The sequence below is a fragment of the Centroberyx affinis genome, unplaced genomic scaffold (assembly GCF_046629955.1).
Source record: "Centroberyx affinis isolate AG114_WGS23_722 - 3 ecotype Tasmania unplaced genomic scaffold, CSIRO-AGI_Caff_v1 ptg001814l_1, whole genome shotgun sequence".
Classification (NCBI taxonomy): domain Eukaryota; kingdom Metazoa; phylum Chordata; class Actinopteri; order Beryciformes; family Berycidae; genus Centroberyx; species Centroberyx affinis.
Genome location: NW_027280200.1, coordinates 393962 through 465079, shown reverse-complemented (window position 1 = coordinate 465079; position 71118 = coordinate 393962). Strand labels below are relative to the sequence as shown.

The 71118-nt window shown below is 41.4% G+C and overlaps 4 protein-coding genes across 5 annotated transcripts in view; 2 read left to right on the top strand and 2 right to left on the bottom strand.

Annotated features, from left to right (window-relative positions):
• arhgef33 (Rho guanine nucleotide exchange factor (GEF) 33) overlaps positions 1-24586 on the bottom strand; it is a 26067-nt gene extending 1481 nt beyond the window's left edge. Inside the window, exons 1-15 of the mRNA XM_071529616.1 lie at positions 24529-24586; positions 21142-21185; positions 17430-17594; positions 16250-16370; positions 15331-15489; positions 15010-15135; positions 12708-12834; positions 10552-10684; positions 7447-7554; positions 6399-6491; positions 5460-5608; positions 4791-4880; positions 3706-3875; positions 1555-2003; positions 285-497 (exon numbers count right to left, since the gene is read on the bottom strand). Of these exons, the coding sequence (XP_071385717.1) occupies positions 285-497; positions 1555-2003; positions 3706-3875; positions 4791-4880; positions 5460-5608; positions 6399-6491; positions 7447-7554; positions 10552-10684; positions 12708-12834; positions 15010-15135; positions 15331-15489; positions 16250-16370; positions 17430-17594; positions 21142-21185; positions 24529-24586 (2205 nt within the window). The remainder of the gene's footprint in view (positions 1-284; positions 498-1554; positions 2004-3705; positions 3876-4790; positions 4881-5459; positions 5609-6398; positions 6492-7446; positions 7555-10551; positions 10685-12707; positions 12835-15009; positions 15136-15330; positions 15490-16249; positions 16371-17429; positions 17595-21141; positions 21186-24528) is intronic.
• A 5919-nt stretch (positions 24587-30505) lies between these two features.
• On the bottom strand, positions 30506-49162 carry slc17a5 (solute carrier family 17 member 5). 2 transcript variants are annotated; one of them, XM_071529611.1, is made up of 11 exons: positions 48909-49162; positions 45375-45568; positions 43308-43541; positions 42546-42633; positions 41778-41864; positions 40113-40231; positions 38412-38573; positions 38005-38137; positions 35941-36088; positions 34972-35062; positions 30506-32876 (listed from the first exon to the last, which is right to left on the bottom strand). In XM_071529611.1, the coding sequence occupies exons 1-11, from the start codon at positions 48991-48993 to the stop codon at positions 32739-32741; spliced, it is 1479 nt and encodes a 492-aa protein (XP_071385712.1). In that variant the 5' UTR covers positions 48994-49162; the 3' UTR covers positions 30506-32738. The 2 variants fall into 2 exon arrangements, with proteins under 2 accessions (XP_071385712.1, XP_071385715.1); XM_071529614.1 differs by having other exon boundaries at positions 41778-41861.
• An 8039-nt stretch (positions 49163-57201) lies between these two features.
• Positions 57202-62477, top strand: eef1a1a (eukaryotic translation elongation factor 1 alpha 1a). The gene is made up of 7 exons (XM_071529620.1): positions 57202-57345; positions 58145-58324; positions 58865-59161; positions 59591-59741; positions 60716-60972; positions 61312-61546; positions 61725-62477. The coding sequence occupies exons 1-7, from the start codon at positions 57202-57204 to the stop codon at positions 61847-61849; spliced, it is 1389 nt and encodes a 462-aa protein (XP_071385721.1). The 3' UTR covers positions 61850-62477.
• Positions 62478-63037: 560 nt separating this feature from the next.
• On the top strand, positions 63038-68029 carry cgasa (cyclic GMP-AMP synthase a). Its single transcript, XM_071529622.1, has 5 exons — positions 63038-63595; positions 64079-64295; positions 65570-65836; positions 66491-66590; positions 66876-68029. Exons 1-5 carry the CDS (start codon positions 63038-63040, stop codon positions 67210-67212), a joined length of 1479 nt encoding a protein of 492 aa, XP_071385723.1. The 3' UTR covers positions 67213-68029.
• The last annotated feature ends 3089 nt before the right edge of the window (positions 68030-71118 follow it).

Here is a 71118-nt window from a genome sequence, read left to right as displayed (position 1 = left end):
CTTGTTCAGAAATGCATGTTGGACGTCTCTCTCTCACTTAAGTAATTAATGGCAGCCTCTGCAATTTGGTTTAAAATTGTGTGCGATTTTGATGTTTTTTATTAACTTTACTTACTTATTTACTTTAATTGTTCAGCTCTACAAAAAATGCAAACAAAAAGAAACAGACTCACTGTACTTGACAAATGTCCTGTAAAGACAAATACATCATCCATTCATTCATTCATTCATTCATTCATTCATCCATCCATCCCTCCCTCCCTCCCTCCCTCCGCCTCCCTCACCTTGCTGAGCAGACCGCGGAGCTCATCGCTCTGCTTGTCCTGGTCGGCTCTCTGCAGGGGGCTCTGGACCTTGCGGGACGGGGTGGGACAGCCCTTGCTGCCCTTGCTGCCCTGGCGCTCCAGCTTGGCGTGGCTCAGGCCCGTCCGGTGGAGGTGGTCCGACAGGGGGTCCAGACCGCTCACTGTGCTGTCCAGCTGCAGGCCGTTCAGAGACTGGAGAGCAGACAGGAGACACGGACGGGGGGAATGGGATCAGTCAGGGGTTTTCCTTTTACATTATTTCACATTGTTCCTTTCTTTCTTTGGAAGCACAAACTCTCTCCATTCATTTGTAACTACCCACCCCACATGAAAACAGTGGACATTAAAAATCTTGCCTTTAGGCTATATGAACAGAAAACAGTCATAAAACAGATTAAAAAAAGGAAGCCAGGACACTCTTTTATGTGCAAAGGTTAAAAAGTCTTTTAAAACAAGCACGTTATTTGTGATAAACTGTGACCAGCTTGGTCACGGTCAGGTCACATTTTTTCATTTCAGTCTGTGGCTTTAATCAGGAAACTGCACTCATGGCAGAAAAAAAAGGTTACTTTAGGCTAAATATCCATTTATAGGCACAGAGCTGACAAGACCGATAACAAACTGGGCTGCAGAGCAGTTGAGCTCAGTGAAAAAAAGTTGCTGTCTAAACTCAAAGTGATGCAACAGTGAGGCTCATAGAGTCTTTATAGCTGTGTCCCACTATGGCACTTGGCAGTAGCCGAAAGTTTTATTACATTTCTGGGACCAACTAACTGATCAACGGACAGAGTGACTTATCCAGTTGCTGGTTGCAGCTAAAATAGGTACTGAAGCATAAAGCAAGGTTACACTCTGTCACCCCTCAACTATTAAATACATTCATTTTCAGTGCTACATACACATAGAATTATTGTGACCCAATTCTGCCTGGTTATACAGCAATAAAAAGATCACAACTCACAAAATTAAAAGATCAGGTTTTGTTCATGTGCAAATCTAGTAAAAAACAAACAACATAATTAGGGATAAGTTGTGATCAGCTTGGTGCTTGGGGAAGCCAGCAAGTTAAACTCAGTGATGCAGTTATCATGATTATAGAGTCCTTACAGCCGTGTCCCACAATGCCATACATTATGTGCAGTAAAGTTTTTTTTTGTTTGTCTTTTTGGGACTGACTGACCAACAGAGTGACTAGCTGCTGGTCACAGCAAAAAATCTATACTGCACTCATGTACTGCATTCAGCTCACCTTGCTCTTCCGCTGGCTGGCCTGAAGGGGGCGGTGCTGGTTGTGGCGCATCAGTACGGCCTCATCCGGGGACACGCACCCTCGGTTGGGCACCCTCCCCTGGCTCACGCCGCCGCCGTAGACCTCGCGGGTGGACGACACGTTCGCCGCCACCGCGTGGTGCGACGCGGACGGGGTTTTGGGGCATCTGACGAAGGCGATGTCGATGGAGGAGTCAGAAGAGGCGGAGGAGCACTGGTCGAACAGAGAGACGTTGTGCAGAGAGTCTCCGTCTTCCTCGTACAGCCCCTCCATCCCCGGAGGGTCCGGGGGCAGGAGGAACTCCCCCAGGGCGTCGGCCAGAGCGGAACCTGCCGGGACCTGGTGGAAGTCTGCCGGTCTGGAGGGCAGGTGATGCTGACGAGACATCGACCCCTCAGACGCCACGCTCTCTGGGATACTGCGCAGACCTGGGAGCCAGAGGTCAATCGATTGATTGGTTGACTGGTTGAATGTTTATGGTTAATGGGTAAGTGAAATGCCTGTTTTTGGTGAGTCCCCACATGATAAGAGTACTGAGCTGTCCTCAATGAGCCTGTTTACCAGGTGAGGGACACAATTTCTCAAATTTGGCAACAAGAACCATTTTTTTAAATCTAATTTTTTCCACTTTGGTTCTTTTCTAAACCTGCTAAATCCTGAGATAATCTCTCATTCACTGTAACTAGAATGTATAACCTCCTTGTCTCCTCTCCTCTCCTCTCTTCTCCTCTCCTTGTCTCCTCTCCTCTCCTCCTCTCCTCTCCTTGTCTCCTTTCCTCTCCTTGTCTCCTCTCCTCTCCTCCTCTGCTCTCCTTGTCTCCTCCTCTCCTCTCCTCTCTCCTCCGCTCCTTGTCTCCTCTCTTCTCTCCTCTCCTCTCCTTGTCTCCTCTCCTCTCCTCTCCTTGTCTCCTCTCCTCTCCTCTCCTGTCCTTGTCTCCTCCTCTCCTCTCCTCTCCTCCATGGTGGGACACACAAACACACAAACCACTCTCCAATTATAGTAGTGGGATTCAATGGGACACATATGATCTTGGTGCTAAGATAGGTATACCTAGACTGGGGCGTCTTGGGTCTCTTGGGTCCGAATCTGACCAAGGACCTGTCTGACCTCTCTCAACTTTGAACTATCAAATAAAGGTGAAAATGCATAAAAACATAATCTTAAAAAAAAAAAAGTATACCCAGACTTGCTGACCCAGTGCCATGCACTCATGACATTGTGGGTTTGAGCTAGGCTCATGACTTTTGTCACATGCTGTCAGCATTTGACTGTGGCTAAAGTCTCTTAACTATAATCCATCCATCCCCTCCTGCCTCTTCTGGGCAGTAGAGTTGTGTAATGACTAGACAGACCACCCATCAAAAACCTCTCAGTAAGTGCAACACCGAAATCCGGTCGGAGGAAACTTATGCCGATGGAATGAAGAAAATAGTACGTTTACCAATAATTGTAAATAGGCGAAAAAAAGTGAGAGACTTGTTTTTTATATATTGGCAGAATCTGATTTTGTCAAAGTCCTGTCTCCCACCTTTTTTCACTGAAAGGTTTGATAAACCTAAAGAAAGTGATTCACTTAAAAACAATTCAGCTGTATTTCAGCATGTTTTTATATATTGTCAGAATCTGCTTTGTTTGTGTTCCTTTCTGACCAACTCCAAGAGACATGCCCCCAGCACTTTGTAACTTGTGTTAAAAAAAGTGCTCTATAAATAAAGTTTATTATATTATTATTATTTATGTGCTAGAAGTGTGATTTTCAGACTGTTCCTCCATACAATGGCAGTGAATGGAGAGACAGAAAACACACAATTCTCCAATCTCCTCTACCGGAGCAACAGATAACAGAGAATAAGTGATTTTGGGGTTTTATCATGTCCAGGAAGCTACACTACCCAAGGTACTACCAAAGTCCAGCATCACTTTAAAAACCCCTCTGTCGACAAGCAGCCGCCCTGCTGAAGTGTCCTTGAGCAAGACACTGAATCCCTTCTAGCTCCAGAGGCTGCTGGTAGGAATTACAGCATCACATTAGCTTACACATCACATCTTTCCCGTCACGGTCCGATGTATAATGTCTGATTAAACAGAAATACCAATCAAAGTCATCTTAAAAACCCCAGACCCCAGACCTGTTGGTTTGTGGTTCAGGTCGGGGCTGAAGAACGGGAGCTGGGCGGGCCGGTCCGGGTCGTAGCGGTGAGGTTCGGGCTCTCGGTCTCGCTCCCAGTCCTGGAAGCGACGGGACTGGATCTGCTCCAGGAGACGCTGCTTGCTGCGCTTCACCTGGTTAGCGTGCTCTCTGGGACGACACGGGGAGGACGGGACACATGTTAGAAGCGTGTGAGTCATGAATGAGAATAACTGTAATCGTCAGGCAGACTTAATGTGCAGGAATTTGTCTTGGTGACACCGGTGCAGAGAAAAACAAGAAACATAAACATATTTTAAACAAAATGGTATAAGAATAACAGGATCTCATACTTAGACAGTGCAAGACATACTTCAGAGTGTAGACTTTACATATAGCTGTACATATGAAGAGTGTTGTTCCGGGTCAAATTATGGAATAGTTGTAATAAGGAACTAAAAGAATGTAGTAATATGTTTAAGTTTAAGAAAATGTTCAAAAACATTACATTTGAAAGATACAAAAGCTGTGACCAACACTGAGAAATGAATGACAATTATGAACTGTCTTTGTTTTGTTTATCTGTTTCTGTTTTATGCTGTTGTGTTTCTTTATTAACTTTTTTTTTTTTTTTATTATTATTTTTGTTAGTTTTGTTTCACAGCTATTTTGGGTAGAGCAAGGATAATGTTTTAAGTATTAAGGGTAAGCACAATAAGCTTAGGCTTCAGCCCACACCTTTTTTTCTGGACAGACAATATAATGTTTGATTTTGTTTTATTTTTGATATGATGATTTAGTATTCTTTAAACCACTTTCATAACTGTATTTGTTGTTATTGTGAATAATTGACCAGAAAAAATTAAATTAAACTAAATCAGATGCTCATTTTGCAAAACATGATATCTGATCTTTCAAAATGATTGATTGCACAAAACAAAAAAAAACATAAATTAAATTACAGGCCTTTTTAATGGATACTAGGTCATTTAAGTCCTTGGTTGACTAAATGACAGTAGAATATGAACATTTAATTGGTGAAGAATACAATACTGACTGGCTGCAGTAGATACAGTAGATACTCACAGTATAGCGCTGCTGCTCGGGTACGGAGAGCCCATGTCGTTGGCTTGAATCCCACACTCCACTGTCTTCAGCAGCTGTTTCATGTTGGACCTGCAGGGGGCGCAGAGCACAGAGAGCACTGGCTTCACTAGGGTCCTCATTTTGTCAGGTTCAAATGGTTAATCTTTGTTTTATTTAAAGACCCCATGAAAATTAAAAATAACAAGTTTTGCCTATGTTGTTGATGGACTTAGTGTTCACCTATTCACCAATATCTGCAAAAAAAAAGACAAAAATAAAGTCTCTTTCCGCACCCGAGGGCGGATACAACAATTTCATCCAATGAAATATTTATAACCGTTAATTATTCCCCTCTTCCCCCGCTATTTTTTTCTAGCATTCCAGCTCAATTCAGCTGCAACGTGGACAAAGGAGTGTTTTTGGCTGCGCTTCACCTAAAACTCTTTTCCCAGACGGAGGAGGAGAATATTCCTCCACAACTGAGTGTCCATGTTTGATTTGAGTGGGTTTTTGACGTTGACCCGCCCGCTTCCTCGATATTCAAATGAGCCGCTCCCTCCGCACTGACGCTTCCCGACCTAACTAACATGCCACTTCATGGGGTCTTTAACCTCTCAAGCCTGAGCGGTAACAGTAGTATTTTATCTAATATTGTGATGAAGGGTCAACCTCTTCATCTCCTTGCGGTTGTGCAGCAGCAGCTCCTGGTTGTGCTGCAGCAGGTGGTGGTACTGAGCTGTGAAGGACCTGAACTGCTGGATACACACCAGCAGCAGGTAGTAGTCTGGGTGCTCTGCATCCGTCTGCCTCAGCAGGCCCTGCACACACACACACACACACACACACACACCAAGGTTATTATAGTTTTGCATTTTTCATTAGTTTTTATTTTTATTTCGTTTTGACTTGTTGACTTGTTTTCAATTTCAGTTTAGTTTTAATTAGTTTTTAAAGCGGGTTTGCTAGTTTAGTTTAGTTTTTATTTTTTGAAAATGCTTAGTTTTAGTTTAGTTTTTATTAGTTTCAGTGTTAGTTTTAGTCTTTTTTGTAATATGGGGTGTTTGTCAGGGGCGAGATTCAAAAATTCAAAATACTAGGCTTATGTATGAAATAAATTGACAAAGACGAAAACTAAAGACATTTTCTCTATAATTTTAGTTTATTTTGGTTAGTTTTGTAAACACACAATACAGTTTCAGTAACAAAAATGTTTTTTCACACCTAGTTTTCATTATTTTTTTAGTTTTTGTTAACGATAATAACCTTGACACACACACACACGTTTGAGCAGATACAATCTTCAGAATCATCAGCATCATTTTTGAAATAGTGAGCATTGTTTTCTTTTTTCTCTTTCTTTTCTTTTTTCTATATTAACTAAATATTTGTACAATTTGTTATTTTTCTTCTGTTCATGTTTATTTTAAATTGCTATTCTTTCACTCTGTGAAGCACGTTGTATTGCATCGTTACGTACAAAACATGCTAGACAAATGAAGTTCGATTGATTGATAAATTGATATATGGCATTTTAAACTGAAACACGTCAAATGAAAATGTTACTTATATTGATTTAAGTGTGTGTGTGTGTGTGTGTGCTGAGCCCACCTGTAACAGCAGCAGGTACTCAGGGATTCTCTGGACAGGCTGGAGCAGCAGAGTGTGGAGCGAGGGTTTGGATTCGTCACCCAGTATGTCACTCTGATGGAAGCACCACACAGCCAATCAGAACGAGAGGGAAGAACAGGTCAGCCAATCAGGATGGGAGGACAGTACAGGTCAACCAGTCAGTATGGACAATTTAACCAGTCAGGATAGGAGGACTGATTTGTTATGGAGCAATACTTTGTTTATGTTTTTAACTGTGTGTAGCTGTTGTTTTGGACACTGGATGCAATATAAATTTCATTGTGATCAAACAAAAAGTGCAATTCTATCTCTATTCCCTGTGTTATTCATGGAACTGAATTAACTGAATCATTCTGTTTTATGTCACATCACGTCACGTCATGTCACCTCATGTCATGTCATATCCTATCCTGTGATGTCATGTCACAATCTGTCATGCCATATCCTAGCCTGTCATGCCATGTCACAATCTGTCATGTGATGTCATATCCTACCCTGTGATGTCATGTCTCAATCTGTCATGTCATGTCATATCCTACTCTGTCATGTCATGTCACAATCTGTCATGTCATGTCATATCCTATCCTGTGATGTCATGTCACAATCTGTCATGTCATGTCATATCCTACCCTGTGATGTCATGTCACAATCTGTCATGTCATGTCATACCCTATCCTGTGATGTCATGTCACAATCTATCATGTCATGCCATATCATATCCTACCCTGTGATGTCATGTCACAATCTGTCATGTCATGTCATATCCTATCCTGTGATGTCATGTCACAATCTGTCATGTCATGTCATATCCTATCCTGTGATGTCATGTCACAATCTGTCATGTCATGTCATATCCTACCCTGTGATGTCATGTCACAATCTGTCATGTCATGTCATATCCTATCCTGTGATGTCATGTCACAATCTGTCATGTCCTGTCCTGACATATCCTATCCTGTCATGTCATGTCACAATCTGTCATATCCTATCCTGTCATGTCATGTCACATGCTGTCACGTCACGTCACCTCAAGCAGCGCAGCAGATTTGATGGAGCTGGAGGTGAGCATGCTGACAGCTGACAGACAGTCTGGCAGCTCCTTCAGGTAAGACACATAGAAGTCCAAGAAGTCACTCTGGAGAGAGAGAGAGAGAGAGAGAACAACATTTAAATAGTAACATTGTATGTGTGTGTATGATGCATGAGTGTGAACACGTGTCTCATCACATTTTCCACTCTTGTTTTTCTCTTATCCCGTCACATCTCCTCCCTTCACTGTCATCCCTTTAATAACCAATAACCACATGATCTGCTGTGACTGGTTTGACCTGAACCGGCTGCAGCATGTGAACATTTAGAGAGAAACACATTCAGAGCTAAACTAAATGAGCTTAACAAATGCTTAAATGCTTCTGTCTATTATTCACACTTATCGTCATTTTGCTGGTTTCAAGAAATTCTCTCATTTCTTTCAAGATTTAACTTTGTTGTTTGTTGAGGTGAGATATTTTCACAAATCTCTTTTATTTCAATCTTACCTGCACCTTTTTGGCCTCTCTATTTCATCAGTTTTATATGGGAAAATAACTGAACTAAACTAAACAAATGAATCTACTTACAGAACAAGTAAACAAATAATGAAATAAGATCCCTATTGACATAAGTTTGAGAAGTCTTAATAAAGGTAAAAAGCTTTCATGAACTTATTTTTTGTTGTGCTTTCTTCCTTCCTTCCTTCCATCACTCCTTCCTATTTCTTTCTTCCTTCCATCCTTCCTTTCTTCTCCTTACTTTCCTCCTTTCCTTCCCTTTCCTCCGTCCCTCTGTCCTCCCTTTGTTTCTTCCCTCCTACCTTCCATCCTTTCTTTTGTCCCTCCTTCCTTCCTTTCTTCCCTCCTTCCTTTCTTTCTACCCTCCTTCCTTCTTTCCTTTCTTTCTTCCCTTCCTCCCTCCTCACCTTACCTTCCCTTCCCTCCTCAGATTCTCAAGCCATCAGTCAGGACCCATAATGCATTGTGGGTCTACTGGCGGTGGGAGTAGCTATGTGTCCTGATGCCCCTCGGTTCCGGGCCAAAAAATAAATGCAGGACCCAATTCTTCACCAATTACCTCATTTCCTCCCACTCACTCCCTGCCAATTAGCCACATATTGATCTTAATAGAATAGACCTTTAATATCCTTATAGAGTGGGTCTGCTTTCAGCCGGCTTTTACCAAACAGCAGGACTGCCAAACATCACCTTCCGTCTATTCCTAACTACGGAGCCCGGGAGTGGCCATCGGGAGAAAAATAATTTATGTCGTGGCCATGATTTACTATAACATAAAAGATACAATTCGTTCCCTCGATTTCCTCTTTACGTGCGCACAAATTGCCAAAACGTGCCTCGAAATAGTGATATGGTGCTCTTGATATATAATACATGCGCTCTTCATGAGCTTATAAAGAGTCAGTCACATATTGGTGATTATGTTTAAATGTGGTGCTGTCCTGGGTGTGTTGCAGCCTCCTGATTGTGTTTACATGACCTGAAGGTTAAGTGGCTAAATATGTTGCAATATTTGGGGGAAATGCCTATTCAGTGTAAACAGACAATGGATATTAACATACCAAATCGTTACTAGGCCTATCTGCAATACCTAAAAGGTTCCTTTTAAGTTGCATTTTTTCCTAAACTGCACAGTTCAACGAAATCGAGGGAACAAACTTTATCTTGTGCGCACGAATGGACTAAAACGTGCGCACGTTACAGTAAATCGTGGACTCGATATAACGTTTTTTCTCTTCCAATGGCCACTCCTGGGCTCCGTACTAAACACGATATAACCTTCTTTTTTTTTAATAAAAGCATTACCTGAGGTTCATCACTCAGTGTCTCTAGAATTTAAGATGTAAGAGTGTTATAATTTTGTCAACTAAGGACTAAAGTTACCTACTATGCTTTAAAAAGTACTATTTTTTATTTTGAATTTGTGCAGGTATCTCATTTTGTAATGTAACTCTTCATATATAGAGCGGTGGATGGTCCTACCGTCTTGCACTGTCCCACTGCACTGAACATGAGCTCCTGTTGTCTTTGATCTCTTACTGTGTTACTGTGTAACTTGTCAGCATGTCTCTCAGCGCAGGAATTTGACATTTCATTTAACCTACATCACGGCAATTAAAGTGATTCCGATTCATTGTGAACGCCGAGGCTATGCGTTGAGCGATTTGTGCCGTTAATGGAAGCTCGTGTTTGTATCCGCAATCAAATGATACGCAGTCACAAGACGTCTGCCCGTCCGCTGACAGCAGAACATCCCATCGCACACTCAAACCCTTCACCCAGGCTCAAATATACATGAATGGGAACAGCAAAGACAGCGCCGTGTGTTTTTGAGTGTTTTATTACGAAGAGCTAAGCAAGCGGCCGTCATTATTAAATCTCACCCGTCCACTGACACACATTCCAAATCTGGTTCGGTCACTGAAGATGGCCGCCGTGTAACTGCTTACTGTTGGTTACTTTTAATGATGGTGATCTAAGAGTTGGAGCTTATATTCTGCTCCTGCGCTCATTGCAAATCTCCCTGGATAAGAGTGACAGTTAAATGTCTATCCTACTATAAAATGAGGAAAACTCTGTCCGTCTGTCCGTCTGTCTGTCTGCATCCATTTTGCTCCTCAATGGATTGGCCAATCAATCTGAATCTGCACATGGGTATTGAGCATTGGCATAGGTGAGCAGTGGTACAGTGCATGAGACCCAGGAATTGTGTTCTTGTCAATATGGAAAAGCCTCTGAAACAGCATTTAGACCATCAAGTGACACTAAAACTCTCCATTGAATCCTATATCAATAAAACTATATTGGACCCTAACTATCCACTGGTGGGGGAAACTCTGGTCCAGACATGAAACAATGTTCACCAAAATCATAATCACTTTCATCACAAAGTACAGCGAATGTAGTTTCACAGTACACACACACACACACACACACACACACACGGCACACAGTATACAACTACATCTACTACTATAAATTTTACATTTCTATGTGGCCATGTTAGGTATGCCGAGGTGTACGACCACAGTACCCCAGGAAGTTCCCTTTCTATCCGGTCTAATTCTGCGTTTGTGGCTTACCTCTTTGCTGGTGAGCCTCATGAATACATCTCCCATGATGCCTTGCCACTGGCATTTGAGCACGCGCTCCTGGAGGGTGTGGAGGAGCTCCAGATGCTGCTGGATCAGAAACCTGAGAGAGCTGGGAAATGGGCTGGGGAGAGAGAGGGATAAGGGAGAGAAGGGGAGAGGGAGAGAAAGAGGGAGGGAACAGGAGAGAGAGAGATGGGAGAGAAGGGGAGAGGGAGGGAGGATGGAAAGAGTTATATAGCCGGGAAAAGAGAGGGAGAGAAAAGTTTGGGTAAAGAGATAAACAAATGGAGTGAGGAGAAGGGAAAGGAGATAAAAGTGGAAGGAGACAGGAGAAAAAGCGAGAGATAGAGTACAGAAAAACAGGAGAGATAGAAAGAGCGAGGAAAAGAGAGGGAATTCAGTTCAAAAGCACTCAGTAGCTTTGTTTGTAAAATAGGCCTAAACCTACAAGCTGCTGTTTATTCATTATTCACATTCACTTTCCTCCAAATCAGAAATTGAAGTGATTCTTCCGTCTCTTCCATCTTCATCATTTATCAGAGATGATTTGTGCATTTATATACCATGCACATTTGTATGTTTACATTCTATTTCATTGCTTTATTGTTTTATTAGTCTTCTACAGTTTATATTGCTTATTTGTTCTATTTTATATACTGCTTATACTCTACTTCTCTATTGACTTCTATTACTTTTGCAACAACCTAATTTCCCCACAGGGATCAATTAAGTCTTATCTTATAACAATAACTATATTTATAGAGCGCTGTTTAAGCACAAAGTCACACAGTGCTGTGTAAAGACAGAACAGCTGAAGACATAAAACAAAAAAAGCAGTTTATGAAGAAAAAAGTAAAGATAAAAGTGGAGAGAATGAATTAAGAGACCAAAGAGAGTGAAATATGAAATAAGAGATCAGCAGTTTGTCGGCCATGTTGAGCCAAACTTGACCTGGCTGTGGAAACAGGACTGGCAGTACCAATTAAAGGATACGTTTGGCAATTTCTGGCAATTTATTTTGGCAATCGGTTGACATGGCGAGCTCCGTTGCCTCTTGTTGCTAACAAGCAGTCCAACTGGGGTTTGTCAACAATCAGTGACAATCTAACAATCAGTCCAAACAGGATATGTCAACATATCTCCAAAAAAGCTATTTGTTGGCTCCACAGGGAGTTGAGAGTAAACGTGACTCAGTTCCTCCATTACACACACTTTCACTAATCAAAGAAAGAAATCACAGAACTATTTTTCTCTGCCGCAGCACAGACCGCTGTGGGGTGAACGGTCGTTACTGGCGGAGTGATCTAGTTTTGGACGGTCAGATCAGATCAGTAGAGTCAGGTCAGTAGAGTTCGGTAGTAGACGATCCACTGAGTGGAAACGGTGCGATGCTGCTGCTGTCGATTTATATTATAAAGAGATATTTTGACAAACAGTTTGGACTCATTGTTGCAGCAAGAGGCAACTGAGCTCACTGTTTCAACCCACAGCTGACTCTGGAGCCAATATTGTCTGTGGGTCCAAGTACTACAGGGATAGAAGAGACTCATTATTCTGTATATATGTCCAAAATCTCCTTTAAGGACGCATTTTCAGCTTTCACACCTGCCTCCTATACTGTGGCATGTGCAAATAATCCTTTATGTTTGTTTTAACCTGCTTGGAGCCCCAAATGGGCGGAGTTTACCACGTCAACATAGTGTTCTTAAAATAGTGTCTTCCTGTCATACTGTAAACTTTGTTCATGTGTTGTCCTGTGTGACAGACCCCACCTACCTATCTGGTAGCAGGTTAAGCAGGTTAAAACAATTATTTGCAGACACCGTTTGACCCAGTTCAGCGTTGGGACTGTTTCGGCTGTGCTTCTGCTCATTGGAAACACGTGTGCTGCTGCTAAAGCCTGATTACATTAGCCTGGTTTCTGCCTCTGTGGAGTCTTTAAAAGAGTGTCCCCTCTGTCTCGGTGGTGTTTATAACCTGCCTTTATTTGATTTATTTATTTCCTGTCCTCTCCTCACTATAAGCTCTCAAATTAGATCACAGCTACTTCTGGTATACATTCAGAGTGTCAGTGATGTGTGCGTGTGTGTGTGTGTGTGTGTGTGTGTGTGTGTGTGTGTGTGTTTGTGTGTCCGCAGCCTTACCGTTTGTCCTTGGAGGCGAGGGCTTCTGACCCGTTGAAGGAGATGTTGGCCTTCAGCAGCAGAGACAGGTAGGAGATGTAAACTCTCTCTGACTCCAGCAGCTCCAGAGCTGCAGTCTGCCTCTTATCTGGACACACACACACACACACATACACACACACACACACACACACACAGAGAAGAAGAGTTATATGTAACTTCTAGTCTCCTGTCGATCATATGACTTGCATTGTATATGAGTCCTGTTGTTCTTATACAGTGTGTGTCAGTGTGTACTGTAGTAACCGTGGAAGCCGTCTCTGCACAGATTTAATCAAAATAAATTCCTCTGCATGTGGTGTTTTGGTGATTAAAGTGACTCTAATTCTGATTCTGATTTGGGCTTCTGACTCCCTCACAATGAAAATTTTAGTTGTCACTAATTGGCCCAATAGGGGTGCTACATCATTTGTGGGGGACAAATATGTTTGCCATATGTTTACATGTTGATTACGGTCTATACCCATTAAATTTAATTTCAGTTTGAACATTGGGTGCACAGTTCACTGGCAGGTATTGTGTATGTAGTGGCTGGCCTAGTAGTACTACGAGTAGAAGACGTAGTAGTGGTAGTAGAAGTAGTAGTAACAGTAGTAGTAGTAGCAGTAGTAGTAGTAGTAGCAGTAGGAGCAGTAGTAGTATTAGTAGCAGTATTAGTAGCAGTAGTAGTAGTAGTAACAGTAGTAGTATTAGTAGCAGTAGTAGTATTATTAGTACTAATAGTAGCAGTAGTAGTCGTAGCAGTAGCAGTAGCAGTAGCAGTAGCAGTAGCAGTAGCAGTAGCAGTAGCAGTAGCAGTAGCAGTAGCAGTAGTAGTAGCAGTAGCAGTAGCAGTAGCAGTAGCAGTAGCAGTATTAGCAGTATTAGTAGCAGTAGTAGTAGTAGTAGCAGTATTAGCAGTAGCAGTAGTAGTAGTAGTTCGCAATAACCATCTCTTTCTCCCTCCCGGCACTGATATAGCCTTTTCTCTATGGCAGAGGTCAGGCCTTGTCAGGCTAAGGGACTTTTACACTGACAATGTCTTCTGTAGCTTCAGTGAACTGTGTGAAAAATTTAACCTCCCAAAATCTCATCTATTTTGATACTTCCAGGTCCGTAATTTTGTTAAACTAAATAACACCTCCTTCCCCAATATTCCACCTAACTCGGTAATTGACTCAATTTTGGACATTCCCATGAATCAGAGGGGCCTCATCTCAAAAATTTACACCTTAATCGCCCATCTCACAGAGGCCTCTCTTGATAAATCAAAAAAGATTGGGAAGATGACCTTGGCAAAGTTATAGATGACAATGACTGGGATGGTGCATTAGTTCGAGTGAATGACAGTACGTCTTGTTCCAGGCTCAATCTGATACAATTTAAGGTTGTCCATCACATCTATCTTACCTACTCCAAACTCTCCAAAATATATTCCAGTGTCACAGATACTTGTAATAGATGTCATATGTCACCAGCAAACATGACACACATGTTTTGGTCTTGTCCTCGTCTACACGGTTACTGGACAGCTATTTTCAAACACCTTGCTGAGGCTTTAAACATGGTGTTGACACCGTGTGCAGAAATGGCCATTTTTGGAGTATTACCAGGTCATCAAATAATTAGAAGGAAAACAAAGGACAGTATTGCCTTTGCATCCTTATTAGCACGTAGAAGAATAATGTTGGAGTGGAAGTCACCATTTGCCCCCAAAGCATCTCTATGGCTCAAAGACCTCATGATGTTCTTAAACCTGGAGAAAAGTAAGTACAACCTGAGGGGGTCATCTGGAAAATTTGAGTCTGTTTGGGGCCCTATGATTAATTACATAGTTAAATTAAAGACACTACAGGACAAATGAAGCACTCACCATTGATGCACACTCTGTCAATACATTTCAAATCATTTACAGTGTTGTCGTTTTGCATGTTCTTTTGTTTTATCATTGACTGAACCACTATGTATCTAAGGAAGGGTTGTTTTTTGGTTGTTGTTGTTGTTGTTTTTTTTATTATTTATTCTTTTTTATTGTATCCATAGAAATTCTATGTGGGACCAGGGGTGGGGGAAAAAATGTAAAAAAAAAAAAAAAGAGTCCTTAATGTATATTGTATTTCATTGTACCTGATAATGAATAAATACATTTATGAAAAAAAGCAGTAGTAGTAGTAGCATTAGTAGTAGCAGTGTTAATAGTAGTATTAGTAGCAGTAGTAGTAGTAGTATTAGTAGCAGTAGTGTTAATAGTAGTATTAGTAGCAGTAGTACATGTGTTCCTCACTGTTTTCTGTCGGGCCGCTCGGTGCCTCTGTCTCATCTCTGCTGTTCTTCCTCTCTCCCCACACTGGGGATTTGGACTGGTAACCTCTCTGCTGCTGCTGCTGGGCCTCCTGCTCTGAGCTAGAGGCTGCTACACACACACACACACACACACACACACACACACAAATGCACAAATGCACAGGCATCGTTGTGTCTTGAGGGGACATTTTACATCCTGCAAAGGAGTCATAGCATAGATGTCTCTCTCTCTCTCTCTCTCTCTCTCTCTCTCTCTCTCTCTCTCTCACTCACTCACACACACACACACACACACACTCACTCTGTGTCGACGCTGTGCTCCTTTGTGGCGATCCACTATTTGATAGACTGGCGAAGAAGTGTTGAATAACGTTGAGTTCTGATTGGCTGGGCAGACAGGTGTGCCCCTCCCCCGACGCCGTCAGCACGTCCCCCTTGGAGCTCTTCCTGCTTTTGGACCAGTCACATCAGAGAAGAAGAAGAAAAAGAAGAAGAAGAAGAAGACAACTTTTATTTGCCAATTTGCACAAGGTAAAAGGAATTTGTCTTTCTGTGTAACTCTCCCATTAAGCCCCGACTCATATACATTTCTTTAGAGAGATCAGGGGCAATTAGATGTTTAGTGCCTTGCTCAAAGGAACTTCAGCAGTGTTGGTAGGTGTAATATGGGAGATGTAATGTCACCCACCCAGCTCACCTTTAGGCCAAAGCCTATTAGATAAAAAATTGGGTTGATCCAGCAACAAATAATAGGATACAGATAAGCAACAAATAGGAATATAAATGCAAATATAAATGGGGGTTTAAACGCAACTGACAACACTAGAACTTATTAAGTGAAAATATATGAATGAGAAGTATGAAACTATATTAATCACAGCATGTATACACAATGTGAAATGTAGAACACACACAGAGAGAAAAATTAAAGAAAAGTGTGTGACATGAAAATATATAAAAAAAAAAAAAATGAAAATACAGTAGAAGCAATATGAAAATGCATGCAATGTATGAATTTCATGACAAATGAGAAAATATGACTAAAGAAAAATGTCAATGCATATCATAAATACATAAATACATACATACATAAATATCAATACATACATATAGAAAAAGGTATCAGACGTGTTGTTAAAAAACTATTCAGAGACTATTCTAACAGATAGGGGGAGTGTGTGCATATCAGTGTGTGTGTGTGTGTGTGTGTTACCCCTACCTGTGTGGAACAGAGATGATGTCCTTGGCGTTGTCTGTCTGCAGCAGCTCCATCCTCTTCTGAACCTCTCTCTGTCTGCTGGACACATCCTTAATGTGGAACAACGCCACACTCAGCTCCTCCTGCAGACAATATATAGAATATATCATAGATAAGTTAAAGGTGCTACCTGTAGCATTTTAACATCAATAAATCATCACTTTACGGCACAAAACAGGAAGAGGTTCTGTTCTTCCAGAGCAAACGGAGCTAAAGCTTTGAAGAGTTTCTGGCAGCAGATGGTGGAAGGAGGGAAAGGAAGATGGAGAGATGACTTCCAACATGTTGATCCTCTTCATAAAAAGACTTTTGGCCGATCCAGTGGGAAGCAACAGGGTTTATGGGAAATGTGGTCTTAATTTGGTGAAACACTAGCACTAACAATACTACTGGTGTGAGATAGAGGCGACCAATTGCCTCCACCATGGTCTCATTTGTTTACGGTAATTACACCAACATAGCACTATTAATTTGACAATGATAAATTGATAGTGAAAAATGCTACACATAGCACCTTTATGCATTTATGATACAGCTGGTTTATGTCTGTGTATCTGTCTGTCTGTTTATCTGTTAGACTGGAACAACACCCCATTCAATTCCATGTATAGGGTTTACAAACAATATACCATACAATAGAAGAGTTAACCAAATGTGAGTTACAACAGTTATGTATGTGTCTGTGTGTGTATGTTTGTGTGTGTTTGTCTGCTAGATGCATCCTTAATCGAAAAAATGTCCCACTCTCCTACAGAGAAGTTACCACAAATAACATACTATATCCTGTATAATCCACCATTTATAAGTTAATATACTTGTTGGCTGTGTGTGTGTGTGTGTGTGTGTGTGTGTGTAGATAAATGTGGACTAGCATTTCACGTGGCTCCTGCAACATGGACTACATAGCAGAGTTACATGTGTGCGTGTCAATATTCCCTCTGCTGCTGAATAGCGGAGTGTCTGGAGGAGCTGCTGTCCTATCTGCTAAATTAAATTAGTTTATGCTTTCAATGGAGTTTCAGTGTCAGATGCTCTAAATGATGTTTCACAGGCCTTTCCACCTCGCCAAGAATAGACTGCGATGGAAATGCTGCTGTCTGTGTGTGTGTGTGTGTGTGTGTGTGTTCACCATGTGTCAGTACCTTAAAAGTGTTGAGGGAGTTCTTGAGGCCCATTATCTTGTCATCCACGTCACTCTGATGGGCCTGCAGCCTCTCCTCCAGGCCCTGGTCCCTCTGACGCAGCTCACGCAGCTCCGTCAGGGCCCCGCAGAGCCCCTCGCGCAGCTCCGCCACCAGGCCCTGCAGCTGCACCACAGGTCCCAATGGAAAACACACGGAATACATATTATTTTCAGTAGCTTGTTGACTGCTTTACATAAAAAACAGTAAATTAAATGAAGATTCAGTGGACCCCAAATTGTGCCAAAAGAAACTTTAATGAATGTTATACAGACTTAGTTTTAGACCTTCAGTTACTTCTTGTATAATTTCTTTTATTTTCTAATTATATTCTATAAGTATTTCCAGTGGATTCTCCCTCTCTCTCTGTCTCTCTCATTTGCAGTTCCATTCTTAGTTTATAGCTGATTTAATTTATTCTGCAGGGATAAGTGAATCAGCTCATGTGAACATAACATGGGTTGAAGCTGATCTCTCTCTCTCTCTCTCTCTCCCTCTCCCTCTCTCAGTCATGTGAAAGGCATCAGGCAGTAGATTCAATAGAGCATTTGTCCCGTTTGCCCGCTGTGTTCTTTTCTTCTTCTGTGATGTTATCTGCGGTTGACAGTGGAGGTTACTGTACCTCCGACCAAAAGCCTGACTCAAACCTGCGGGCCCAAAGAGCTGCATGTCGTTATACAGCATGAAGTCCATGTAACTCTCATCTGGGGATTACGTCAACTGCACATTTACCTAATGTCATTGTAAGTCACTGTAGGTAAGAGTGTCAGTTAAATGCTAAAGTGTTAATAAGGTTCACCAAGACTTTATGTGCCGAAGCAGGCCCAGTAACTGCAGCGAAAACCCCGTTCAAAACATTTTAATGTCAGAAACTCAATTTGAAAATAGCACTCTTAATTCTTTAGAGCTTTTTGAATGAGGATCTCTCCACAGCAGTAATTTATGATGCCCACTGTATTACACATAACCTCCAAGCAAAAATGCAGAAATATGCTCTTTGTTCCAAAAGGAGTTACTCATTTATATCATCTCAAGTGAATCCACCATTCAATTGAATCCACCGTCTGTTAAATTAACGGCCAAACAGAAAACACTTGCGCAACGGATTTGCTTCACAAGCTGCTGCCAATGCAGATTGCTGCCTCAATATTTTATGGCAGAAGTAAGCACTTCTTTTTATAGTGTTAGCCTCATACTTGGCCTTGGGCGTGATGGGATTATTGTTTATAACAGTTTTCAAACTGTTTTCACAGGGGATCCATGTTTCCAGATATTCTTTTCCTTGTAACCAAAACTTCTTTGTAGATTAATCCTGTAAAATGTATGGTATTACTAACCTTGCAGCCTGTATCGCTTAAAAGCACAGTACGTAATTTCTGCCGCTAGGGGTCTCTCAATCAAGACAATAACAAAAGACGTAGTTTGATGACATCGTGAAGTAGCGTGGGATCATGGGAGTTTTTTTTACGGGGACAGCTTCGGCGACAGAACATGCAGCAAACGGGAATGAATCATCGTGATCCGTCACGAGTGAGCGATAAAAACAATAGAATGAAAAAAACAACAGAGCGGCTAGAGCGGCTAGCTAGCTAGTTGGCCGACTTCCTTCCTCACTCTCTGACGGATCATCTGGTGTTTCCTGTGTTTCCCCGGAAGTTAGGGGGTAAAGGGAATATGACGCCATTGACAGGTGACCAAATGAAACGCACCGTTACCTTGAATAAAATTACGGATTTCTCTGGGTTTGAACATTGTTGGAAACATTTGGGATAATGTCAGTACACAACTCAAAAGATATATATAACATAGGTCTAGTCGTTTTTAGAAATTTTAATGCGGAAATGTTACATATTATACCTTTAACTATCTTTTCCATTCATTTGGGCTATGCTTACTGCAACTCTGTCCATCTGTTTCGCCACAATGAGTTGGAGTGAGCGTGCAGCTGAGCTACAGTTTATTAGATTAGGACACATCACACACTTCATTATACCGTGGTACAGTTGAGTTGGGTTAGATCCACAAGTCATGTAAGAGGGCTTGCTTGAAATGTAAGGGACAAACAATGTTCTCTGGGTGGAAAGATGTGATCAAACGGTTGTGAGACATCCTGCAAATTTAAAGCCAATAAACATGAAACAACTCTTTGACTCTGCGGTGCCACATGGGGGAATATTTTCTCGCCCCAGGACTGTAAATCAAAAGAGTTTGGACATTGCATTTTTCAGTGGCAGCCATGTCATCGCCACAATGCCGCCCTTTAGCCACTGCAAAGTAAGGCCTTGTGTCCTTTATTTGGCTAAACTAGTGCTAAACTGACGTTTGTGGGAAACACTGTTTGTAGCTCCTCTTCTTGCTAACTGACAACTTCTAGACCAAAGACATGTGAAGCTCTCAGTGCTGATGGGAACATGCAGCAGTGCATCTTTTACACTGGAAATGAGGAGAAAGAGATGCAAGCGCTATCAACAGTAGACACACAACCTAACTGTTTTTTAAGATGCAAGATGTTTTTTAAAATGCTGAGCATCTCATCTTGTGATTGTTACATTTTTGCTGCTATTTTTTTGAAGGGTTTCATTCCAAAATGCTATATATCCATTTTGCATACAAGATATTACCTTATCCTCAGTCTGTATGCTAAAAATGTGTGTTTTACTTAAATGTTAGCAGTCATTTTGTAAGAGTGAGAGACTTCAAATGATGCAGATCTGATAATGATAAACTTCATATTTAGATGTGGGGCAATAATATGGCATCCAAATTCTCTGTTCCTGGCGGCAGATAAATGTGATTCTCGTGTCTCAGGCAGAACAAATATTTAATTCTTGAGTTTTTCAAGCTTGAAACAAGGAGTTTAGAATCAATCTGTTTATTTTTATAAATATAATTTCCCAATCCCACTACAAAGATAGCAGCCCCTGTCTGAGACCCAGTAAGTCTAAATATCTTCTTGACCCACTTGATGTGGGAGGTCACTTGCCACAGGATAGCATGCCAGCTAAATTCCAACTCATTCATCGAATCTCAAAAGAGACATTCTTATTAGGCAGTCGGTCACATGTTCAGATTGTCCCCAAACGGTGACCTTTAACCCTTCGTCTGTGACTTTTGACCTCAACGTTTTCTTGACCTCTCCTTAGAGGCCAGGAGACAATTACATTTTGTCACATAGTCAACTAAGTCTTCCTTCAAATAACTCAACCTGACCATCTGGAGTCAAGTCACTTTCAACTCAGTTAACACAAGGAAGGCAGTTTTTCTATGAAATGAAAGTAATATACAGTATCATAGGCTGGCAGGTTAGTCGTAATTTTAACACAGGGTGAATTTTTTTTTACTCCAGCCAACACAAGAGTTTTGATTCTTGTAAAATGTAGAAATAAAGAATAAAATGTCCCCATCAAAAGGTTTGAAGACCACTGATCTACCAGATGAAGGGAGAGTCTGAATGAAAAGTGCGAGGATGGGAGGGCTGGTAAGATTCTCGACTCTATCCGACACTTTGTCAGTTTACCAGCCATCATTTGGAAGTCCTGTTTTGATTTAAACATGTAGTTGGTAAAATATTGATAGTTGTTGGTGAATTTTGCAATTTACCAGCTACTGTGACCTATAGACCAAAAAAAGTAAGTTTCTGGCACTGAAAAGGAGGATTAGGTGTTTTGGTTACCTGAGCAATCTCCAGGTTGGCCTCCACTACATCTTTGTCTTGATCTAGAAGAAAAGACAGACAGTTAGTCACCCACACACAGACAACAGGTCACTTTTATAAAAATGTTCATTGACCTCATCCTGGACTCCATCGTCTGATCATTTCAAAAGATATGAGGTAAAATGAACAAAAACGATGTCTGTCACAAGCCCTGTAATTAGCTTAGAAATTAGCTTTAGCCTTTGATAAAACACAACGTTGCAGAAAATGTAAACTGGTGATTTTGACATAAGGAAAACTTTTTAATAAATCACAACTTCTACAATGAACCCGTGAACCCATGGTCCAATGAACCAATGACAGCCTCAAATGAATCATCAAATCATCAAATTAATCGTGATAGCTTGGTTTAATTACCATAAACAAATGAGACCATGGTCGTGACAGTTGGTCGCCTCTGTCTCAGTGGGATAGTTAGTGCTTCTCAAACTTCAGACCACAATTCCTATAAACCACATGCTTCCTCTGGCAAAGAGGATGTTGCCCCCCTCCCTCTCCCTGGTGTCTTTGTCTTCACTGAAGAGGATCAACATGTTGGAAGTGATTTCTCCATCTTCCTTTCCCTCCTTCCACCGTCTGCTGCCAGAAACTCTTTCAGCTTTAGCTCCGTTTGCTCTGGAAGAACAGAACCTCTTCCTGTTTTGTGCCGTAAAGCGATCCAGCAGATTTCCCTCCAGATCCACCAGGTGGAGAAACAATGGAGGATGCAGAGTAGAGGCTGATAGTCCTTTCTGAGATGGTCTTGTTTGTTTACGGTAATTATACCAACATCTCAAAATTAATTTGGAATTGATTTAGTGATGATATTGATTTTTAACCCACATGCGTTTTTGAAATTCTACATTAATACATTTCATGAACCCTTGATTTGGACTTACAGCTTAGAGACATAAATCCTTTTTCCACTGCCAGTTGTTGAGGAACTGACATTTGGGTCAGGGTTTAAAAAAACACTTCATATATTCAATCAAGCCATCCAACAGTTTTAGAGTGCTAGAGTAGTGATGTGAAAAGGCACCCATGTCATTTCTTCTGACAAGAAATAAGTGTCCAAATTAATTGCAATAACAATCCTCCCTTCTATGTCCTTTAACCCCTTTCTCTCACCACATGTTGTTAGTTTCCCTCCCTGTTGTGTGTCTCTTGGTATTTGTGGTGTGTTTTTTTTTTTTGCTCAGGGCTTCAGTGCCAGCGCCTCCACAACTGCTCTATTCATTGTCAATGGAGCAGCTCCAGGACGTTTCTCTTGATGACATCACTGATAAGCGTCTACTGATTTCTGTGCCTGAGGGAGAGTCGTTCAAGTTCACAAAAATGGATTGAATTGTCTGAGAAAAACTGCAACAAGACACGGAAATTCAGTTTTAGGGTGGATTTTTTTCCTTTAAATGCAGTACATCATGAGACAATTAACCGGTTGTCCCATGCGGAAGAACAAAGCTCCAGTTTCTGCTGAAATGTCAGAAGTCGAAGCTGCTGTCAACACTGCCGAAGGTCATCCCCAACGCCTACTTATCATATATTATCATGCATATCATCAGGCCCTGCAGTGGCTGCGGCACAATGTCCCGACTCTGTACTCCACACTGTGTCTAAACTGTGAAAGAGCAGAAAAAGAAATATAAATTTTCCAACAACAGAGTCTTCTGTCTGCAGGACATATGTCATATTTCTTTCAGGACAGTCGGAGTTGAGACCCGGGCTGTTGGCCTCGGTCACTCCGGGTGACCGAGTCTGCCTCTCCCTCAAGCTGTCAGCGTCACACTGCTGTACCAAAGTGAACTCAAACTAAAGGTCAGAAGCAAATGGGTTCCCCCGTTGGCATTTGAGGAACCTTTAGGATTTGGTTCAGTGATAGGAGAACTGATTGGAGAACTGAAAGAAAGTTCCTCAGAGTAGCTACAGTATATTGATCTACATTATTACTTTAAAATCACCATTTTGCACCATTTTGTCCCTGTAAAGAAACTTTTTAGGTAATGGTTTCAGATGAACGAGATACAAACAAGCGTACAGCATGATAACTATTAGGATAACTTCATGAACGGACATACTGTACTGGAGCTTTTATAGTAGACGCTAATGGGTGAAAGGTCCTGCATAAGAATTTTCTGTATAACCAAGCACTCTTTAGCAAATATAAAGGGTTCTATTTTAAACCATTTTAAATAAATGCCTTAATGGCTCTAAAGGCTTTAAAGTTTTGCTCTCTTTTAAACTGTTGGAAGTTACAAGGAATGGTAGCTTGTTAGCTGAGAGACACTAGAGTTATGTGTTAAATATAATAATTGGGCTCTGCTGTGTAAGATTACACTGCAAAAAACCCCTCCATCTTAACAAGTCATTTAGTCTCATATTCAACCTTCAAATCTGACAATGTAGTGAGATAACTCCACTTATTTCCAATGCAGTTTCACTTGTTTCAGGAATTTTCTAGAAATGAGTGTCAGTATCTGCTATCACTACTGCCGCAACTATCAAGAAAAAGAAACTTGATTCTACAAAATTCTTGAAACAAGTTAATTTGCATTGGAAACAAGTGAAATTATCTAACCCCACTGGCAGATTTTTTCCACTTGTGTTAAGAAAATTACAATTTGATGACTCAATAACAGACTAAATGACTTGTTAACATTGAGATTGTTTGCAGTGCAAAGAAAGAACTGACAGCACTACTGATGGAAAATATATGTAGGATACTGTAGTTTAAGTCAACTGCGCTCTGCCATTCCTCAATCCAGTGAATATCTCTTGGGTATAAACCCCTTTCATTTCATTCAGTGCAATAACAGCCATTCAAACAAAGAATCTAGAAATCTGATACAACATTGTACCTGGGACTGCAATAATTTTTATGTGAGTGTTTATTCAGACGAGACAGCTCTTTGGTACCTTTTTGTCAAAAAGGTGCAATGTGGCACCTTGTTCTGCTGTGAGTGTATTATCGATTTGTTTTGATTTGTTTTGGTTGTCTGAAGGTGATGAGTTGTTGAGTTGGCTCTTTAATGAGGAGATTTTTGTTTTAGCAAGATTTATAGAAAATGCATGGCAACTAAGACAGAGAACATTGTATCCAACATAGGTCATTTCTGTCATGGAAATTGAATGTTTATGAAGTGTTCTCTTTTTGAATTTGTGGAACTGTATATTATGATGTGTCATGTGGCCATCCTGACTGTTGTTGTTGTCTAGTGTCTTGTAAGCCCATATGGGCTGGGCACCATAAATGGTGCAGGACACTCAAATAAACATATCAATCAATCAATCAATCAATCAAAGGAAATGGCTCTTTTGCACAGTTCTGTCCTCTGATACACAGCTCAGGTTCTGTGATGTCTCTCTTACCTTCTGTCACGTCTTCAATCTTGTCTTCCTTGCCGTTTTCTGTTTTGCCATTTTCCATGGTTAGGTATTCCTGTCCGGTCCGGTCCCGGTCCGGTCTACAGCTGTCCAGGTCTTGAAAGTTGCAGGCCCTGAAGTCCTTAACCCGACTCCAGACGACTTGACTCCTCTGTCGTGCTCTTTTCTCCTCTGAACAGCCCTGTCCTCTGCTGTGATCCCTCACTTTCTCTCCTCCAAAGCATGTGAGTCCTATGATTCCCCTTTCGCACAAAAAGGCTCCTTGTTTTCTGAGAGTGGAAGGACGGAAGGGAGAGGTCAGGAGGAGAGAGAGAGCGAGAGAGAGAGAAAGTAAGAGAGGGAGAGATTAGGATGAGAAGAACGAGAGAGAGAGAGAGACACTGCAGAAACTCTATAATGTTTGACATTCATTCATTATACGACTACAATTGGTTAACTCATTAGATTTAGAAGGAGGCATGACTAGCTGTAAATAAGAACGCTGCACACCACAATACTGATCAGATTAAGCTTGAAATGGAAAGGTCAATTGCTGCAGGAGATAACAGTTTAACTGGTTTGCTTAGTGCGAGGAATAACTCACTTAGATTTAAAGTTCTCCTGCAGTGGAGGATTTTAGAGAGATTTTCCTCTACTGATGATTTTTGAATGAACCGACTGTCCAATGCACTCTCAACAAACACCTTTACCCTTCACTTTCAAACAAGCCCATCCCCGCATGCTTGGAAGTGGTGACATCAATATCATATAGGTGCAATGTCAAGGTGGTTTGAGTGAGTTTAGGTTTCTGGAGGTGTCATGGGATGGGAGGTGCACAGTGAAACCCCACCCACCCCTCCTTTCTCTAACCAGTTTACTAAACAGGTGCTCATGGAAAAGAGCACAAGGGATAGTTACATTAGATCCTGTGTATTGGTAAATGGCCCTTTATTTATACCAATATTTGAATGTGACTAATAAGAGGAAAACACATTTTAAGACAAAGTCATTCAGCTAAGTGTGAGAACAATGCCATTTGAACTCTGGTGGCACCAAATAACGGCACTGGGACGCCTGAAAATGTTGAGTCTCAGTCCTCTAACAAGAGAACTGTGGGGCGGTTCATTAGGAGTGAGAACATAATCCAAACCAACTAGAGGAAACAACCCCAAACATGGGAGGATTAATAGGTATAAGGAGACTGATGCTTGTGAAGTCTAGCATCGCAAAATGAACCGAGGGCAAAGTGCAGGCTCGACTGATGCTCATATTCCGCTATTTCTTCTTGTGTTCCTATGAACACAGTTATGAGCACCAGAAAAGGTAAATTACAGCAAAGAGTGCAGACAAGTCCATCATGCTTAGCTAAAGTGATTTGTTTTGACTCCACCCCTCTGCCAAAATCTCTCACCTAACACGATGACAGGTCACCAAAACTCTGTCCAATAAGCCAGCTGCTTGTGAGTCATGTGACTTTTTGTTTACAAGCCTTGGTTCGCTCGTAATTGGGCAGCGTGAACCTAAACGAACCAAATACAAAAATACAACAAAGTCAACTTTTCCACTCTGGTTCAGACCAAAAACTGTAGGTGTGACCCTATAATTTCCCATATGTCATTTTTTTATGGTGTCGAGACAAGATCACTTCCCCACCCCTACATGGAGGTCAGAGGTCAGGAGTCAGCTACAGAAGAGCACCCGCCGGAGTTCAAAGACATGTCAGTTCAGCAGGGTGAGGCCTTGAACCCTCTGGCTGCTCCAGCTGAAGGAAATGAACAATATCTCACCGACCCACGTGGCGAGTGGTTTTTTGGATGGGCCTAAAGGACGAGCAGTTCCTGATTGCTCAGTCAGGCTTGTTAAAAAACCCGAACTCTCCCCTCAAGCTGAAGATCAGCTGTGAAACTCCTGGCTTGTTATCTGGGTGTGAAGGGACAGTGTTCAGGCTGTGATGCAATTCTTAGAAACTAACATCCTTAACAGTTTGACTTGGGCGGGGGGGGGGGAGCTTGGAGTTGTGTGTGTGTACATGTGTGTGTACATGTGTTAGCCTGATAACCCAGGTCACAAGCTCTTGGCTCATGCCTGCTGTAAGCCTGATGACCTTTCTGTCTGTCCCTCTCTCTGTCTCTCTCATTGTAGGTCTATCTGTCTCTCTCTTAACTGAGTATGTTTTGGTCGTATGGTCATATGTGAAGGTCATGCCACTATGTCTTTATTGTGTATATTGTGACCACCATCCTCTATTGTTGAAAATCCAAATAAAAACAGTTCAAATAACTGTCTTTATCCTCACAACTTTTTAATTTCTCTGTCCTTTTGTCTGCCTGTCTCTCTGTGTTTGTCTATTTTCTCTGTCTGCCTGTCTATGTTTCTCTCTTTTCTCTGTCTCTCTATCTGCCTGTCTCTCGCTCGCTCTCTCTCTTTTCTGTCCCTCTGTCTGCCTGACTCTCTCTCTGTGTCTCTCTTTTCTCTGTCTGCCTGTCTCTCGCTTTCTGTCTCTTGCTCTCTTTTCTCTGTCTGCCTGTCTTTCTCGGTGTCTCTCTTTTCTGTCCCTCTGTCTGTCTGCCTGTCTCTCTATCTGTCTCTCTCTCTTATCTGTCTTTCTCCTCACAACTTTTTAATTTCTCTGTCCCTTTGTCTGCCTGTCTCTCTGTGTTTGTCTATTTTCTCTGTCTGCCTGTCTCTCTTTTCTCTGTCCCTCTGTCGGCCTGCCTCTCTCTGTCTCTTTCTTTTTTGTCTGCCTGTCTTTCTCTGTCTCTCTCTTTTCTGTCCCTCTGTCTGCCTGACTCTCTTTTTCTTCTCTGTCTGCCTGTCTCGCTCTCTGTCTCTCTTTTCTCTGTCTCTCTCTTTTCTGTCTGCCTGTCTCTCGCTCTGTCTCTCTTTTCTCTCTGCCTGTCTTTCTCTGTCTCTCTTTTCTGTCCCTCTGTCTGCCTGACTCTCTCTCTTTTCTCTCTCTCGCTCTCTGTCTCTCGCTCTCTGTCTCTTTTCTCTGTCTGCCTGTCTCTCGCTCTGTCTCTCTTTTCTTTTTTGTCTGCCTGTCTTTCTCTGTCTCTTTTCTGTCCCTCTGTCTGCCTGACTCTCTCTCTCTTTTCTGTCTACCTGTCTCTCGCTCTGTCTCTTTTCTCTGTCTCTCTCTTTTCTGTCCCTCTGTCTGCCTGACTCTCTCTCTCTTTTCTCTGTCTGTGGTGGAGAGGAAAGCCCAGAGTCAAACAGCTGAGCTGCCTCTTGTTAAAACAAACCTGTGTTTGACTGAAGGTTACATCATTCCCACACATCATCTGATTCTCTTTTTACTTCTCATTCTTCATGTAAAAAAATATTTTAACAATAATTAACATGGAGGAGGTCAGAGGGAATATGGTTTTGATGTACCGATTGTGCGCTCCATGCATCAGTGAAATATTCTTTGCTTGACATTCATTTCAATTGCAATTAATTTCAATGAGCTTTTATTGCCATGACTTACATGTGTACATATTGCCAAAGCATACAACAACAAAACAATAAATGTAGGACAAAATCATTTAAGAAAAATAGTATAAAATATAGCCGCAAGCGGCAATTGCGGGGTCCAAGCACAATTTGAAAAGACAGACAAAACAGAAGGTAGAAAGACACAAAAGCTGACAGGTTGTGAAGATTGGACACACATTCTATTAGTTAAGGCTTAGCACCAGCTTTTGTGTTGGACAACCACATTGTTGAAGTTATTCACAATGGCCAGACTTCCTATTAGAACACATACCGATTGCTCTTGACAACTAATGACTTCAGAAAGGACAAGCCTGGATTTGAACCCACAACTTTCCACACGAGAGGCAGACATTTTACTTACTGAGCTGTTACAGCGTTACTGAGGAGAAAATAACTAAAGGGAGAAGTATTGTGATACTGCAGCCTATGATTGACAGCGCTAATCACTTTATAAAACATTGTAGTACTCTCCATTAACGAATAAAACAATACTAAATCACATGGGCCAGAAAGCCGCTGCTGCACTGCTCTCTGTGGGTCTGGCCACACCCCAATCAGTGATGCCAATCAGGTATTTTGCCATTGACAGATGATGTCAAACACCTGCTTTGAGTTTTCTACACTCTGTGATTTAGTGTTGATTTACTTTTCATTAAACGTCACAGTCATCAGCCTGCCAACTTCCACATTGCTATATACCACAGTGGAGAAAACTGAGTAGTGGGTGGAATTTGCAACCCACCTGCCAAGTTTTGGTGTTTCTAGGTCTTACGGTTTTTGCTGCACAAACGCTTTTAGCAGAGAAAATAAAAAGACATTTTCATAGGGTCACAATAGGCAACCTTCAACTTAATATGCCCTCAATAAGCACTTGGAAACATACCACATGCATGCATTGCTACATTGTTGGCAAGTAGGACTTGGCCACCTGGGGATTCAAACCCTGGCCCTTTGTATCCGCAGAGAAGGTGACTTACTGACTGTGCCACTGGAGAGACATGATCTCCACACACCTTCTCACAAGTTGAGGCAATGACATCACATGTGCAAAACTGGGGTATTTTTGTCTATTTAAACTTAAAACCCTTACAACAGTCAAAATGTTAGTGATAAAATTCTGAAAAAAATCACACATCATTCTGCTGGTTTCGGGTGTGTTGTCAAATATTTTGGTGAAGTTTGATCAAACATTTGGCGAAATAGAAAATGATGTGCATACAGTACTAATTACAGTAAGATATTGAATATCACTGTGGACTCACCGTTTGACCGATCTGAACACCATTTGAAACACTTGATATCTACCATCTAGAGAATGTCTGTGTCAATTTTGGTAGCATATGATTGAAGACTTGCCGAGATATAGATATTAATTGATTTTGCTTAGTTTGAAAAATATAGAGTGACGGACTTCTGAATTGAGTTGCAGTGAGGCAAACTTTTGTCACAATTCAGTGGATGTGCTGAACAAATTTCAGCTGCGGGTGATTTATTTAGATTTTTTGAATCTTGGAATGTGAAATGTCTAGAAATTTAGATTTGTTGTAATAAGCCACACCCACTTTAATCAATCATTACCAAATTTTATGCATCAACCGAGTCATGACCCTAGATCGTGCAAACCGATTTTGTACAAATCCATGCAGCCGATTACCAGATATAAACTTTTTGCATTTATAGCGCCCATTAGTGATGGAACTCCAAATGCTTTTGGGGATGTGTTCACGCAACACTACTCAATATGTGTTTCAAATTTTGGCTTAATAAGATGAACGGTTAATGAGTTATGGGCAATTTAGTGTTATGGCGTGTTTCGTTAAAAGTTTATTGGTCGATAAAAGCCAAACCATTTGACCTATCAATAACCTTTATACAACTTTGAAAGAGGACGGTCCCAAGATTCTCCTCAGAAAGTTTCATGTGAATTGGATGAATGGAGTTGTGAAAAAAAGTGTTTCTTAAATAATTCAAAATGGCGGACAATGCAATATGGTGGACATTGGAAGTTATATATGGGTTGGACTCAGCACATTCCAAAGAATCTAGGAACACAAGAATTTTCAGTCTACGATACACGGTTCAGAAGGTATTGGCCAAAACGTAAAGTTGCTTGTTAGGAGCCCACCTGCCAAATATGGTTGCTGTAGGACTTACGGTTTCTGAGCTGCAGATACTTTTAGCGGAGAAAAAGAAAGAAAGAAAGAAAGAATACTTCCAGCAAATACAAAAGGGTTCCAGCACTACGCGCTTGGACCCCTAATAAAAAGGTGTGTAAACTGAGTTTAAGTGGGTTTACCTCCCTCTACATATAACCATGATGTTACATTAAGGGAGTTTATGGTCCAAATGAAATTAGGGGGAAGATGACTTTATCATCTAATGGTTCATCTTTTCTCATAAATGTTTCAGAACTATTACAATATACAGTATTGAGGTATCAAAAGCACATGGTTCCTCTTTTTAGTAAGATGCTTGTAATAAAATAATAATCCAACATAATATTGGCTTAGACCATAACTGTATTTGGTGAATAAAATGACATAATGCATTTACAATACATGACAGAGATTTGAGACATTTTTCCAGAGAGGAATTTAAAACGATTATCTACTGACAAGTTGGCAGATATCATATCCTCCAAGTGTTCCCTTATCCTGTACATTAAGACTGCTGTAAAACTAAAACAAGAAAATAATCAGTAACTTGAATTCATCTGTACAGTGAGGAATAGTATTTCTACATGTGCGTCTTCAGTCCTGAATTGTCTGGCCCTGGTTAGGCTAATGTAATAAGGCACAAGTGCAGTGCATGATAAGTTAGGGTGAGGGCGCTACTTGTTGGCAGAAATAACAACCAAGGCAAAATGTTTCACTTGTGGCTTATTTCTGCTTTCCCTCTTCAGATGCCATATTTATAAAGGGTTCTTCTGCACAGATGTTGTGCTTACAATCAATCTATGGTCCAAAGTTCATGGAGAATTTATATGTCAAAATCAGCTGGCTACAGTGATTATTTAAATCAAATGCTAAAACAAATTACTACCATTAGCCATGGTATGAATGTCACAGATGTCATTTTCATTTGGCATTTGTGTTTTCATATTTGAAATAATTGTACAGTTGAATCTAAATCAATGACACTTTTATAAATGAGGCAGCAGACCTTACTGTTAAACATCAATAAATCTGTTAAAAGTGAACAAGCTTCCTTTTCGATCCTTACGAGACATAACAAGAGACCTGAGATTTGACACCGTCACAAAGTGCAAATCATGTAAACAAAACTAAGGCTGTGTCCACCAGGAAGCTCTTTACAGCGCCGGCTTCTTGTCCCTGTCCCTGGAAAGTGGAAAGCACCGACAGCTTTGCATTTTTTTTTTTTTTTACCACTAGAGGTCGCAAATATTTTAACTTTTAGCAAATGTGCTGGCTTTAAATGGCTTTCAATACTCAGCAATAGCAGCAGTCATGAGCAGTGCTTTCTATATCTATCTGTTTCGAGTTGCTAGCTTAAATAAAAGAGGTGCCTGGTGGACACGACAACCATCTGCTACATGATAATCTACAAGGAAAAAAGAAAACAAAATAAAAACATAATCCCTTAATTGCACCATATGGCAAAGAAATACAAGGAAATGGTCCATTTACAATCACAAAAAGGACAGAGAGCTTTAAAATCTAATTAAGAGGCTTCATTGTAAGGCTTGTTTTCCCAACTAGTGTTTGTGCGCAGTGCAGCCACAGCACATTCCCAAAAAGGATGTTACCTTAAACACAGCTTGTGTCTAGTTTGGGATGACACAAGTTTGTTACTTTTCAGCACATTTTTAAAAACACACAATAACACAACATGTACATGTGATCGGTCGGAAAGCAACACCAATGTGTGTTGTCTCAAACTTGACACACAGAAGTGATGGGAATGACGTCCTTCTTAAGAGTGCAGGCTGATATAGCAATAATACCCAAAAGGGCGCAGATTGGAGTTTTACATTTCTAAGAGGCAGAGCTGCTCTGGAGGCAGGGATAAACTCCTTGGTTGAGTCAAAGCTCAGTGGGCGGAGCCAAAGAACCAGTTTTTCAGAGCGCAAGTTAGCCAAGTGGCAAACTTGAAAGGCAAAGAAGGAACTGTGGTCAAAATATAAATAAAAACATAAGTGGCATTGACTTATTTTTGTCATTCATGACCATGGTATTCATGATGTTGGAAGGTCAGCAGCTAGCTAACTATTTTACCTAGATAGCTACAGGCTAGTATGGATAGTTTGAATTTGGAAGGACAGCTAGGCTAACTAGCTAACCTAGATAACTTAGTATGGCTAAATTGCGTTTTTAGCTGTGACCAGCAACTAGTATAAGTCACTCTGTTGGTTGGTTGTTCAGTTCCAAAACGTAAAAAAGCTTCACTCAACATTACTTACCCAGAAAAACTGGCTCTTTGGCCCCGCCCACTCCAGAGCAGCTCTGCCTGGGAAATGTTTGTAGAACCAAAACTCCAATCTGCCATCGTTCATTACTGTGATTACAGGTTTGGCATCCAGCAGCATCCGAGTACCCATATTCACAGTAAATAACTCACACTCAGCCATTCTTTCTGGGAATTATCAGAATGGCTAGAACGCGTCTTTGACCAATCAGATTGCTTGGCTGAATCTACCCTTTGTATAAAAGCGTTAAAACCTATGATTCAGTTCTGTCCATTCAGTTAACGGGATATTGTCTGGTACTCGTCTTCGGTGCTCAGTCTCCGTGAGAGTAGGACCTGGGGACGGCCCAGGGCTGCACCGTGCCTCGGCCAAACAGGGTGTAGACCGCCGCCCCGAACAGGTTGATACCGGCGGAGATGTAGAACACAGTCTGCCATTCTTGTATAGTGTTCTAGAGGAGAATCAGCAGAGTTTAAGACATATTGATATTGGAGTAATATTGGAATGAAAAAAGTTTAGCTCCATTTGCACGAGACTATTATTATTGGGACAGCATGCAATTAATGGTTTTGCCCCCTCAACCTCTGTTTCTTGAAACGCATTCGTGTGGCAATGAAATTCACTGAAATCACCGGTGCCCCAGATACAAATGTATAAAGGTCAAAATATTACAGTTTGTCAACCTTGGAAGTTTGTTTTGAAAATGCATTCAAAACCTTCCAGTGTAGATTCCACTACTGCCTCCGTTTTTCATGACAAGAGGAAGATAGAAATTGTGCGTCTAGAAGAAATTGTACACCATAAACAAGTTACGCACGGGATTAGTAATTTCATCAGGGGACGTCTGTCTTCACCAAAATACAGAAGGTAATTTGTGCTGGAATTTTTACTTAGATATGGCAGATTTACACAGGATTAAAATCACTGATCTCTGCAATCTGCAAAATCTCTGCGACGTCCCCAGGTGATATCAGTCCCGTGCAAGCAGGGCTTTTCGTCTTGGTTATAAGTAGGGAGCGCTGTAAAATCAACCGACAAAGGTCTGCAGCAGGGTGGAGTGAGCAGGGAGGTTTCAGCACCTGTGACGGCAACCATCCACCCTGCTGAAGTGTCCTTGAGCAAGACACTGAATCCCTACCAGCTGAGCTCCAGTGGTGCTGCTCTATATATGAACCTGACCTCTGACCTCCCTGTGGAGGAACCCCAATAACCCCAAATACACAGATTTGAAGAATCTGATAAACACTGTAGTAGTGAAAAAAGTTGCAACCCAAGTGACAGGCAGTATTTAAGTTTGTGTCGGTTGATTTTATAGCTGTCCCATTGCAAAACCAAGAGGATTAAGCTGTTGTTACTACATGGTCCATCCAAAGAGTTTCTGTGTATCTTTGACTTGGACAAAGCTGACCCACGCAGCGCTCCTATTCATTTATTCTTAAAGCATTACTATTGATGCAATTCTCATTTCATTTTGTGGTGACAAGATCAGAGGTTGAAGTCTGACAGCTTTCATTTTCTTTTGAACCACATGAAGGTAAATTGTATATCATGTGCATCAAATTAAATCATATTCAAAGTGAATTTTACACACAAATGTAACAATTCTCTTTACACGGACCAGGACAATAAAGAAAACAAGTGATCTTGATGGACCATGCATGCCTCTTGGTGGCCAAAATGTTAACTTGATAATCCTAAAAAGGTAAGGTAAGAAATGTTAACTTGATAATCCTAAAAAGGTAAGGTAAGGATACCATCGGTTAACCTAGGAACACGAGGGCATGAGTTCACACTGAGCACAGTGATGTTTTTGGCAATCTGCCCTCATTACTTTCGATGTGAAATGACACAGTGACTACGAGGTTCATGTGCAGATCGGCAGATTAAAATTTGAAGGCATTTTCAGCTGTATCTGAATAAAGAGTTTTAGGGCCGCAGTGAAGCTCAGCACCATAAGACTGCTCCAGTTTTAAGTCTAAACTTAAAGCATGGCTCAAATAAAATCAACTTTGGGCTCACAATCACTTCACCATTGCATATTTACTGCCCACATCACTTTTTATGCTTTTTTTCTTGTTCCTCTGCACACATACAGAGCTAGTAGGCTCCTGTTTTTCTCTCTCACTGTGTGTGTATGAATTCTTGTATATGAACTTTAATCCATTACTTTGGATGGTATTACTGGCTGTAAACCTGTAATTGTGTCCTATGCATAATTTCATTTATGGACAGCTGCAGAGGGAATAAGGGAATTCAAGTCTGGTCATAAAAAAAATACTGTAAAGTTTATCTCCTGCCCCTGGAAAACTACTGTTGTTACAGAAGTGGACAGTGCAGAGTTTATGGGTATAATAATTGTCAATATGAAATCTAAACCCTAGTCATGACCTTTGAGACATAAACCAGTTACTGCAGTTTGCCATTGTAAGGACAGCAGTATAGATCTGAGGTTAATGTGAAATATATTTAGGCCACAAACAGTAGTTGTTGGTAAATGAAATCATATGGAATCAAATCCAGTGTGAATGTGAACGTGTGTTACTGACTTGTTTGGTCAACGCTCTCGCTATGACTGGCCCCACCATGCCGGGGATAGTGGCGAAGGTGTTGGTGATTCCCAGCAGGATGCCAGCATACCTACAAAGACAAATACACAGTTTGGTAACTTGCCCACATTACACATTACCTGCTAAATCCATTACAGTGGTTTTATGAGGTTTTATGAAAGTACTGCTAAATTGATCTTGGTATTGTCATCCTGAATATATTCATATGAAGAAAGGTTCCCGCACACACCAGGGACGCATCATTATGGTTAAAATTCACGTTCACGATAACAAGATCTAACATTTATTGTTAATTAGTCCAAATGATTTGAATAACATTTTATTGCACTTTCTGCATGGTTTATCAACATCTTGACCATTTAAAATTACTGCAGGCTTTCTAAAGAAAACAAAATGTTTCAATATCGCCAAATTCTACGATTATCAATTATAGAAAGCTAAAATTGTGTTGTACACAATTATACACTTGCTTTGACCCAGTCATGGACCAAAAAACCCCCCCAAACAAAATATGTTTCTGAGGATGGAATTATCTGTTGTGTTGAAATGTTGAATGATGAATTTCAAGAAGCAAAATTCTTCTTAAAATATTTGTAATATTTATTTATTTATGTCTTTTTTATTTTCTTTTAAATGTGATTTTAATGCACTTTTCACTTTTCTAATCCTCTTGCAATGTCTTTTTCTTGTGGATTTCTTGTCTGTACTTTTGCACTTTTTAATTGTAAATTTTTAACCTTTACTGTATTTTTTATTACTCTGTAAAGCACTTTGAATTGCCTCAGTGTATGAAATGTGCTATACGAATAAATCTGCCTCGCCTTGCCTTAAAAAGGATATACAGCGATTTGGAAATAAACCCTTCATATGAATTTTAAACGTTGATGTTTTTTGTTTCCCTGCATTGCCAAAGAATATTTCAGTGATAGGAAGGGGTCGCAGTCTCACGAGGGCGCGATGTCGAGGTGGTTGATGTTGAAGCCAGCGGCCGACAGTCCGCCCAGTGAGGAGGAGATGGTCAGGAAGGTTACAGCCAGGATGTAGTTACAGCCTGTATATCCTGCTGCCACCAGGAACACTGCCGGGCCGATCATACCTACACAAACACACACAAAAACACACACAACCAGTGAAAACATCATCAGAGGAATATTAAGTTTCACTCCTACAGTGAAGGCTCTGCTTCTTCTGCGTTCTTGCAGCATGGCCTTTTGGGTATGTGAGACAAGCCTGTAGTCAGCCCCACCAATCAGAAGCAGGGCAAATTTGCTAATTTTTCCAGTGTTAATAATGTTGCTTGAACTCATAAATACAGACAGTGTTGATTTTAACACTTCCAGAGTTAACACTTGACCATTTTTATGTGTTGATTTTAACACTTTCAGAGGTAACACTTGACTATTTTTATGTGTGTAAGGTAACACTAGCCTGTAGTCAGCTCCACCAATCATAAGTAACACTAACCTGTAGTCAGCTCTACCAGTCAGAAGTAAGTAACACTAGCCTGTAGTCAGCTCCACCAGTCAGAAGTAAGTAACACTAGCCTGTAGTCAGCTCCACCAATCATAAGTAACACTAGCCTGTAGTCAGCTCCACCAATCATAAGTAACACTAGCCTGTAGTCAGCTCCACCAGTCAGAAGTAAGTAACACTAGCCTGTAGTCAGCTCCACCAATCATAAGTAACACTAGCCTGTAGTCAGCTCCACCAATCATACGTAACACTAGCCTGTAGTCAGCTCCACCAATCATAAGTAACACTAACCTGTAGTCAGCTCCACCAGTCAGAAGTAAGTAACACTAACCTGTAGTCAGCTCCACCAATCAGAAGTAAGTAACACTAGCCTGTAGTCAGCTCCACCAGTCAGAAGTAAGTAACACTAGCCTGTAGTCAGCTCCACCAGTCAGAAGTAACACTAGCCTGTAGTCCCAATCCCAGCTCAGATTGGTCCAAGTGGCGGCACAACAGTGAATTCAGGGCTGCTGACCAATCCTGAATTATTGTATTTTTAGTTTAACTGAGAACAACGAAACATAAAAACCCAAATAACATAAAATCTATATACATGTGTGTAGAAGTCTCCTTTTACATAGAAACACTACATCTAATGTGAACCTAAATCTCATTGCCATCAGGTGTTGGCAGTAGCCTTAAGGTTAGAGAAGCAGCTAGGAAAACCTGAGAAAAGCAAAGTGAATAACAGAAAGCAAGTGAATAACGCTCCCTCTTCGCTCAACAACTATCCCAAATTGCTCAAGTGAACGTGCTCAGTGACCGGCGGTGGAAGACTGTGGCTTGGTAGCATCACAAGACAACTGTTCTTCCAGACAGTGTGTACTGTCTAGATTGGACTACTGCAATGCGCTTTTATCTGGCTTATCCAAGAGCGCCATTGCAAATCTACAACGAGTTCAAAACGCTGCTGCCAGATTATTAACTCACACCAGAATTAGAGATCACATCACTCAAGCTCTTAAATCTATTCACTGGCTACCCGCATCTTTTAGAATAGATTTTAAGATTCTTTTATTCGTTTTTAAGTGTCTTCATGGTTTGGCCCCTGTATACCTTAGCAATATGATTGTAAAGATATGTTCGAGATCCCTCAGATCATCCAATAGTAATGAAGTGTGGGGAATCTGTTTTTAGTGACTATGGTCCCAACCCATGGAACTCTCTCCCACAAAATCTGAGAACCATTGATACACTCTGCACTTTTAAAAAGAATCTCAAAACATATGTGTTTAATATTGCTTTTAATCCCTGTTTTATTGTTCTTCAATTTTGTTATCTGCTAATGTTCTGCTTCTATTTCATTGTGTTTTAATTCTCTTTCATGATTTTATTAAGTCTTATTGTTTTTTTAGTTTTTTTTTTTTTTACCTGTATTTGTTTCTCCACTACTTACTGTAAAGCACTCAGAGCTGCATTTCATGTACGAAGGGTGCTGTAATACATAAATAAAGCTTATTATTATTATTCTATTATAGTAGTGATATTCCCCCTCCTCACCGACGAAGGAGAAGGCCTTCCTGACAGCGACAGTAGGGTACTGGCAGGTTTCCCTCAGGTAGTCGGCAAGCTGGCCGGCCAGCACCGCCAGCACAGCACAGCCGATGTAGGGCAGAGCCGACAGCATGCCGTTCTGTTGTGGACAGGAGACAGAAGTCACCACACAGCACATGAGTATTTAACTTTTTTTTTATTATCATACGGTTACTATACGTGATTCAGATCTGGGTATAAATAGGTTTTTCATGACAATTCCACTCTCGGATACTCTTACAATTTTATAAACACAACCCTATTCTCCCTGCTAGTGTTTGCCTGCATTGCTGAGTACAAATGAGGCCTGTGTGTGTGTGTGTGTGTGTGTGTGTGTGTGTGTGAGAGAGAGAGAGAGATCCAGAATTTCTCACCTGCTGTATGCTGAAGCCCAGTATGTCGTTCATGTAGGTGGGCAGCAGGGTGAGCAGGGTGTAGAAGGTCCAGTTGTAGGAGAAGTGAGCGACAACGATGGCCCACAGCGCTCCGGACGTCACTATGGAGCCCCAGGGGATGTGGTCCATCGAGCTGGACAGCTGGAGCAAACGGCAAGTACACACCAGGGATGGATGGATAGATGGATAGACAGATTCTCCATTAATACTAATAATAACCTTTGATGCCTAATCACTGATACATCTGTAATAACTACACATTGCATATTGCAGTCCTGTGTAAATCAGTGGGTGGAAGAATGAAAAAATTCAGTTACTCTTGAAGAACGATTGACAAAGCTTTAATATTAAAAACGAATGCTTTTCAGCTGCAACGGCATTCATCAGTCCCTATCGGGGGAAGAAATTTACTTTTGTTTCAGAGGGAAGTTTTTGCCCCCTTGATTCGATTTCTAGAGGCAATTTTATTCAACTATGAATTCAACTTTCATTGCATATTGCAATTTGTACCACTAAGATCTGTTTTAACTTCTTTGCGACTGCTGGAAACTGACAGCAGGCCTGACAGAAGAGGATGTTGCCATTTCCACCAGTCCAGTCCAGTCCAACTACAGCTGATTGATTTGCAACAAATAATGGTGTATAGGTCTTTCTATTCACAGTGTGATTGTTTGGCTGTTTTTGTTTTGGAGCTCTAAAGAACAGGTCCCCATTGACTTCAGTTGTTTTGGAGAAGGCTGCTACCAAGTTGTGCTGGCAGCCTCCCTGTGTGTTATATGGACTAACAAATTTCACCTGTGTTTCATTTGGCATGAGGGGGAGGAGATGATGACAGAATTTTCATTTTTGGGTGAACTATTCCTTTAAGGAGGCAACACTTAAACTGCAGATTCATGGTGAATGTTGTGGCCTAACAGCTGAGTAAGAAAGATAAGAGAATAAAATGCTGCAATACACTGAGATTGTGAAACAGTACTGTCCAATAAAAGAGTACTGCAGGCTTCAAGTGTTGTATAAGACAGGAATGTGCTATGAAAATACTTTCTAACTCTGTTACCGCCTTGGCGATATCAAAACATCACTCAGGCATCTAATCTCCCATTCAACATGAACAGGAGATTGAGAATGAGTTGTATGTCAAAAGAATTAAATAAATATATAAATAAATAAATCACAACACTGTAGTTCATGTTAGGCTATTGCTTTTTGGAGTGCTTATGTCTATGTTGTTTTCTACATGGTTTTACTAACCTAATTCAACAAAAATGTTAAATCAAAAATAATGGAAAGAAAATTTTCTAGCAGTTTCAAGAATCTCTATATAATGTATGGGACAATTTATTAGCTCCACAAACCAATATCCATTTCATCCACACTACATAACTAGCCCGTAAATTCACCAATGTTTTTAATTCCAGACAAATGCATGTTTTAGAACATGGCAACTGCACTAAAGTTTCTAATTTGGATTTTGAATTTGTGATATTGAATTTCCCACTGGGATAAATAATAAAATCGGTTTCAGTGAGCTGAAGTAGCAATGTCAGTAATGGGTTGGAAATCTAGATCTAGGCTTGCCAAAGCAATGACAGCAATGATAAAGCAAACAAACTTTCACCTCCCACGAACCCAAGCAGCCTTGTTTGTCATTCTACTTTCCTTACTAGTCTGATGTGTTACCTCGTTCTTCAGGGAGGTGGTGATGTAGAGTCTCTCTCGCTCGGAGATCCGTGGGTGAGTGTTTGGGGTGTCAAAAGCCAGCAAGGCCCACAAGACGAACCAGACCAGGCCAACAGCACCTGAACACACGATGAACCCTCATTTTACATCAGATTTACATTGGTGCCCGTTATAGAAGTCCTCCTCCATGCATTTATCCTGCATTACTTCTGCAGACAGTTCTTTCTTTGAGGCTGCAATACGCAACTTCACACCCTGGTGGATCTAGATGTCAGCGAGATGTAACCATTTGAAAAATTTGAACTTTAATACCCAGAAATCCTGGAAGGTGACGTCAGTAAACTCAGCTCGCTCATGTTTACCAAACAGGTCTGTCTGATTGTTTTGTACCAAAGGAAACCAAAGAGACAAAAGAGGAAAAAGATCTCACGTTGGTGACTCCAGCTTTCTCTGTTGCTGTTTAGGAGACAGTTTGGATTTCGCTCTTATGTTTTCGAGAAGATTTCCCACCAGTGACCACACCTGACACCAGAATTCATTTGGGCAAATAGGGCGAATCTACAGCGTCTCAATTAGTGAGGATGGGACACTCTTCTGGGACACGAAACACATGAGCATGTTGCAACATAAAACTCTAAAACTCCCAACCAACTGGACTCGCTACTCGACCATTCTTTTTAACTTCTGATGGCTGAAAAAAGAGAACACTTAATTTGTTTAATTTATCCAAAAAGTTCCGCTTGGGAATGAAGCCAAATTACAGCAGTAGCTCAGCAAGCAGGAAAAAAAAAAGTGGGACTTCTACAATGGCTGCATCTGTAACGTTTTCTTCTTCAACTTGCTAAAACATCATTTCCACAAACCAAAGAGGAAAGAGGAACAAACACGATGACTGTGCATGAGCAGTGGAAACACAGCTCGTCTCAGGCTAAAAAAGAAAAACATGGTGAAGAAGAAGTGTAAAAAGCTTATCCAAAGCAAAAAAGAAAAAAGAAAATCAGCGACTAGTCAATGGAGAGGCCCCTTGAGTTCAGAGATTCTGAAATATGCGAGACTTGCAAGTAGAGCCACACGCTTATATGATGTTTGGAGTGCTGCTACACTTTAAAGTCTTGTGTACTAAACTCATTAAACCAAGTGTGCATTTTCAGCCAATCAGAGAAGCTGAAACATCATCGTTCATGTTTTGTTTTCAAGGAGAGGAGGAGGGGTGGTATTCAGCGGCACAGGTTTCCCACCGTGGCCCTGATGTGAAATTCCCTGACTTTCCATAACTAAGTTGGGAGCGCTTCCACAACCAAAAACATTATTCCTTCCTGGTTTGTTAATGTTGTTTTTCTGGTTTCAATGGATGTGTGAAATATGTTGTAAAATATATTCTCATAAATTCCATTAAAGTGGCCCCTTTTGTAAAATTCCCTGAGTCTTTCCCAGCAAAAATTCCTCGACTTTCCCCCCTTTATACACCTCTAAAAATTCCAAAATATTCCAGAAATACCATAACCAGTGGCATTACTGGGAAATCTGGGCCCACTGACAGGACGTGACGCTTGGGTCCCCCCTCTGGAAAGCATCTAAGTTAATACAGAGTCACCTCGCCTCTCTGAAGGGGCCCCTAAAACCACCTCCCCCCCCCCCTAATTTCCCCCCACTAACTGGTATTACCAAACACATAGAAGACGTAGGTCCAGCCCAGGTAGAAGCAGATTTCACCAGACAGAGGGAGGGCGATCACCGTCCCCAGCTGTGCTCCTGAGGTGGAAAACAGAAGACAACAATAATATCATCAACTTTATTTATATAGCACTTATCAAAATGCAGTTACAAAGTGCTTTACAAAAAGAATCCAGGTAAAAGCCATTATCCCTTATCGATTTCCCTTACTAAATCGATACCAATCAATCACAAAGCAGGAGAGGTAGGCTGGATAAAGAGAAGCAGACGAGTTAGAGAAGGTTAAGCTTTGAGTCAACGGAGGTGTGGATTGTGCAAAAGGGGCTGCAACTCAATATCAGAAAGATGACCCTAATATTTTGTACAGTCAATGTATGTCAGGCAGGTATTAGCTTTTTATTAAATATTGGATATGGGCCAGTCAGTGAAAAAGATCCATTGTATAAATAAGTTTTAATTTAAAACTTATTTGTTCTTGTCTATCACACACAGTACCTGATTCTATACAAGAAATAGCACTGAAAACACATTTCTATGAAAAATGTATATTGATTATTTTGACTAATAGAAATTATGTTTGACAGGTAAATGTATTCAGTTTACCAGCCCTTGGCAGGTTGTTAAGTAAATCCATGAAATAGGAACAGGTTTGCTCACAAACACTGTCAGATGTTTTTCACTGTGTGTCTAATGCACACTGCGAATGTTTAACCTGGAGCTCATCCCTTGTGTGTGTGTGTGTGTGTGTGTGTGTCCTACCAGTGTAGGAGATGGTGAGCAGGCGGCTCCTCTCCATCGGCGGGGCCCACGCTGCCCACATGGCGTACATTGCAGGGAAAGTGACTCCCTGAAGACCAACATGAGCACCAAGAGCATCAGCAGGAGAGCAGAAAACACACTCAAGTACATCCATCCATCCATCCATCCATTTATCCATTTATCCATCCTACTACTCCCCATCTATCCATTAATCTGTCTGGCTGTCTGTGTCTAATTTAACGAGTCCATTAGGGACAATGATGGGTCTTGCAAGAATGTGTAAACGTTTTATTATCACTAGCTTGTAAATATTGTTGTGTGCTGAGGCAAAGAAGCCCTTCCGTTTGCCCTTAGTACTTCTAACTTGGGCAAACAATGCTAACTGTATTTTGGGTGGAGTAACATTTACACTTGTGGTTTTGTGTAACTAGCTTGTGTAAATAATGTAAATAATGTAAAGTGTATTTTGAATGAAGTCCCTTCCACGTCAGAATTAAAGTCCCCATAAAATGAACTGCCATTTCCTTTATTTCCTGGAAATCAGTGCATCTTTAATGGTGACCTCATGTTGCACCAGAAGGCATAAATAAAAAATTCCAACCAATAAAACCATCACCCATCAACTAAAACTGCCTTTCTCTCCCAGACTGATATTCCATTGGTTTACACTTTTGAATGATCCTTCCCTGCGTTATGCCCCGCCCCAACATCCTGTTTCACGGGGTCTTTAAACCGACTGAGATCCACATCATGACCCCTTACCTCTCCGATCCCCTCCAGCACCCGGGTGGCGATGAGGTAGCCGGCGCCCAGGTCAGCAGCCACCGGGGTGAGCAGTGTAAATATGACAGTACACAGGATCCCAAAGCCCATCAGCCACTTGGCTCCGAAGCGGCTGGCCAGGTAGCCGCCGGGGATCTGAGTCACGATGTAGCCGTAGAAGAAGGAGCCAAGGATCCAGCCTTGGGTCTCCGAGTCCCAGTCGTACACACTGGCCTGTGGGGGGGAGGAGGGGCGGCAACTGTATTAGAGTATAAATCAGATATTATGATGGTTCAGTGCAACTTAGAGTCCCCATGAAATGAACTCCCATTACTTTTACTCCCTGGAAAACACAGTGTCTTTTAATGATGAGCTTGTGCTGCAAATGCATCAAATCCAGGAAGCAAAGAAGTGAATATTTAAGGACACAAAAAGCATCACAGCTATTACTGCAGAGACTGGACCCATTTTTTCTGTTTGTTTAGCTCTGTGTGCATGAGTGTGTGTGTGTGTGTGTGTGTGTGTACGTGTATGTGTGTGTGTGCCCCTGTCAGTCAATGAGTGTGCCTTCCAATTTGTCAGTCTGTCTGTTTCTCTCTCCCCCCCATCTCTTTATAATTGCTCCCCCCCAATAGTGCTGCTATCCGTAAGCCTCTAACAGCTTGTTACGAGTGTGTGAACATGGCCAAGATTGCCACACATGCACATGCACACACACACACACACACACACACACACACACACACACACACACACACACACACACACACACACACACACACACACACACACACACACACACACACACACACACACACACACACACACACACACACACACACACACACACACACACTTAAGGACATAAGTATAGCCTACTTCAATAGCGGACTGTGGTCTGGTCTTGCTGCATCATGTCTGTGGAGGTGCGGTCAATCAGCACAGCCTATTAGCAACCTAACCTATAGCTCACAATCTATTAATAGCCCCAACATAATAGCACTAAGGCAAGACTGTTCTCACAGTAATGTAAGAGCAGTTTTGGATAACCAGTCTTCCTCTGTTGGTCACTGATTAGCTCCATTAGAGCAGCTGGGGGTTCAGCGCCTTGTTCAACACCTTGAGAATGTTATTTAATAGACTATTAACATTTAGAGTGCAAGTCAAAAGAAATCCAGTTCCCATCCCTGTAACTTTGGCTAAGCATGATGGACTTGTCTGCACTCTTTTCTGTAATTTACCTTCTCTGGTGTTCATACCAGTTTAGACATATGAAGAAATATCTGAATATGAGCATCAGTGCAGACTGCAGTTTGCCCGCAGTTCATTTTGTTATGCTAGGTTTTCCAAGAATGAGGAACTGCTGGCTATCAGATGTCAGCATCTATCTCTCTTTACCCATAAACCCTTGCGTTATGGCATAATTTCCTGTAGTTGGTTTGGATTACAATCACACTCCTTAGAAACTGCACTGCAGTTCTTTTGTTAGCGGACTGAGAGTCACATTTTCAGGTGTCTGAGTGCCGTTATTTGGTGCCACCAGAGTTTGGATATCATTGTTCTCACCTGGCCAAACAAACCGAACTACAGCAATAAACACTCCAGATTTTGAATGAACCGCTCAGAACAACTGAGCTTGGTGTGAACTCAGCCTAGGGCTGGGCAATATATCAATATTATATCAATATCATGATATGAGACTAGATATCGTGTTAGATTTTGGATATCGTAATATTGTGATATGGCATAAGTGTCTTTTCCTGATTTTAAAGGCTGCATTACAGTAAAGTGATGTCATTTTCTGAACTTACCAGACTGTTCTAGCTGTTCTATTATTTGCCTTTACCCACTTAGTCATTATATCCACATTACTGATGATTATTTATCAAAAATCTCATTGTATAAATATTTTGTGAAAGCACCAATAGTCATCCCTACAATATTGTCGCAATATCGATATTGATGTATTTGGTCAAAAATATCGTGATATTTGATTTTGTCCATATCGCCCAGCCCTAACGCAGCCTTACTCTCCACCTGGTCAGCCACAGTCACGTTCTCCCTCACCGTGTGGTTGTGTGGCCGTGCGGGGCTGCCGTGGGCGGGACACACCGAGCCACTGTGGTTGTCGCTGGTTTGGTGAGTGGTGTTGAGCATGTCCACCATGGCAACGCTGAGGTTGACCCGCAAGGAGTAGACCACGAAGAAGCCGTAGCAGGAGAGGAACGCCAGGCCATAGCGCGCCGAACAGCATGCTGGGGCTGCGAGGTGAGCGTGAGGGAGAAATAACTGAATTAAGTGCTAGTTCACAGATCATGTGTACTGTATGCTCACCAGTGGACATTCTCACTTTGTAAAGTAATGCTCTTACGTAATGCTCTCTGAGGTGTGTATGTTTGCTGTTATGCAAAGCAATATTTAACTGTCATATTCTGCAGTGGAGTTTGACTTGACTTTCTCTCCCACATGTAAGAGAGTAAGAAAAAAGCAACAGAGCTAAAATTTCAGATAACAATTTTTTTTTTTTTTCCCCAAAATAGATTTGTAGTGTTTTGGAAATAAAGTTTCTTTTTTTTCCCCCAAACACTGAGTGTAACTTATCCAACTCATTTCCATATCTTTCATGTGTGGTTTATTTTCATATCTAAACTTTAGGTTATGATTACTTGCAGACTTGAGTGTAATTATGTAAACCATGGCTATTGCATTGCTCAGGTTAGTCCAGTGCCACTCCCTTGTTTTGTATGGAAGTCATGTCTTTCATGGCCAGGTCATTTGCATAGCCTTATGTTTCAGCATATCTATGGAGGTGACTCCAACTATGTAAATGTGGGCCGTCTCATAGCTCAGGTAGGAATATCCTTGTACTATGAGCTCAGACCAGATATCCCACAACTCGTGATCCAACAGCAAGTCAATCCAAAACAACTGCAGTGTGCAGAGAAGCACAGGACAGGCAGGGAGAAATACTGGTTACGGGTTATTTTTTTTATTGATGTCTGTCTGGTGTTAACCATGTGCCCTCAAAGCATGATGTAAATTAGCTGTGAATTAGCTAGCCGATAAGCCTGATCTCCTGAATAGGCCTGTGCCGATATGAAAATTTCATAGTATGATTGTCTTGACCAAAATTAGGCTATCTTACAATTACGATATTATCTCAATAATATTAAAAAGATAAAAACATTAAAAACAGTACTGTAATATGCTTCAAACATTTAAAAACACATTTATTATGTCAGTCACAAGAGAGTTTAACTTTTTCTTAAATAACAAAATTTTAAAATGCTGATTTAGATTATAGAAACTGTAAGGACAGCTTTAAACAACACAAATAAAAATTGAAATAACAGCATCAAAAATCAGTCAGCACAAACTCTTAAAATGCTCAAAAAGTGCAAGAAATAGGCCTAAACATTCCCACCACTAAAGGGTTACATGAAACCAAAACATTCCCAGATGTTGTTTAGGTTGCCTAACCTTAACACTAACCTTAAAGGATAAGGCTGGTGTTTTTTAATGCATGTCTTACTGTCAGCAAATCCTATGAAAATAACAAAATCAACAATGCGTTTGCTCTACTCCCGTTACTTTCCGACTTCCCACTTACCGTTTTTAGCCGTCAACCCGAAAGTCATTGGCTCCAATTGTAAGCTAAAAACCTTTAAATACAGCTCACAAATACTTAGTTTCAATTGTAAAAATCGCTAACTGTTACCACGAAAAGTCAGGCTGACTATTTTCTGTGCTACGGAACTACTTTCCTGAGATCGCAAACGTGTTTATAGTCGGTTTATTAAGTTGTTTAAAGGTGGGCCACAAAGCAAACCCTGAGGCCCACAAAGTCAGCCACACTCCTTTTATCAAACAGCTTGGACCTAAATGTTAGTGTGTAGTGAAAGTACACATCTGCATGAGTGTTTTGACATAGAACTTGTGCTGTTACAATGAAAGGTAAACTGTACAGTGTCCACTTTATTCTACAAATGTCACATTATTACAGTATGGCTGACTTTTCTCAAACAGCTTGAGCCTAAATGTTGGTGTGTACTGAAAGTTCAGGTCTGTAGGAGTGTTTTGACCAGAGGTGTGACCAAGTCCATTTTGCTCGAGTCCCAAGTCAGTCTCAAGTCTCGAGGCACAAGTCTCAAGTCAAGTCCCATGTCTAAATGTAGAACACCAAGTCAAGTCCATGTCATAAATGTCAAGTCTCATGTCCAAATGTAGATTACCAAGTCAAGTCCAAGTCAAGTCCATGTCATAAATGTCAAGTCTCAAATCTAAATGTAGAACAGCAAGTCAAGTCAGAACAAATCAAGAGTCCAGTATCAATTTAATATCTTAAAGAAAACTAAATATCTAGGAATTTTCAATGCAATATGGTTTTAATAGGATAAAAACTTAGTCAGAGCATCATGAGTTTGATTTCTATAATCAGTTTCAACTTCAATAAATTCAATCATTCCATACAAATTCAGAAAACAGAATTTAAATTCAGTCGTCTGCTGGAACAAATCTCATCACTTTCAATCTAAGTCATTTACACAAACACAAGATCTCAAGTCAAGACTTTAGAAACCTTTTCCAGTCATCAGAGTACAAGTCACAGTCAAGTCCCAAGTCAAGTCGAGTCTCAATTCTTCTCTTCATGCATCAAGTCAAGTCTCAAGTATTTGAAACTGTGACTTGAGTCTGACTTGAGTCCAAGTCATGTGACTCGAGTCCCAACCTCTGGTTTTGACATATAACTTGTGCAGTTACAATGAAAGGTGACCTGTGCAGTGTTTGTATCTGTGTAGCCTATGTAGTCCAAAAATGCCAAATCTCTGTTTAAATGTAGAGGGGAACTTTCAAGTAAATTATTACAACAATTCTTATAATGGCAAAACATTTCAGAGATTGTATAGTCGTATTTTGCTGCTTAACTACTTGTTTTTTTTGTGCAAAAAGCTTTGTTTTTAGTCAATATTTGAGTGTTGTGGTTTTGTAGAAATTACGCTTTTATTGTGAAAAAGTTTTCAGTTGTTTATTGTGATTTACATTTGTATATTTGTCCATATCGGGATCCAGTAGGAATGGTGACTCCCTGTTTCCAGCCAGCTGATCGGTCAGAAGGCGGGTCTTTCATACGTTTTGATCCGATACCCTGAACTTAACCTTCCGGAGCAGGTTAGCCGTGCAGCATAAGTTACCATGGTGATCTACCCCGGTTAAAAGTGAACCACCGTCGTAACCCTAAAAACCCAGGGTTAAACCTGAAGTTACCTCGCTAACCCCAAATCCTGCTTTGTCGTACAGGCCTCGGTAGTGACAGGTCCCCTGCGGGGTAGGGTTCCGGCTGCTGCGATATATTACAGCTGGAATCCGGACCTTTTTTTCCCGTAAATAGTAATTTTATCAGTCTGGACGGTGGCGTCAGGTTACACAATACCACCTGGCAGTATTATTACAGATGGAGAATATTTTGCCTGGGACCAAAGCCTATGCCACCGTGCCTACGGTATAAGCAATTTCCAGAGGAAACACCGGATAACTTAGTGGGGATGAACTTCACTTCCAGATAACGTTGCTGTTCGATAGCTAAAGTTATTTTACACTCACCTCTTTGGACTTTCTCAGCTTGTCCTCGGTGAAGCAGCGGTGTCTCCTGCTCATCCGCCTCCGTGTCCGTCCCATACTGGTCCATTTCACATCCAGGGTTTATCAGCTGCGGTCTGGTGCATCTCAGTGTGAAGCTAACGACAACAACACGAAGCTAGCGGAGCTTCGGGTTAGCTAGCTCAAGTCTGAACAAAGATACGCGCCGCTTGTGCACTGCCTGCTCTATAACACTTCCATATCTGCTCCAAACAACACCAAACTCTGACCCATGACACGTGAAGCAGTGTGAGCCCAGTCGTCACCACAATAAAGCATACTCACTTCCGGTAGAATCTCGTCCCCCCACCCTTCAAAATAAAAGCCCCGAAGCTTTACTGAAGTGGTATTTCTCTTGATCATAAAAACAATATGCTATAAAGCTTGGTGTGTATTCTGTTCTGTCAAACAATAATCACAACACTCTAAAGATACTGAGAAACACAAACGCAAGGCCTAGGTCTTCTGCACTTCTGAAGAGCTGAAAATAATTAACAGGTCTAAGTAATGTAATGTCAGCTTCATTCATGTGTGAATGCTCAAGGTATCAATTGAAGAAAATGCACACAGTTGGTGCTGGTAGTGGCAAAATAACTCGTATTGTTGTTTCCACATTACTGTACAATTTGGTGACATGATGTAAACCAATACATGCGATCCATGTGTTCTGCTTGAATAGTATTTCAACATCTGTTACTAGTGTCTAAAACCTTTACCTCGGTGCCTGTTTTGTTTCAGGCAGCCTTGTGACTTGCTTTGAACACAGAAAAAGTAGGAAAACATAAAGCAAGCTTAGCCTGCGTGCATATCAAAATGAAGCTAAGAGGAAATAGCATTTTACTTGTTTATTTCAAAATAGTAGGCTACTATAAACTATTTTGAATGTACAAGTAGCCCAATACTTTACAAAGTAGGCATGCTCGCCTGGTCTGGGTAAAACGGTTAGCAATCAAAGATTCGAGGCCTTAGTAAATTATTACAAGCTTAAATTATTTTGAACGAGACAATGAATCTCCAGTTAATTCAAAGTATTACATTTGCAAGATCGTTGTACCAAGCTGTCTCCCCCTCACAGCAGACCAGTGCAGACACTACTGAGCACTGAGCAGACTCGTTTATTTCAGGAAAGTGAAAAATATGCAGGCACAGATTCAGTTGTGTAGTACATGCGCCATCTAGTGGAGAAATGCTTTATTACACGAGGAACACTGGTGTACGCGGGGGCACTCGCTTGTATCATTCGCACCAGGCTCCTTCTCCGCTCCAGGCTCCTTCTCCGCTCTCCGCCACACTGACAGCCTAGACCAGTGGTTCTCAACGTGGGGTCCGGGGACCACCAGGGGTCCTTGAGAGGGGCTCCCCAGCAAATTGATGAATTGTTAAACTTGCTGTCAAGTTAATGTTACAGAATGTTAGATCCCTGAACAATATATGAGTTACTTTCTTTTAGCCTTAATAATACGTTTTATCATATTTTCTGTGTATTAGTCTACCGCCCTCCCAAGGCAAATTCTAATTTTAATGATGACTTTGCTGAACTACTTTCTATAATAATGCCTAACCATGACAGAATCCTTATTCTTGGTGATTTTAATATTCACATTTGTTGCCCTGACAATACTTTTGCTCAAGACTTCTTAACTTTATTGGAATCTTTTAACTTGACGGTTCATGTCTCTGGGCCCACACATGATCAGGGACACATTCTGGATCTCGTAACATCTCATGGTCTGAATCTTGAGAACCTAGAGGTTTTAGATAGAGGTATCTCTGACCACTCCAGTATTAGCTTTGAATTGTTGTGTCATCTCCCTTCTAAGATCAAATCTGCTCCCATTCGTTTCATCCCATCGTTTCATCCCATCTCATCTCATAAAATTCTGTTCCACACTATTGACACAGTGGCCAATATTCCTTCCAATACTGCTCTTAACCATTCTCCTGAGGTCTGTGAAAATTTTTGTTTATTTTTTACCAAGAGAGTTGAACACATGCGTAATCAAATAATCCCTCCTGCACGTGACCTCTCTGTTACGGCTATCTTCAACCTGGAGGCTAATTTTGACTAATTTGTTCCCGTATCTGTAGAAAACCTCAAGGGTATTATAATGCATATAAAATCTTCTACCTGCCCCCTAGACATTGTTCCCACAAGGCTGCTCAAAGAGGTCATCGACTCTGTGTGCCCTAGTATTTTGGTTATTATAAATAGTTCCCTCATCTCTGGCTCAGTGCCTCCTTATTTTAAGCATGCTCTTATCCACCCACTTCTTAAAAAACCTACACTTGACTCCTCTGTTCTTAGTAATTTTAGACCTGTCTCCAAACTTCCATTTTTATCCAAAGTTTTAGAAAAAGTTGTGTACAATCAACTTTGTCACCATTTGAGTACAAACAACCTTTTTGAAAAATTTCAATCTGGCTTTCGCCCACGCCATAGCACAGAAACGGCTCTCCTTCGAGTTACCAATGACCTTCTTTTAGCAGCTGACTCAGGAAAATGCTCCATTCTAATCCTCACTGACCTTAGTGCTGCATTCGATACAACTGACCATGCTATTCTCATTGACCGCCTTCATCATTTAATAGGCATCTCTGGCTCTGCTCTTGACTGGTTCTCCTCTTATTTCTCAGACAGACAATTTTCAGTTAGTTTAGGTAACACAGTTTCATCTCCAGCGCACATGAAGCATGGTGTGCCTCAAGGCTCTATCCTCGGCCCCATTTTATTCTCACTTTACATGCTTCCCAGGCTACACACAACATCAATTTCCATTGTTATGCAGATGACACGCAATACCCATAAATCCTTCTGACCCCATTTTTTCCCACCTAGATTACTGCAACTCTTTATACTCTTCCCTCAATAAGAAAAACCTTTTACTCTTACAATTACTCCAAAATGCAGCAGCCAGGTTTTTAACTCTTACAAGAAAAACAGACTCACTGGCTACCCATTAGTTTTAGAATTGATTTTAAGATTTTTTTTAAATTTTATTCTAGCTCCCTCTTATGTCACAGACCTTTTAACCCCGTACGAACCAGAGCGCAGCCTGAGATCCTCTGGCAAGGCACTTCTGGCAGTTCCTCGGTCAAGGCTAAAGACTCTAGGTGATCGTGCTTTTGCTATTAGGGCGCCTTCCCTCTGGAACAGCCTGCCCGCCGCGAGGTTATCAGGCAAGCAAACTCAGTTGCCTCCTTCAAATCCCTTCTTAAAACTCACTTTTTTAGACTTGCTTTTAATACCTGACTCATTGCTTTTATGTTATTGTGCTTTTACATTTGCGTGTCTCATGTTGTTTTAATTCAATTTTTACTTTGTGTTGTTTTTCTGGTTGTTAATCTGATGTCTCTGTAAAGCACGTTGTAACTCTGTTTTAATAAGTGCTATACAAATAAAGTTATTATTGTTATTATTATTAGAAAACAAAAGGGACTGGAGCACACCGATTGATTCACAGCCTTTAATTGTGCAAACAGACTAACGTTTCGACACTACTGTGTCTTCATCAGAGTCAAAGTGACTCTGATGACACTTTGACTCTGATGAAGACACAGTAGTGTCAAAACATTAGACTGGAGCATTAGTCTGCATCAGTCCCTTTTGTTTTCTGGAAGTTTGCTGTCCTCGAGCTGAGAAGCACCTGATTCAGCCGCATTTTGCTGGAAGATGCGCAGAGAACCCTGTTTCAACTATTATTATTATTATTAAGGTGATCTTGACTATCACCCCGATTATACTGTCGCACTAAGACCATCATCTAAATGCCAAAGATGTTAAAATAAACAGAAAATAGTGACAGCTAACTTATTGTCCATCCCCCGGTTACCTTGGGCAGCAGCACTCAGGTATGAAGGAAGGAAATAAAACTGAAGAATAGTGGTCATTTATGTCTTATTTTCTGGTTGTGATTCTATTTTCATGTCATTTATATCAGTCTGACACTGGGTGGATGAGTGGTTACACACAGTGGGTCCTTGAGTTGGTTAATGGCCTATCAGCATTTACATAGTTGGAGTCGCCTCCATAGTTATGCCAGAGCCTAACATTAAGCTATGAAAATGACCCGGCCATGAAAGACGTGAAAGTGAGTTGGTTAAGTTGTAGCTCCACTATGATTTTTCTTGTCATGTGCTGACCTTCCAACTTCATGAATGCCATGGTCATGAATGAGTAGTCTTAATGTACAGTACAGGATAAGGGAACACTTGGAGGATATGATATCTGCTAACATGTCAATAGATAATCGTTTTAAATTCCACTCTGGAAAAATGTCTCAAATCTCTGTCATGTATTGAAAATTCATTATGTCATTTTATTCACCAAATACAGTTATGGTCTAAGCCAATATTATGTTGGATTATTATTTTATTATAAGCTTCTAACTAAGAGGAACAATGTGCTTTTGATACTTCAATATATTCTAATAGCTGTAGATGTAGATGTAGTAGATGATAAAGTCATCTTCCCCCTAAATGTTCATTTCTTTTGGACCTCAGATTGGGGCCCTGCTCATGTTGGCAGGAGCTGTTTTGAACAACTGAACTGGCTTCCTGTCGAGGCAAGGGTCACACAAATCAACCTGTGGTTCACAGAATCATCCATAACTACGCTCCAACCTATTTGAAGAATTTTTTTCCATTTGTAAGAGACAGTCATGGCCATAACACCAGGGGTAACATAGCCAATGTTGGGCTTTACAGATTTAAAAACCTGTCTGGGGATCATGCGAATGGAACAAAGTGGACCTACAAATCAAACAGACTGTCAGTTTAAGGTCTTTTAAAATGAAGGTAAAGAGGTGTATATATTGCAGAGTAAACCACTCAGTTAATATCACTCTTGGGAACTATTCAAATCTTTAGTTGATGTTTGTATTGAAAATTGTAATTAACAAGCACATTTCATATGCCTGTTTTTTTTTATACAATTTATTTGATGTTTTCTTGTGGTAGGCCTATATTCTGTGACTCTTGGCCAGCCAATGCCATGTTTTCTTAGCCTTCTTGTCTTTTAAAAGAAGACCATATTGGAAATAAGTTTTGGAAACTTTATGTGTTATCCCCGATGATTTTAAATAATGCATGACTGATGGCTGTGCATTATTTTTGATTATCAAATAAACTAAACTAAACGCAACCTCATGGCTATAAACCCACTTTATACACCTTTATGAATTCATGTAAATCTGTACAATATAAATGCATTGTATACATTGCTGTATACACTAAAGAAGAAAAGAAAATCACTAATATTCCTATAGAAACAGAGTGATCAAATTTTATTTATAGCCTATAACATATTTCATAGAACAATGTAACCCAAAGTGCTTTACAGACATGTTTAAAAACAGTTCAGGGTCATGAAAAGAGGATCACAGAAATAAGATCATAAACAGACACAAGAGCAGGAGAGGTAGGCTAAGGTTCAAAAAGTATTAAAGTACGACTAGGCCTATATAAAATGGTTATAACAAAAATCTTTTTTTTTTTAAATAAGTTAGATTTTTTGCATTATTTCCTCGGCCGTCACTAGGGATTTCCAGTTGCTGTGACATTTGTACAGCAGTATCTTTATAAAATATTACAGGATTACCACAGGCTCATTATGCTCAGACTTATGTAGGTTACATGCTAATTATATAATACATTAAAATTTCATAATTGCTGTATGTTTAAATCGGTGGTTGTTGTCCCGTTGATGGTAGTTTACCCGCTGTTTTTCTGTAGTCTTCCGTCTCTGGTTGAGATAATTAACAGACAGACGCCGGACAGAAATTAAGGGCCTTATTACTGAGGTTAATTATAATCCAACTAGGGAGCGTCTGTGAAGGCTGCCGCTCCACCTGCTGCGTAAACTGCGCGCAATGGACGCGGCTCGATTCATTTAACCAGAATTCACTACCTGACTTCAAACAATGTCACATAACCAACACCAGGTCTTAAACCAATAATTGATTGGTGAAACTCCAACTATCTCTCCCAACTCTCTCTGTAAGACTCTGTAACGTGCGGGATCCATTATCGGACACAATTTTGCAGCCTCAGGTGAGATTACATCCTTTTCTGCTTTGCAAAAAACCCCATCAGTGGAGACAGAACAACCGCAAAAAAACCTCTGATCAATGTGTCAGAGCAGCTCTAAAACCATGTATCTATTTGTGTAGCCTCACATCATAACACGTCACAGTCCTACTTCCATTATCGGACAAGTCAAGCCTGGTCGAGGATGACGCTTAATGTCTGTTACTGTTTGGTCGGCAACCTCCTCTTTCTCCCACAATCATGTGTTGACAGGATGGGGATCTGGGCCGGGAAAACACAAGTAACCGCAACTTGACTTTAAACTCCGACATATGCGTGCATCCTGATAAAATAAAATAAAATGTATATGTGCATCGGTAAACCTGTGTAAATACGGTGGGCTGACAGACTGAGGGGGCGGCGCCGTCAGTATTTAGCGGAGAAAAGAATGTAAGCATGTCAAACGAGGACATGTCCGATAATGGGCGCCTCGCCGGTAGCTGTCCGATAATAGACGCATTAACGGCAACTTCTGCCGGTCCCTTGTTGTGATGCTGTAGGAACGGGTGCGCGCAATTACGCAACACCCCCGCCTGTCCTGTGCGCTATAACCGGATCAGCGTCTCTCAGCCTCTCCGGTCCCGCAGCCAACCTGACACCGAGCAGCTCGCAGGTACGAGACTTTACATGAAATCATGCACGGCGTGTTTAGTCTCAAAGGCTATCGTCAGGATAAACGTTTTCCAATGCAACTCCGTTTCCACGCAACGTATGGAAATATTGTAGTGATGCAGGAAAGAGGGCAGACGGCTGGTAATACGCATCTCGGCTCCAGTGAGCGGGCAGATGACCGAACATGGCGGCGACAGCAGGAGAGGTTGAAAGCTCCGTTAAATCCCTCAGACATTAGATTTACCCGCTCACTGTGCCAATTTCCTCTGTATTCTTGTTTTTGTATTGTGAAAGCGCACTGCGGCAGACATTGTGATGATAAATAAGGGGAATTGGTGAAATAGGTGAATGAAACACGGATGTAAATAGCCATCTGCCCTGGCACTGAGTGGCACTATACACCTGAACAAGTCTAACCAACATCAAGTGGGGCTTCATGTTACACTTGGATGAAGCTACTGACCTTTCTACCTGGTGCAACTTGTATTCAGCTAAAATAGAAAACTTCATTCACTTAGATAAAAAAAAACAATTGTTTGTGGTGAATGTGTAATTACCTGGTGCCATTTATTTTATTCCTCAAGGTTACCACCACAGCACCCTGAGGTGTTCAGAGTATCTAAAACAGTGTATATTCTCCTCTGCATTAACCTGTGTGCAGTGCACTGCAGTGTCTGAGAAATGGCTGCTACAATATCAATTGCTAGGATCCTGACAAAATGGTGGAGTGTGACTTGGAGTAAAGCTTTAGTAAGCCTGTGGCTGTGAAAGAGGGACGGTGCACAGAGACCACAGAGCTGTTTTGTCTTGACGTGACGGAGCCGAGCAGCGAGGACAGGAGGGCTGGCTGGATCTGAGAGAGGGGGGCAGGGGTGTGGATGGATGGGGGAAAGGAGAGTAGGAGGGGCAGTGTTTTGTGTTTTGTGCCTGGCGCAGTTCTGTGGCCATTGATACTATCCCTAATTTTCTGAGAGATTACGTAGGAAAACATCTTTTGACAGTCAAAAAGTCCCGTAGTCACTATTCTCAGTTGATGAATACCCAGGACCGAACAGACTATACTATCAGCTGCTATTAGGGTGAGAGCTGACCAAACACAGAGGTGGATTCATGTCTCTATCCTAGTTTATCCTTTCAAATCTATCTGAGCCAGTCACTGGGGGGGGGGGCATCAGCACAGTGGGCACTCTGCTTGCGTCCTTGTCCATAGTGCTGTAATACCTTTGCTGGATCTCCTGCTGTGTGGACTGAAAAGCCCATTTGACCTACTAACAGTGGTAAATGACCACCAGCCAAATGCTGGTAAATTTTGTCTGGTGAGTGTGTCTGCTATACCAGCCACTGTGGCAGGTAACCAACTATGATCTGAGGGTTCTTTTCCATTCTAAAAAACATGTTTTGTTGGTAACAGTAAAATGTTGAAGTCCATCAGTCACTATAGCCAGTGTATGAAAGGATTATGTTTCCTGCCCTGCCTACCACCTGTACACTGTACTACCTGTAACTCAACACTGCTTTCAGCAGGCACACTGTCTTGTGACTTCAGCCAGCTCCAGCCACAATGGGAAAGGAGAAGCTCCATATCAACATTGTAGTGATCGGCCACGTGGACTCCGGCAAGTCCACCACCACCGGCCACCTCATCTACAAGTGTGGTGGCATTGACAAGAGAACCATCGAGAAGTTTGAGAAGGAAGCTGCTGAGGTGAGTGGCCACACGCAAAAGAAAGACGACTTCAGTCGGTGGTTCCCAACTTCTTTCAGGGCCCTGTGCTCACTGGATAAGATCCATGCCCCCTCTTCCTCATGTAGTACAGATGGAACCACATGGTGTTGTGATGGAACCGCATGGTGTTGTGATGGAACCGCATGGTGTTGTGATGGAACCACATGGTGTTGTGGTTCTCAGCCTTTTTGGCTCATGCCCCCCAAACACAAAGTGATGCCTACTTGTGACCCTGCTGCAGGTGTAAATGGTGCAAAATGGCATGAAATGGTCAAACAAAGATTTTTGTTTTTCCTTTTCAAGCTATTTGACTTCATTATTCAAAGAAGCCTGGAGAGCTGCAAAGATTATTTCATAAGCATAATTTATTTAATACAAAGATTTAATATATGGTAATAAAGGCAAATTAGAAATATACTGTTTCATATTCAATAATTCATCTTGTGAACATACTGGGGGCACCAGACTCCAGGTTAAAAACCACATACTTAGTCCAGTGAAAATTTGTAAAAAAAAAAAAAAACATGGATAAATGGAATTTTCTTTATTGTGTATTAGCACCTTAAGTGACCTAAAACGATACCACAGCTGAAAGTAATGGCTCAGCAGAATACCATAAGTGGCCCAAAGATCATGTCATGAGCTGCACCTCTTGAAAACATGCACCACAGAGATGAAAAATGATTAAAGAAACTAGCCCTGAGGCTACTAAGAATCGTAGCCTCGGGGCTACGATTAAGATAGAACATTTTCACAGACTATTTTGTTTATTCCTTAGATGGGGAAGGGCTCTTTCAAGTATGCCTGGGTGCTGGACAAGCTGAAGGCAGAGCGGGAGCGTGGCATTACCATCGACATCTCACTGTGGAAGTTTGAAACCAGCAAGTACTATGTGACCATCATCGACGCCCCGGGTCACAGGGACTTCATCAAGAACATGATCACCGGGACCTCACAGGTCTGTAACACGAGGACGCTCGGCCATTTTGTGTGCATCACATATGGCATAGATGTGGGTCCTGTTGTAAGATCTTCATGCTATTGTGCAAGATGTACCGTTCATTTGCATCTACATTTTAGGCATTTAGCTGACACTCTTCTCTAAAGTGACTTGCCCCGAGTGCAACAGTAGAATAAGCTTAAATCCCTACTTCAACAACATTACAAGCAGCCACTAGTAAGGAATGCAAGGGTCAATAAATAGCAGTTAGCAGGTTCAGTCAGCAGGTTATTGAGTTTTCAAGCTGTGCATATTATTGAATTGTATTCAAAGCAGGTGGCACTGTTTGTTTGTTTATTTATATGCCACTTGGAACAGATGTCAAGTTTTGATAAATTATAAGTTACTTTTTATGCGTTTACCCAACATTATTATCCACGACTGACTTTTTCTTTTGCAATAGTAGAATAAGCCTTAATCCTTTAATTCAGTTAAGGAGTGCAGAAGTCAGTGCTGCTACACCCTTACTAACCCTTTACTTATCTATTGTATGTTCAGGCAGACTGTGCTGTGCTGATTGTGGCCGCCGGTGTGGGAGAGTTTGAGGCAGGCATTTCCAAGAACGGGCAGACCCGCGAGCATGCCCTCCTGGCCTACACCCTGGGGGTGAAGCAGCTCATTGTCGGCATCAACAAAATGGACTCCACTGAGCCAAACTACAGCCAGAAGCGATATGAGGAAATTGTGAAGGAAGTGAGCACCTACATCAAGAAGATCGGCTACAATCCTGACACCGTAGCCTTTGTGCCCATTTCTGGCTGGAACGGAGACAACATGCTTGAGGCCAGCCCCAATGTAAGCAGAGTGCAAATGGTATAAGAATAAGATGCAGCCAGCCTTGAATTTGAATACTAATTTGTATGGCTGTGGTCAAGTACGGGGCAGCTGCAGCTCAAAGGCTAAACAAGTGTGCTTGACTGACTGAAAGGTCGCCAGTTTGAATCCTCAGACCAGTTGATTAGTGGCCAACAGTAGCAGCCTGTGGATTTGCTGGGCAGCTCCCAGGTGTGAATGTGTGCAGTTGCATGAATGTGAACCAGGGTGCTGCTGAAAGAGTATACATGCACACCCAACCTTCTCTGGATCATTAAAGGTTAAAAAAAAAAGACATCAACAACCAGGAGTAAACAATCCAATCCTTTGCCCTCTTCTATTGTGATCACTGACCCCCCCCCAAGTTTTTAACAGTTAAAAAATGTTTAAAATATATTTTCTCTTTTCCAGATGACCTGGTTCAAGGGGTGGAAGATCACTAGGAAGGATGGAAATGCCTCAGGCGTCACACTGCTGGAGGCTCTGGACGCCATCCAGCCCCCCTCCCGTCCCACAGACAAACCTCTCCGTCTGCCCCTGCAGGACGTCTACAAGATCGGAGGCATGTAAAGCATTGATTAAGAAATAGATTAACTGGCATCTCTACGGGAATAGGGAGTAGTGTTGTCAGAACAGATGAATGATACTCTTTAATAACATTTGCCATAGCATATGCCATACGCCTTTATTCAAAGCACCTTAAAGTAGCATGATTGTGTTTTTAGTATGGGTAGTCTCAGTGGCATTCAAACCCGTAACCCTGGCATTGTTAGTGTCATGTTCTTCATATTGAGCTACACTGGACTACTTTCATTTTAATTTTGCATGCTCTCCATGTTTCTTATAATAATAAGAGATCACTGACTCAGCCGACCTGATTTCCTCGGGCAGATCGTTCCAGAGCCTCGGGGCCCTGACTGCAAATGCTCTGTCCCCTTTAGTTTTCAGCCTGGACTCTGGAACAGACAAAAGACCTCTGCCCGAGGATCTCAAAGTACGTACTGGCGCGTACGGTACTAAGAGGTCAGAGATATAGCAGGGAGAGAGGCCATGAAGAGCCTTAAAAGTAATCAGTAAAATCTATTCTAAAACATACTGGGAGCCAGTGTAAAGAGGCTAAAACAGGAGTGATGTGATCACGTCTCTTGGTTCTGGTTAAAAGCCTGGCAGCTGAGTTCTGTACAGTCTGGAGTCGATCAATAGATTTTTGGTTCAGGCAAGTAAAAAGGCTGTTGCAGTAATCCAGGCATGATGAGATGAAAGCATGTAAAATGGTCTCTGTGTCTTTAAAAGTTAAGATAGATCGTATTTTGGAAATATTTGTAAGATGATAAAAACATGATTGCACAAGCTTTGTGGTGTGCTGCTCAAAACTTAAATTACTGTCAAACCAGACGCCAAGATTCCTTGCAACGGGCTTGATATGACCCAATAGGGGACCAGCCGAAGGCAGAATTTGTTTTGCCATGTGCTGGGACCCAATGACAAGGATCTCTGTTTTGTTTAAGTTCAGCTGTTCTTCTCTGTGCTTCCCAGGTATTGGAACAGTGCCTGTGGGCCGTGTGGAGACAGGCATCCTAAAGCCCGGCTTGGTGGTGACCTTCGCCCCCGTCAATGTGACCACTGAGGTCAAGTCTGTGGAGATGCACCACGAGGCACTGACCGAGGCCCTCCCCGGCGACAATGTGGGCTTTAACGTCAAGAACGTGTCGGTCAAGGACATCCGCCGCGGCAACGTGGCCGGCGACAGCAAGAACGACCCGCCCCAGGAAGCTGCCAACTTCACCGCTCAGGTAGGCATGACAAAGGAGCTATTCATAGAATCTGATCATGAGCATAACTAAAATTAAACATTCAGCTCTGCCTTATGTTATTTTTGAATCTTGATTTAGCCATGTTGGCAATTAGATTATCAATCTACACTGCAAATTGTACAGATTCTCTATCATTTTCTACCAGACAACACACTAACCTGATTAGTTTAGATTTACATAAAGGAAGAAGGCTCAAAATAAGGTGACAGCAACAGGTCAACGATTCAGCCTCCTTGTCTGCTGCAGACTTCTTTTAAATGGTATAAGGAAATAATCTTTCTATTAATAGCCTATCCATGTTGACCCTGTGTTCCATAGGTGATCATCCTTAATCACCCAGGCCAGATCAGTGCTGGTTATGCTCCTGTGCTGGACTGCCACACTGCCCACATCGCCTGCAAGTTCGCAGAGCTCAAGGAGAAGATTGACCGCCGCTCTGGCAAGAAGCTGGAGGACAACCCCAAGGCCCTCAAGTCAGGAGATGCTGCCATTGTGGATATGATCCCCGGCAAGCCCATGTGTGTTGAAAGCTTCTCCGAGTACCCTCCACTGGGTAAGTTCCACTATGAAAATTGGTAGAGGCTTTGTTGAATTTTGAACAGCCCCAGAACACTTAATCCCTGTCGAAATGATTCTTGACTCTATTGCTCATTGTAAGTCGTACTGGATGAGAGCATCAGCTGAAAGCCTAAAGTATAAAATGTCCATCTTTGCTCCTCTTCATTGTGCAGGTCGTTTTGCGGTGCGCGACATGCGTCAGACCGTGGCGGTCGGCGTGATCAAGGGCGTGGAGAAGAAGGTTTCCACCGCAGGTAAAATTACCAAGTCCGCCCAGAAGGCCCAGAAGAACAAATGAATGTTGTGCTCCGCTGCCGACCCCAGGGTCTCCCAGGGCAGGACATCAGTCATCCAACTCCATCCCACAATTGGCTGCTTCAACTCAATAATCAAAGACTGGTTAATCATCACAATGCATCGCAAAAGCATCCGAAGGAAAGAACAACATTTAGATCCCTAGTCCTTGAGGTGGCATTCAGACTCCATTTCAGTGGTTAGATTACCATTACGTACAACGTAATAGCAAATTGATAGTTTTAAATGTGTACTGTTGATTGGGTTCATGGCCATACCTCTCTGTGATCGAGATATTGATCACTGAGAGGTATGGTAACGTCTTCACCCCTCTAGCTCTCTGGAGTGCCGTTACTGGTCACTCTACATGCTACATGTTGTCTTGCTTTTAGTGTTTGTTTGCAGCTACATGGTGCTCTGTAGGAGCCTATGGTAAGAAGTTAAAACTATGTTCTTCTGAGTAGTAAATGAGTAGAACTTAGTGATATGTTGTGTTTAAGCTTTAAAAAAAAACTACTACCTACTCTTGGCACTCTGAGTAGACCAATTGTTGACTCTTTAAGCACTTTGATTGGCGTTTTGCTAACCTTGCACTTGCACTGGAAAACTTTAAATTGGCATAAGCTATTGCACCTTACTCTAAGATGGCATGAGCCTCTTTGCAACATTAAACATGTTTCAACCAAACAAGTTTGTCCCTGGTCTTTATTTAGACTTTATCCTGTGTGTGATGTAAGGAAGAGAGAGGGAAACATTTACTTTGATTTGATCCAACATTAGTTATTATTTGACCTCAGTCAGACCTCAGATGCCTTGAAGATGAATTCCGATCCTGTAAAACAAGCTTAACTTCACAAGAATTACAAATAAAATGTAATCATTACAGTACACAGTTTTGTCCACAAGATGCCACTATTGGTGTAGGAATAAGAATTACCAATGACCACCAATGATTTTCAAGCAAATTCTAGTAAGATCTTAGATGTTATGAGATCAAAGTTTGTATTTATCAGAAATGCAATTCTTTTATCTTTATCATGGCACACAAAATGTCAAAATGTTTTTTTCCCCTCAAAAGGCACAGCCCATGGGCCGTCTGCCAACCAGTAAAGGGGTGTGTTCTCGTACACATGCCGGAAATGCCTCTAAGGTAGTGCTGGCATAGCAGCCTAATTTTTGTCAGTGCACCATCATGACTGGTAGAGGGAGGCCACGCAAAGCAAAGAGTCCCGAGGCTCACTGTGTGAAGAGCCCACCTAGGGAAACAAAACAAGTAAAACCCCTGCCTAAATGTCCAGGGAAAGCCCTCGTGGAAGAGAAGAAACATGACGTCAAGGAGGAACAGAAACCAAAGAAAAGGGAGCAGAAAAAGCCAAAACACACAGATGAGAAGCCACCTGTGTCAAGCACCAAAACAGAAGAGAAGAGCATAAAAGTAAAAACAGGTGCTGGCAGGGGCAAATCTCCAGAAGATTTCACAGAGGAGATACCGAAGAAAAGGGAGCCAAAGACACCAAAGGCCATCACAGAGGCTCCTGTGCCACAAGACATCATCGAAAAGAAAGTTGACGGGAACAAAATCCTCTCCGCAACTCTGAAGGAACTGAAGATAAAGACAAAGGAAAGATCGGAGGCAGCATCCCTCATCAATAGAACAGTGAAAACCATAATGGATCATTTGAAATGCAACACTACATGCTTTAAAGATGTAGAAGACCTACGTACTGGAAGTTACTATGAACGTCTGAAGGTGAGTCAGCTTAGTCTGGATTCTGTTATGCAGACAGAGTTCCTTCACCAAAGTAAGACTGCCAGGGTTGGTTGTTCCATTCCGTGTGTAGCTCAATGTATGGAGCATTGCACTAACACTGCAGGGGTTAGAGGTCAATGGGTAGTTCATGACACTGACACTGCCATTACCTTTACTAGAAATGTAGGCACTATGAGGCGTTTTGGCTAAAAAGTTTCTACAAAAGGTGATCTTTGCACTACCGTATGCGCCAGGTGCGTTGGAGGAGCAGGACAAAGTAAAATCAGTAGACTCCCGCACACTGTCTTCACTTAAAAAATGTTTAATAAATGACACAACGTTTCGGTCAAGCGACCTTCGTCAGGTATCAGGATGAAGGTTAAGTGAAGACAGTGTGCGGGAGTCTACTGATTTTACTTTGGCTAAAAAGTTTCTACCAGTTGGCTTGTGTGACATTATGTGGTGATGTGTTTGTGTGTGTAGATCTCTAATCCTGATGAATTTGATGTGATGCTGACCATTCCCATTGACCGGGTGGACATCAAACCATTCAGTGACGACGGTGCCTTTTATAGCGTGGCATTAAAGCGTGGCAAGTGCTGTCTGGATCCGTTTCGGAAAGAGGACGGCACTCTACCCGCCAGTGAAATACTCAAGGAGTTCAGGGAAGAAGTGAAGAAAAGTGTGAAGAAGTCTGAGGGTGAGTAACAAAATTAAGCTATGGGTGTATGCAGAGTGGGCAATTGGCACAGTCACTTGCCAAATGCTGGTAAATTGGTCTGCCAGCTATAGGTAACCTGCCATCATTTGTTGGCACATTTTATTCTAAAAGGTGATCTTTGCACTACCGTATGTGCCAGGTGCGTCGGAGGAGCAACACAAAGTAAAATCAGTAGACTCCCGCACACTGTCTTCACTTAACAAGAATTTATTAAATGACACAACGTTTCGGTCAAGCGACCTTCGTCAGGTATCATATACCTGACGACACCTGAGAACTAAGTTTCACTTTCCTGGAAATACATCTGCATACCTAGGCAGTCTGATACCTGACGAAGGTCGCTTGCCCGAAACGTTGTGTCATTTAATAAATTCTTGTTAAGTGAAGACAGTGTGCGGGAGTCTACTGATTTTACTTTGGCACATTTTATTCTAAAATTGGGGTTGGCAAGAAGAATAGGTAAAGCGTCTGAATTTTGGGATGGACCAGTCACTGTGGCTGGTGGACATCACTGAAGTGACTCAACTGATGTCTTTTTGTGGGATATTTGGTATATACTTTGTGCTGTTTGAACACTGCCATCGGCCTTCTAACCCATCTTGTGACCAATTAGCTCTCATTGTGGCTATTCATCTGGACAGGCCTCTCTTCAAAAAGAGTTCTACATACGAGTTATTTAACATGTCACTTTTGTGAAATGCAGAAATCTGTAGGTACATTTTAACATTTACACTGGGATACATTCATTAAAGTGGGAACATATGGCAGTGTTCAGACGTTAGACGGATTTCTGACGTAAATATCAGATGGAGAGTAGAATCAGGAAGGACAGGGGAAAAGAAAATTACAGAAAAACATATGGGTTCACTCACAATGTGCATCTAAAAGCGGGAGTATTTGCTGCATTTGTTGTGTTCTTTCATCTTTCTATCTCATTTGATTTGAACTGCACTAGTTTACTTTTAAGTCTTTTATCTTTTGTATCTCTTGTCTGTACTTTTGCACTTTTTAATTGTAAATCTTTTACCTTTACTGTATTTTTATCACCCTGTAAAGCACTTTGAGTTGCCCCAGTGTATGAAATGTGCTATACAAATAAAGCTGCCTTGCCTTGCCTTCAGTCAGTGCCAAGTATCCCCATTGCGCAGTAATGAAAAAACAAACAAAAAAACGAAAACAATCTGACAGGGTAAATTATAGATATTATATATAGATGAGAAAGTTCTAATTGTGTTTCTTGTTTGTTCTTTCAGATGTGGAGGTGGAAAAAAAGAAAAAGGGTTGCCCGGCCGTAACATTACTGATAACAGACGCAAAAGGAGGATCGGTCCCCATCTCACTAGATATTGTTCTCAGTCTAAAGGTCAAATCAAGCTGGCCATCTTTCACCAAAGACGGACTTCAAATAGAGCGCTGGCTGGGAACAAAAGTAAAGCAAGACTACAAATGGAAGCCATACTACCTCGTCTCAAAATATGAGGGCAACGGTATGCTGGAAAGTGATGGGGTCCTCGCTAAAGGTACAACCTGGAAAAAATGTAACTTCTCTCAACGGGTGAACTGAAGTGAGATTGAAATGAGTCGTTAGGACATTTATATGCCAACACTAGAGCCACCTGAGATTTCCCAAGTTGTAATACCTGTCCAATATACCTTGAGTTGATTATTTCAACGGCTACATCTGTTTATGTCCAGCCTTCATGCCTGGAGTCTCAGCATTGGATAAATGATGTGAAAGTTATCTAGGAACAGCAGAAAAGCCAAGGGAGAAATAAAATTGCAGTTTATGACAGGAGGGAAATGCTTGACGTGGCACTTTACAATATAATCACTAATCGCATTATGCAAAATTAATTTTAACAGAGCCTTCTTTTGCTATGCGTGCAAACAGTTTAATTGAATTATATCTCATCCTCAAAGCAATAATCAGATCACTGTGTGTATGTAAACAGTCATTCACCACAGAGCGGTAGACTTATCTAACTTGAAGTCAAACATAAAGATACATTTCCTTACATTCACTGCACTTGGCAATTTAAGTGATTCTGATCTTCATATTACCCAAACACTTCTTTATGTGTTTCACAAGGGCCTTTTCATGAATGAACACTAGAGAAAAGGGAAGCCGCAACTTCCCTTGCCCACTGAGTATTTTTTTCTCCTATGACACACAGATGTTTGGCGGATTTCATTCTCCCATGTGGAGAAAGGCATATTGAACAATCATGGATCGGAGAAGACATGCTGCGAAGAAGGCGGAGCACGCTGCTGCAGGTTGGATTTTATTTTATTGATTTTCTTTTGGAAGAGCATTTGTTTCATTCAAAAATGAGATAGCTGCTTGACAAAATGACTACTAGGAAGAAAATGAAAATCAATATGGAATTTTAATGAAGCCTCATGATTTCCCTTTACATACAAAGTGATAACATTTCAAAGCATGCAATTATCTGTATTTTTGAAATATTGAGCAATGAACATCGGATAATTTTGCATCCAAGGTAAAAGATGCTTCATTTGAGAATCCATCAAAGCCAGTTCCTTTATTCCTACATTCAGGAAGGATTGTTTGAAGCTCCTCAAGCACTTGCTGGGTCTTTTGAAAAGTGAAGACCCCTCATTTAACAAGTTCTGCTCCTACCACGCCAAGACCACCCTCCTCCATGCCTGCTGCTCCAGAACTAAGGACACCGAGTGGGAGGCCTCACGTCTGAACCACTGCTTTCAGCTGCTACTGGACAACTTCGAGGGCCATCTAAGAGATCGTCAACTACCCAACTTCTTCATCCCATCTCAGAACTTGCTCTCAGGTCCTAGTTCTAAGAGCTGCACATCTCTGGCTCGTCGTATCAAGGAAGAACGTGACAAGGGTTTTCCTATTTTCAAAAAGCGATGACTTGTGGACAACCAACACTTCATTGGGTTGTCACTGGTCCGAGCCCCAAGGCTGTGAACCATCCTGCACGAGAAACTTGTGCTGGCAAACTCAGGGCAATCTTTCAAGTGTAAAAGCATCAACCAAATGGCATGTTATACAATTTGTTTCTACCCATTTTATTCTCGATTTTACCTTATTTTTTCGTCTTCTGTAAGCCTGTTTTAAATTGATGTTTTGTATTTCATTGTTTATCCTGTCAGCTTTTTTTTATGGTTTAGTACTTTGTAGCAACATCTTGAAAAGTGCAATATAAACAATTATATTATTCAATATTGTCATTTTACCCTATTCTCCTTTACCAGCTTATACATAACGAAACAACTTTCAAAATGACCTCACCACGTGATATAGGTTCAGTGCAATCTACATCTACATCAGGACGTCAAGATCTTTAAACAAGATGTGAAGAACAGTAAGCTCCAAATTTATCCTCAAGCTCACATGTAAAGAAAGAGAATGGAGAACATTAAAACATTTTAAACTTTAAAGTTTTTTGGCAAAAGGATCTTGATAAAAAGAATTCTCCCTTTCAATGTCAACTTCCACTCCACTTGCTTTCAGTTGTCAGTGAGTTGTTTGCTCCACCTACCAAGAGACTGTCATCAGTAGTAACCTCCCAGCAGAGCTGAGAATTAAGTTTCACTTTCCTGGAAGTATATCTGCAGACCTAGGCAGTCTGAGTTTATGACAAACAGCCTGCGGGCTGGGACATACAGCTCCATTCATTATCAGCTGCATACCACTGTAAGTTAATGTGGGTAATGCGTGGGCAAGTTAGTGGAAAAGCCAGCCAGACTGGATTTTTTAATTGATAATCATTCAGTCAAATTATTTCAATAAAACAGATGATGCCCTATGCACAGTAGTTTATCCTCGACAGTAGATTGTTTTCCTCAGTGTTAGAAATAGCGGGAAAAATGTGATTAAAAATAAACGTCCTGGGTTTGAATCCGGTTTATGACCTTTGTGGCATGTTATCCCCCTCTCTTTCCCCCAAAATTTCCTGTCTCTCCACCGTCTTATGAGGTGGTGAGACGGTCCGGGGGTCAAAGCCAGACAAGACCATGACCTTAGAATGATCATGTATAACAATAATACACTTTAGAATTGTCTGTATAACAGACAAGGGCCAAGTAAGGAAATAAGAGCCAAAGACAAAAGGTTGAAAGGAACTGAAAAGTTGACTTGACCAGCTCATTACAAAACAAGCCTGTTCACTATTGAATCAAATGACTCCTTCATTTGGCAGCACTTTACTGTACATGAACTGTGATGTACATCAACCACCTGACCAATAGCACTGTCAACCATTTGAATATATCAATTGCCAGGAGGCCTTTTATTAAAAATGTTCACTGTCCGTGTTCCACTGCTGCAATGACACAACTATGAAAATGAACACCTTATGGGAGCTGATTTAAAGCTACAATATGCAACTTTCCAGCTTGAGGCAGAAGTGTAATGCTTACCGCATACCGATGTTCATGTTTTACAACAGGTCTGGTCTGCCGCACATTTAACTCTACTGTTGCTTTATTTCTTACTGCTTTCCTCCACTGATGTTGTTGCTATGACTTCCTTTTGTGCCTCAGCTTAACCACAACCCGGCTCCAGCTGACCATGCCAATACCACAGACCAAAACACATTCCAAACATAATATAAAAGCCTAGTTCAGGCAAAATAAAGTAATAATAATAATAATAATAATAATAATATTATATATATATATATATATACACATATATATAACCTATATATTATCCTATTTACAATTTTTATGTAAAAAAGTAACTTACTGCAGCTTTAAGGTTTGAATCGGTTGTGAATGTGCCATGTAGCTGTCATGAAAATTGTCCAACCATGATGGATGTGTCCTGATGGTAAGATTTAGCAAACACTTGTTATCGATTACCAATCTCACATATTTTCACTAAGGACTTTCACCCACCCAGATTTCAGCCCATCTAGGCACTTGCAGCTGTCTTGTTAGCGATGTTGACAGTCTCTCAACACCAGTTAGAATTACAAAGTTAGAAACTCTTACCCTTCTGCAGATAAGCCATTCAACTTCATCAAAAGCATGGCTCCTAAGGACACATACAGACAGGTGACAAATTAATAACAACGAATGGAGAAACCTAACGAATGCAGATGCTTCCATACAGGTGTACTGCATGATACAATTAACATGCCATCATGCTCTGTGGCATGTTTAGTTGTCCATCAACGACTACATAGAGAGGGATATTATAGTAGGGTTGCACTGCAAAAACCCCTCATTACAAAGATGAATGCACATTTGAGGGGTCAGTGATGTAAAAACCATACGTACCGGTCTGCAGAGATGTGGGAAAAAAGTGATATAGTCAGATGATCGGGTGGGCGGGTGCATGTGTGGCGTACACAAAGAGAACGGGACAGGCCTGACTCCTCGACCCCTACAGTGAGGGGGTTCCTGGCATGGTTTGGGTTTCCACCTTAAGAGGGAAGGCTCACTGCAAATCAATACAAAGTTATTCTGAGTGATCACCTTCATCCTATGACGAGTCATTTCTATCCTGATGGGAGCGGTCTCTTCCAGGATGACAGCGCCCCCATCCACAGGGCAGAGGGGCCACTGAATGGTTTGATGAGTATGAAAATGATGTGAATCGTGCGCTATGGCCTTCGCAGTCACCAGATCTCAGCCCAATTGAACACCTATGGGAGATTTTGGACCGACATGTTAGACGGCGCTCTCCACCACCATCATCAAAACACCAAATGAGGGAATATCTTTTGGAAGAATGGTGTTCCATGGCCGGACTCCCTGGCAGGGTTCCTACACATTTTCAATTAAAAAATTCCATACTTTTTCCAGACCTTGATTTGTTTTGAAGATTTTGTCTGGTGTCCAATATGATTTACGCAGATAGACATCTTGCCCCTGCTAACTAGGTCATATCACTGTATAGATGAAGATTGTTCTTCACAGCGACAAATATCAGAATATGTGAGATGATTGGCAGGGTTCCTACACGGTTTCCATTTTAAAATTCCATACTTTTCCCAGACCCTATGTTCTTGACTGGATTTGATTTTGGTCGGTATTTGATATAACGCATGCTGACAGCGGCTGGGTAAGAAGAGCGTCCCTCTATCTGAACATTATTCTTCACATAAACAAAAACTGTGGACTCAAAGTGGGTCTACAACAACATAAAAAGCTATAATTATATGTGTATCGGACCTGAACCACAACATTTTCCATACTTTTCCAGACATTTCTTCAAATTCCCAAACTATTCAAGATCTGGAAATGATCAAATTCATTTTTAATACTTTTCCAGACTTTCCAGACCTGCGTAGGAACCCTGCACTGGTTATTGTCCTCGGGGATTTTAACAAAGGGAATTAATTTGAACCAAAATACAAATATTTAATTAAATGCCCAACCAGGGAGAACACACTGGATTTACTGTTACACTACTATCAACAGTGCTTGTCACGCTGTCACCCACGCTGCACTGGGAGAATCTGACCACACTCTAATTTGCCTCATTCCTGCATACCGGCAGAAATTAAAACCTTCTAAACTTCCTGTTGTGCAGAGACCCAAGAAGTGGAGCAGTGAAGGAGAGGAGAAACTGCGTGAGTGCCTGGACTGCACAGACTGTGAATGTTTCAGGACTACCACCAACAGTTTGGATGAATATACAGATGCTGTGACGTCATATATCAGCTTCTGTGAGGACAGCTGTATCCCAACTCGCTCCAGGGTGAGATACAACAACAAGAAGAAGCCCTGGTTCACCGCTAAACTCAGTCAGTTGAGCTTGGAAAAGGAGGCGTTCAGGAGTGGAGACAGGGGCAGGTTTAAACTG

Excerpts from the sequence above, each read along its gene's own strand:
- eef1a1a (XM_071529620.1), top strand. The coding sequence starts at position 57,202 with ATGGGAAAGGAGAAGCTCCATATCAACATTGTAGTGATCGGCCACGTG. Across the intron at positions 57,346-58,144 it reads TTGAGAAGGAAGCTGCTGAG|ATGGGGAAGGGCTCTTTCAA; the intron begins GTGAGTGGCCAC and ends TTTATTCCTTAG. Across the intron at positions 59,162-59,590 it reads TGCTTGAGGCCAGCCCCAAT|ATGACCTGGTTCAAGGGGTG; the intron begins GTAAGCAGAGTG and ends TCTCTTTTCCAG.
- cgasa (XM_071529622.1), top strand. The coding sequence starts at position 63,038 with ATGACTGGTAGAGGGAGGCCACGCAAAGCAAAGAGTCCCGAGGCTCAC. Across the intron at positions 65,837-66,490 it reads TGATGGGGTCCTCGCTAAAG|ATGTTTGGCGGATTTCATTC; the intron begins GTACAACCTGGA and ends TATGACACACAG. Across the intron at positions 66,591-66,875 it reads GGCGGAGCACGCTGCTGCAG|GAAGGATTGTTTGAAGCTCC; the intron begins GTTGGATTTTAT and ends TCCTACATTCAG.
- slc17a5 (XM_071529611.1), bottom strand. The coding sequence starts at position 48,993 with ATGGACCAGTATGGGACGGACACGGAGGCGGATGAGCAGGAGACACCG. Across the intron at positions 42,634-43,307 it reads TGCTGGAGGGGATCGGAGAG|GGAGTCACTTTCCCTGCAAT; the intron begins GTAAGGGGTCAT and ends GTTGGTCTTCAG. Across the intron at positions 36,089-38,004 it reads GAAGGCCTTCTCCTTCGTCG|GTATGATCGGCCCGGCAGTG; the intron begins GTGAGGAGGGGG and ends GTGTTTGTGTAG.